General features: G+C 36.4%; 1 protein-coding gene across 8 annotated transcripts; it reads left to right on the top strand.

Moving 5' to 3' along the window:
* The first annotated feature begins 29,989 nt into the window (after positions 1-29,989).
* On the top strand, positions 29,990-67,461 carry LOC141554155 (uncharacterized). 8 transcript variants are annotated; one of them, XM_074285755.1, is made up of 6 exons: positions 29,990-30,106; positions 34,944-35,250; positions 36,379-36,464; positions 43,351-43,477; positions 43,957-44,055; positions 56,349-67,461. In XM_074285755.1, exons 2-6 carry the CDS (start codon positions 35,217-35,219, stop codon positions 58,913-58,915), a joined length of 2,913 nt encoding a protein of 970 aa, XP_074141856.1. In that variant the 5' UTR covers positions 29,990-30,106; positions 34,944-35,216; the 3' UTR covers positions 58,916-67,461. The 8 variants fall into 8 exon arrangements, with proteins under 8 accessions (XP_074141856.1, XP_074141854.1, XP_074141860.1 ...); XM_074285753.1 differs by having other exon boundaries at positions 30,012-30,121; positions 34,947-35,250; XM_074285759.1 differs by having other exon boundaries at positions 30,016-30,106; positions 34,947-35,250.
* Positions 67,462-72,089: the final 4,628 nt, after the last annotated feature.

Genomic DNA, 72,089 nt, shown 5'->3' with positions numbered 1-72,089 from the left:
TTAAAATTCATGATTCATGCTGGACAGAAACCTTATGAATGCAACATGTATTTAATTGTCTTTAGTAATAAACACTACTTAGACCAACATAAAAAAATTATCCATACTAGCAGTATACATTATAAATGTAATCATTGTGGGAAAGCTTCCTGCCATAAATCATATTTTATTAAACAAAAGACATTCTACAGCAAGATCATTTGGATGTAATGAATGAAGGAAAAATTTCAGAAGTGAATATTACCTAATTCAACATAAAAAAGTTTATATTGGAGTCAAACCTTTCAATGTAATGAATGTAGGAAGGCATTCAGCAGTAAGAGCTATTTAATTCAACATAAAAAAAAACCTGATACTGGAGGGAAATCCTTCAAATATAATAATTGTGGGAAAGGCTTTATGAGTAATAGCCACATAATTCAGCATCAAAAAATCTCTGCTAAAGGAAAACCCCATAAATGTAATGAATGTGGGAAAACTTTCAACAATAAACAATACCTACAAAACGGATCCATGTATGCAAAAATGCCCTTTTTGCAGTGGCAAGAAACTGGAAACTGAGTGGATGCCTATCAATTGGAGAATGGCTGAATAAGTTATGGTATATGAATGTTGTGGAATATTATTGTTCTATAAGAAATGATCAACAGGATGATTTCAGAAAGGCCTGGAGAGACTTCCAGGAACTGATGTTGAATGAAATGAAGGGAACCAGAAGATCATTATATATGCCAATAAGATCATACGATGATCAATTCTGATAGATGTGACTCTTTCCAACAATGAAATGATTGAGGTCAGTTCCAATGATCTTGTGATAAAGAGAGCCATCTATACGCAGAAGACTGTGGGAACTGAGTATGGATCACACCATAGCATTTTCACTCTTTTTGTTATTCTTTGCTTGCATTTTGTTTTCTTTCTCATTTTTTCCTTTTTGATTGGATTTTTCTTGTGCAGAAAGATAATTATGTAAATATGTATATTGGATTTAACATATAAAAAATAAAGGATACCTAAGCAAACATCAAAAGATTCATACTGGAGTCTTTGGGAAGTCCTTCAGCATCAATAGCTATCTAATTCAACATAAAAAAAAATTCATACTGGAGTGAAACTCTTCCAATGTAATCAATGTGGGAAAGGCTTTATAAGTAATAGCTATCTAATTCAGCATCAGATAATCCATACCCATGCGAAACTTTATAAATGTAATAAATGCAGGAAAACTTTCATTAGTAATATACTGCTATTATAACACAAAAGAACCCATACTGGAGAGAAACCTCATTGATGTAATGAATGTGGAAAAACCTTCAAGCAAATGGCACATTTTGAAACACATAAAAAGATTCATACAGGTAAGAAGCCTTATGAATGTAATGAATATAGAAAAGCCTTCATCAGTAATCAACACCTAAAACAACATCAGAGTTCATAAGGGAGGGAAGCCCCATGAATGTAATGGCTGTGAAGAAACCTTTCATAGTAATAGCTACTTAATTCTGCATCCAAGAATTCATCCTACAGGAAAGCCCTATAAATGTAACAAATGTGGCAAAGTATTCACCAATAATTATGATAACAACCTAATTTAGGATCAGAAATCATCAGGATCAGGATCCATCCTAGAGAAAACTGTAAATGTAATGAATATGGAAAAGCTTCCAGTTATAATAGCTACTTTACTGTCCATGGAAGAATTCATAGTGGCGAGAAACTCTATAAATATAAGGAATGTGGTAGAGTCTTCAGGTAAAGTTCATCACTTGTGCAATCTCAGAAAATTCATATTGGAGAGAAACCTTATGATTGCAATGAATGCGGGAAAGCTTTCAATAAAAGTTTATCCCTTATACAATATCAGATAAAATTCATACTAGAAAGATATCCTACAAATGTAATGAGTGTAATCAGCATTTAGCAATAACAAATATTTATTGAGAAATCAAAGAATTCATACTGGAAAGAAACTATAAATGTGACAAATGTGGGAAAGTCTTTGGAAATAATCAAAGGCTCACAGGTCATGAACAAATCCATACTGGGAAAAAACTATAATTATAACCAAGATGGGAAAGCTTTCTGCACCAGTTCTAGATTTGAATCACATAAGGCAATTCATTCTAGAGAAAGACTTATTTAAATTTAATGAATAGAGGAGAGGTTATTGGTTTGAGCTCCAATATAATATGGAGCTCATATAATATGAATGTGAAGCTATATTGGGAAGAAATCTCAAGAAATAAAATGAGTGTGTGAAAGCCTTCTACAGAATGTTTATATACATAAGGAAACTCAAGTCCCATGAGAAACCATTTAAGTGTAATGAGTACAGAAAAGTTGATAGAAATCTTAAAGTACTTGACTCAATTTGTCCAAGTATGCAATGAATTTGTGAAATATTATAAAGATTTCATATAGTCAACCATTGGTATATAACAGAGTTTTCATACTGAAAATACATTTTTGGGTAATGAAGGGGTAAACTTCCAAATGAAAGGGCCCTAAGTCACTTCCTATAAAGAGAGAAACCTGTTAAATATAATGAATGTTAGAAACTATTCAACCTGTATCAGACTGGTGTCCATAAGAAAATTATCTTAGAGAATTTAAAAGGATTCTTTATGAATAAAATTCACAGTTCCTGAAAGAATTCATTGTGAATATTAACTATGCATTTAGTATATTGGAGTAATGTTTTGAAAAGGTTACACAAGAGGAAGTCAGAGAACATCTAAATTTTTTTTTTTCTGAAAAAGATTGTCCTATACATCATACAAATAAATCACCATTCAACTGTTGTTCTTTATTATGGAAGAACCCAGTGGTTTCTGAGGCTGTCTGCTCCACTTTTAGATAGTATCTATTATTATTAGATAGTATTATAAGTTTTCCTTATATTGAGTCTAAATTTGCAATTTCTATCCCTTTTTCTTCCTTTCAATCTGTGATCCAAGTGAACAAGTTGATTCCTTCTTGCTTGTGAGAAACCATCATATGCTTGAAGTTAGTTATGATAGAAAGCTTGTTTTCAATTCTTCAGATAAAATATCTTTAATTTATCCTCATATAGCATGGACCATACACCATTCAGCATTTAGGTTGGTTTCCTCCAGACTCCTTAAGCTTATCAATGTCTTTGCTAAAATATGGTATGCAAATCTGATGACAAGATTCTAAATCTACTCCAACTGAAGAACACAATTTGCAATATTTTCACTTCTAGTCTTATTCCTCTTCTAACATAGCCTAAGACTGAATTTGCTATTTTGGCTGCCTTTTCACTCTTTTATTCCTTAAGAGTTTATTATGTGCTAAAATTCCATATCTTTTTCTTATATATTTCTAGTCATCCCCATACCTTGCACTTGAACAGTTGATATTTTGAACTCAAGTGCAAAATTTTCCATTTTTTGTTTCATCATGTTCAGTGTAGCTCAATGTTGTTGGAAGTCAAGATCTTTTCAAATCCTGGTGTGCTTAAATGCCAACAACACACTTGTATGAGCTGCAAAGTTGATAAACATGGCACATATATCTTTAGCTAAACCATTAATTAATATGATAAGCAGATGAGGGCCAAGCACAGATCCCGGAAACATTGAACCAAACATCTCCTTCCAAGATGACAATAGTAATAATAATAGCAACTAGCATCTGTATAGTGCTATGTTCCAGGAGCTCTGATAAGCACTTTACAAAGAATATCTCATTTGGTCCTTATAATCCCCCTGGGAAGAACATGCTATTACTACCTTCATTTTACAGGTGAGAAAACTGAGGCAAAAGGGTTTAGTGATTTGTCCAATATCACACTCTAAATGTCTAAGGATTTGAATTTTATTCTTGATTTCATGTCCAGTTTTGCTTCTCCTAGGTGCCCTCGACTTATACCCACTGACATAAAGTAAAATAATAAATTTTTTAATTTGGAAGACAAGGTGTCAGATTCTGTCACCATTTCCAGTAGTGTTAGTTACCATGATAGAGCAGAATGACTAGGTTCTCCTTATGTCCATCTTTCTATTTACACTTAGGTCAAAGTATTCTAGGTCCTAGAGGAGATTAAATGAACTATAGATTGTGGCTGCACATAGCTTACAGGATCCAGAAAGGAGACAGGAAACATGACACATGCACAACCCTAGTACAAAATATTACAAGAGACACATGTTGCCTAGGAAGAGAATTCAAGGATGTTATTTCCTGAATTGCAACTTGCTGTGTAAAAGAGAGGGGAATTTGTATTCCATAAAGAATGTAATCCCATAATCAAATCTCCCAGCCAATAAAAGAGATTTCTAGATTTCTCACAGTACTGTGAGAAACCATCATATGCTTGAAGTCAGCTATAATAGAAAGCTTATTTTTAATTCTTCAGACAAAATGTCCTTAATTTATCCTCATATAGCATGGACTAGTATACCCTTCACCATTTAGGTTGCTTTCCTCTAGACTCCTTAAACTTATCAATATCTTTGCTAAAATATGGTATGCGAATCTGATGACAAAATTCTAAATCTAGTGGGTCCATTTAGAGATGTGCAGTGTTATCACCTCTCAAGGTTCAGATTTCTTGAGTTTGAGAGCAGTGGTGTCAAATAGAAATGGGGTCACTCAATAGTAAACAAGGATCTGTGCAAGCTGCAGGTTAACTTAAACCAATGAACATTATGTTCTCTTGTATATTTACTTGTTTTATTAAATATTCCCCAATTACACTCTAATCCTCTTTGGGCCACACTTTGTTGTGATGTGTTTTGACCCTCTGTTCAAAAGAGAAATTTCTTGATGCATCCTACTGTTGACTAAAGGGGAAAAAAAAGTCCTTGGTGGTTCCTGCATAGCATCCTTCCTATTTGGAGAGTAAAGTTGCAGAAGTCAGAAGAGGTGGAGACTATGGTCAAGTAGTTTGTAGCTTTAGGGGGTCGAATTTTGACTTTCATGTTGTAGAATACTTGACCTTCTTATGTTAGCCATGCTTGTCCCAGGAAAGATGACTTGTTGGTCCATTTCTTACCATGCCAGTCCAATAAATAGCTTTTGTTCCTAGACTGACAATTGAAAGGTAAACATACTAGTTGGGGCTTGTGAGCTAAGTTTTAGGAGTTCAAGGTTTCTATAGAGTACCTAGAGCCTGGGGTTACTGACCCTAGGTACAGGTTGGGGTCACCTACAGGTACATTCTCTTCCAGCTCCAAATCTGTGATGCTGTGACAAAGAAAGGAAAGATATACATCTACTGAAGTGATTTATGTTTTATTCTCAACCTGGCCTTATTCTGTCTTTCCTATTGCATTCTATGGCTCATCCATCCTGACCTGGTTATTGTTTGTCACAACTTTCCATCTCCTCTCTTTGTTTTTGTACTGACCACTCCCATATCTGAAACATTCTGTTTTCTGACTTCCTGGCTCATTTTTAAGCTTGGATTCAAATGCCTCTTTCTGAGGAATTCAGCTTCTGGTGCCCTTTCCCCCCAAATTATCTTCAGTCATCTGTCTGTATCTTGTGGACACCTGTACATATGTGTGTATGTGTATATATATATATACATATATGTATATATGTATATATGTGCGTGTATTATAGATTAGTGTCATATATATTTAATTACATATATGTACAATATTATATTATATTATAAATATACACATGTACACAAATATAAATATACACACATGCATGTATTCTTTCTTAAAATGAAAGCTCCTTGAAAGCAATTTTTTTTAAATTTTCTTTGTATCTCTAGGACTCAGTGCAGTGCCTGATACATAGCAAGGACTTAATAAATGCTTGCTGATTCATTCACTGATATGTCCAAATGGAGAAAAATTATTGCTTTTTGGGAAGATTAGGAAAGGAAAAAGAGAAATTTGCATTTGTGCTGTTGTTTTTCTGTCCTTCATTTTCAGAGGACCAATGATATTATAGTTGATGTCTTGACTTGTGCATGAATTGAATTTAAATGAGGTATTCTTGCACAAAGTCGGCAGTCTCATTCTGTTTCAGATTCTTCAGAGTCCACTGGCAAGACAAAAGTCAAGCTGGCTGGCAATAGCTCTGGATGCAGGAGATTATTATCTTGGCAATTTTGAAGTCTGACCAAGCCTCTAAGTGCTCCACCCCCAGCTTCAGACTCTTTTATGGCCATTGGAACAAAATGTTCTCATCCAACCATTCCACGAGGGAGTCTTCACATTCTTGGGGTGAATATTTCCCTAACTCATCAGTATGTTTGAGGCATGTCACCCCCAACCTGGTTTAGCTCACGTGCCAAGTTGGTTTCCTGGGTTTGAAATGGCCAATAGGAAATGGCCACCTTACATGCTACAGCTTCTTGGAGCCATACATAGATGAGTTAGGTAAATCAGGTGGACACTAAAGGGTAGAGGAGCAGCCTCAAAGTAAGTTGGGCAGCCTTCCTCCCAAAAGATGCTGATTCTCCCAAACACCCCATATTCCCTACCATAAACAATAGAGAAAGAGAGAGGTGAATAAACATTAAATACATGCTTTATATATATATTCTCATTTGACCCTAAGAATACACTGGGAGTAAAATATTATTATCTTTATCTTACAGGTGGAGGAAATTGAGGCAGTTATAGATTAAGTGATTTACCTAGGGTCACACAATTAAGGCAGGATTTTAACTCAGACCTTCTCTCTCTTGGATCATCATTTTGTCCATTGTATTACCACTTGCTTTATCCTAAATAGGATATTTGAGGCAAATGGGAGGGCATTACAGATTTATGGAACAATTTGAACAAAGTCACAAGGGCAGGAGAATTTTAGTATTTTATGCCGAGATTATAACCAAATTTGACTAGAATATAGCACATGTGCTGGAAGGCATTATGTACTATTGGTGGACCTATGAATTGGTCCGGCCATTCCAGAAAGATGTTTTGATTTATGCCTAAAAAGTTACTAAAATGTATGTGTTTTTTATTCCAGATATAGCACTACTAGGCCTATATTCCAAAAAGGTCAAAGAGAACAGAAAAGATTCTATATGTATAAAAACATCTTTTCATGGTAGCCAAAAAATGAAGATTAAAGGATATTTTCCTACTGGGAAATGGCTAGACAAACTGGTGTGTGAATAAAATGCAATAATTGTGTCATTAGAAATGAAGAAATGAAAACAAATAAAAACAAAAAAAAAAGAAATAAAGAAATGGACATTTTCAGAAGAATCTGGGAAGACTTCAATGAACTGATACAGAATAAAATAAGCAATTTACACAATAACATTAGAGAGAAAAAATATCTCTGGAATACTTTAGAACTGTGATTGATGCCATGATAACCCAAAAGTCCAAAAGGATATAGATGAAACATGTAATTCACTTCTTTACAGAGAGGTCATGAACTTAAATGGTAGGAAGAGACATATATCTATTTATATTTATATCTATCTATATCTATATCTATATCTATATCTATATCTATATCTATATCTATATATTTCCCCCCCTCAAGGCAATTGGGGTTGTGACTAGCCCAAGGTCACACAGCTAGGAAGTGTTAAGTGTCTGAGATCATATTTGAACTCAGGTCTCCAAAGTTCAGGGCTGGTGCTCTATCCAATGTGCCACCTAGCTGCCCTGAGACATATAATTTTTGACATGGCCTATGTGTGATTTTTTTTTTTTTTTGCTTTTCTATGTGGCTATATATTGAGGCTTTTTAAAGATCTCCCAATTTTCCCAGTTCTTGGTCTCTCCCCTGTATATTTTTTAGAATGAATATATTATTATATATTAACATAATAAGTACTAAATTGAGAGAGGGGAAATGAGAGGAACAATTTATTGATTGCTATGATGCACTACATTTATTTCTTTGGATTGGTATTGCTCTGTATTAAAACTCAGGCAGTGAACATGGCCAAAGAGGAATGGTGAAAATACATTACATTATCGTCCTGCTAAATTTTTTTTTCAATGCAAAACTTTTTTATCTTATTGGGGTAGATTTGTTATTGCTATTATTATTTTGGGGAATGATAGGAAAATTTATCAAAAATAATGTGTTAAGTGGATAGGATTTAAAGTAGATACCACTTGTATTTTTAAACCATTGTATTGCTAAATCATATATGCTATGTAAGAAAATAGAATTTTAGAAAGCTAAAGACTGAACTTCATAATTCTTCTGTTAGTCAGGCTAATCACTTATGCCCAACATTCCTCCCCTCCTCCACCTCATACTCGGTTTCATTCAACTTGGCTATTGGATGCACTGTGACATTTAATTTCCTCTTTTTATGGCTTCATAAAGACTGGGTGCTGTGCTTGGAAGATTTATCTCCTGATTTCTTCCTCTTGGAACCCCTAATATCCTTCAAAATTCAAAGCATGCTCTCTCTTTCAACATAACTTTCAAAATTTTTCCAATTCTTGGTCTCTTCCCTCCTATCATTGTAAATTTTGGGTATATATGTATTATTTATCTGTTATAAGATTATAGAAACTGCTTAATAAAAGTTTGTTGAATAACAAATTAATAGAATTTAAGTTGGTTTAAAACAGGGAGTATAACTTACTTTGTATTTGTATCCCAAGCACCTAATGCGGTGTCTATGATATATTAGGTGCGTAACAAATGAACATAACAATTTAGCCATGTTGGATCTTATATTTACATTTTGTGTCTCTTCTTTTCAATAAGCATTTTATCAAATTATTTAGGCAGAAGAGTCTGCCAAAGAGCTACCTCAACAAAGACTCGTGACTGGAATTTTCTTTAAGGAAATAGTTAGATTAAAGAGACTTTTTCTTTAATTTGTATAATTATTGCTAAGTTTTTGTCATTGTTATTTTTCTTTTACTATCATTTAACACCAAGATATCTACAGAATGAAAGCTGATCTACATCTTAGCAGAGAAAGTGAAAGGTCTTTCAGGTTATCAGATTAGATAAAATGTTCCTTCAAAAAATAGGAGGTATAGTCAAGGAAGAAACAAAAGACAAAAAGGAGTATAATACAATCAAGCAGAATTCTTAGTTTGGAAGGTAGAAGAATATGACATAGAGTAGAAACATGACAGTGGGAAAGAAAATTACATAATTAGAACAATATAATACAAGGTATAAGGCTTTTCCTGAAGGGGTCCAGTCTTCTTTGGAATAAGTAGTGTCATATGCTTCATGGACTGACAAGATAGATGCCATTATATTGAAGACCATCTAATAATAGCTAGAAAAAGTAGTTTTGTTTCATGTCTCACTGTTGTAAAGCACAGGAAGGCTATCTGTGGACCTGATGATTCATCACTAGCATTTATTATTCACCTGCTATGTGTCAGGCACTGTGCTACATTTGGGAGACATAAATACCAATGTAAAAACAATCTATTTTCCTAACACATGTTTCCATGACATGGCACAGAGGCTTTTGAGAATTGTCAATTTTGAGAATTGCCAAACTATCTATCTATCTGTGGTGAATTATGTGGGGACAAATTAATCCTAGGGAACCTCGAAAAAATTGATCAGGAATATGAAGCGTTGGGGCTAAAAAGCAAAGAAGCTACACACCTCAGATCCTGGAGAGTGTAAGTGGTGATTTCAGTTCATTGCTGATTAAAAGCAAGGAATTTATTAATTAAATGAGAAGCATCATAGGAAAGTAATATCTGGCTAAGAAGATGGTATCTAAGAATGTGATTTAGATTTCTGTCTCTAGATAAATATATTATTGGTTACTTCTTGGCTCTTAGCAAGAGATGGAATGTGCATAATAATAATCTTTTTATAAAAATAGACTTGCAAGAGACCTTAAAATAGAAAAGATCAAGGAAAACAATTTTGTCCACAGAGATCTGAAAAGTTTGGTATTATGAGGAACTGGAATATAGGAATGAATGTGGAGGAAGAATAATAATGATTATAATAATATCTGTCACTTACATTGTGCTTTAATATTTACAAAGTATATATATATACATACATATGCATATATTATATATATATAATCTTCTGGAATAGAGGATGAATAATTCATAGAGGATCTTGTCCAAGCCAAGAGGAGAGTTATAAATAAGATTTCAGGTTTCATTAAAACAAAGACAAAGAATGAGTTATATGAGAGATTTGCAATAGTAGGAACTTTCAACATGTCTGTTCCCTTTACTTCTTCCTACTATAAAAATAAAATTAGGATCTCTAACATTATATGATAAATCTGACTGCACAGATATCATTGAGACTTGATAGGATAGGTTTTGTGGCTAGGATCTAGCTCTGAAAGGGCATTCCTTATTCAAATAGAATACTATATAAAAAATAGAGCACTACTGTTCATTGAAAACATGTTGTTTTGTAATGAAATCCAGATGTCTGAGGGGAGGAAAAAGGAGAAATTAGTGAAACTGAAATGACAAGACTCAAATATCTCTGATAAGGGTCTGATATTCAAGATATATAAAAAACTAACACATATATAAAACACCAAAAGTCATTTTGATATCTTTCAGTCTTTTACCCCACTTTCATTGTTGGGGCATTATATAAAATTTCTCCTGGTTTTGTTTTTCCTTTTAGTTCATGTAAGTCTTTTTAAGTTTTTCTGAATTCCTCATATTTATTATTTTTTGTGGTGGAAGAATTTTCCTTTGCTTTTATGTAGCACATTTTAGTTAGACATTCTCAAATTGATTTCCTTCCAGTTGTTTACTATTTAAAACATACTGCAATGAATATTTTATTGGATATATTAAACCTTTTCCTCTCTCTTTGACCTTGGGAGTCAGTGTTTTATAGTGATATCAATTGTGTCAAAGAGTTTATATGGTTATTCAATTTAAAAATTATTTTGCAGAAAAACTTATTAAATTAATTCATAGACCCTCCAACATCTCTTTTTTAAGATGAATAGAATGATGATAACAGGAAGATCCTTTTCTAAGAAGTTTTTGAGAAAGTCTTCCTCTAGAAGGCTGGTACCTTACTTTCAAATTCAGGAATTCTTGATATCTTGGAACTCTAAAACTGATAATTATGATGTAATCCTCAAAGATCATTAGTGTCTTAATTGTATTTAGATAAGAAAAAGGCCAAAATGTAGTAGCTATAACAGGAATTCCACGTTGTCTTCTCAGGCTTTTTTGGACAATCATGAACCCGTCTAAGATACCATTTTCTGCTTCTGAGGCAGTTGGAAGAGAGAAATGTTCCTCATGCCTGTCCTTACTGTACTCTGGTTTGGAAATTATGAGGAGAGAAAAATTTTTTTTAAAAAGAGAAAGGAGGAAGCTCTCTCTCTCTTTCTCTTTGTCTTTCTGTCTCTGCCTTTCTCTGTGTTTCTGTTTCTCTGTCTCTGTCTTTCTCTCTGTCTCTCTGTTTCTCTCTTTTTCTCTATTTCTCTTTTTTCCTCCCCACCCCCAACTTTCCTCCTACCTCTCTGCCCATTCCTTTTCATTCTCCTTCTCTTCCAGATCATTCCCTCTAAGCATAGTGTCCTTTAGGGTCCTGTCCAGGCCCTCATCTCTTCTCCCTCTCTACTACTTCACTTGGGGATCTCATCAGCTCCCTTATATTTAATCATTTCCTTACCCAATTTCTCTGATTTCCAATCTCATAGCTCCAATTGCTTTTCAGACATCTTGAATGGGATGTCCAGTAGACATCATAAACTCTATGTGTTCATAACAGAACTCCCGGTTTCCCCATGAGTCCCTCCTTTGCTCCCCTGTCCCCCACTACCCTCCTCCCAGGCTCACAACCTATGTCATCCCAGACTCCTCACTCTCTCATTCCCCCCTCCCCAAGCTGTTGTCGAGGTTTGTCAGTTTCACCTTTGTCACATCTCTTGTTGATTTCATTCACCTCTTCAGCATCCCTGCTCTGACTCAGCTTCCCCCTTGTGGGTCATCATCAGCTCATAACCGAGCTACTGCAAGAGTACCAGGGGGCAGGGTATCTCTCTGTCCAATCTGCACTGTTACCACAGTGATTTCCCTAAAGCGCAGCTCTGCCCATGTCACCCTCCCCCCACTTAATAAATTCTGGAGGCTCCTGATCACCTCCAGGATCAAATACAAAATCCCCTGATATCCAAAGTCCTTCCTGATCTAACCTTGTCCAACTTTCCAAGTTTTCTTACACTTTCCTCCCCCCCACAAATTCCTGGCTATTCCTTAAACATGATACTTTATCTCTTGGCTCTCAGCATTCTCCCTGGCTGTGTCCCCAGTGGACACTGGAACACTCTCCCTTCTCTGCTCTGACTACTGACCCTCTGACTTCTGTTAAGGACCAATTAAAATCCATCTGTTTTCAGCAATGTTGTCAGATACCTTCAATGAGGGTGAACATGGTTTCTGCAAACTACTGCACTGATAATAGTAAACTATTTAACTTGAAAAGGCGGTAAGTCAAGACTAAAGTAGAAGGCATGTTAGTGTATGATTTTTTGTTCACAGATGATTATATATGCTCAGTGAAGCCTCTGAAGATGAGATATAACAAAGTATGGATTGAGTCTCTGCTGCTGGTGCTAATTTTGGCCTACTAATTAATACCAAGAAAATACAAGTACTCCATCAGCTACCCCATACACAGCCATACACAGAACCATCAATTACAGCAAATGGAGAAGTTTTGAAAACTGTGGGTAAGTTCACTTACCTTGGCAGTATATTTTATAGGTATGTCTACTTTGATAATGAGATTGGCACTTGCATTGCCAGAGCTAGCTCAGTGTTTGGGAGATTTTGAAGGAAAGTATGGGAGATAAGACTGACTACCTACATATGGCCTACAGAGCCATTATGCTGACTTCATTGTTGTATACCTGTGAAACCTAGATGTGAAATCTAGTATATCAGGACTGTGAAATCTAGTATACCAGGGCCATGCCAGGAAACTGAATCAGTCCATGTGAATTGTCTTAGGAATATTTTGAAGATCACCTGGTAGGATAAGGACACTGAGGTCCTTTCAAAAACTAAATTACCAAGCATTCCAACTCTCCTACAGAGAGCACAACTCCAATGGGCTGGCCATGTTGTTCAAATGTCAAACATATTCTCCATTTTATGAAGAACTCACACAAGGCTAATGCTCACATGGTGGTAAGAAGTACAAGGTCTCTCTGAAGAACTTTGGGATTGATTGCTTATCATGGGAGACACGGACACAAGACTGCCCAGCCTGGCAGGCTCTCATCAGGGAAGGTGCTATGCTCTGTGAGCAAAGCACAATTGAATTAACTTAGAAAAAAATTCAACACGTGCAGATTTAGAGAATTTCCTTTAAATGCTCATATTTGTTTTTGTTTTGCTGAGGCAATTGGAGTTAAGTGACTTGCCCAGGGTCACACAGCTAGGAAGTGTTAAATGTCTGAGGTTACATTTGAACTCATGTCCTCCTGACTTCAGGGTGGGTTGCTTTATCTACTGTGCTACCTAGCTGCCCCTCATATGGATTATTTGTGCTTGATTTGTGGTAGAGCATTCTGAGCTTGTATTGGTTTGCTCAGTCACAGTTAGACAAGCTGTAACTTTAACATAGTGAAACCATTTTGTTCTTCTTGGAGAACAAAGGACAACAATCATAATTCCACCTTGTACAGGAAGCCTTTCCCAACCCTTCTTCCTTCTAGTGCCTTCCTTTTGTTAATTTATCCTACAGAGAGCTTGTTTGTACCTATTTATTTGCATGTCTTCTCTTGTTTTTATTGAAGGTAGTAAAGATCATGTCAATTTTCTTTGAAACTTATCCAGGTTTTCATAGAAATACTGTCTCTTCACCTTATAAAACAAATATTGGTCACAGAGTTGGAAGGCAACCAGTGGTGCAGTGGTAGGCCTAGAATCAGTTAGTCCTGAATTTAAACCTGACTTCAAACACTTACCTGATGCATAAAATAAAGTGTGTAAAATTATAAAGGAAACTGATCATAATGAAATCATCATCAAAGCATTTAAGAAAGACACAAAACAAAAATGAGTTCACAGACCCCAGGGTCAGATCCTCTGGTCCTGATGATCCCTTCAGGGTCCTCCTCTCCCTAAATGAAAATGATTCTATTATACCAGTCCTGAGTTTTAGGCGGAACTCGGGGGCTAATTATCTCTGTCCTTGGGTAAGTCAGTATATAAACACTTTTAGAAGATGATAATAAATAGTATTTGTATAGTGTTTTAAGTTTCACAAAAAACTTTGCATCTCACTTAAATCTCATAGAAACACTATGAAGTGGGTACTATTAGTATTATCATTTTTTAGATTAGGAAACTGAAACTGATAAGGTTATCCAATTTGCCATGCACCAGATAATTAGTGTGTGAGACAGATTCACACTCAGATCCTCCTTATTCCAAGTCCAGCACTCTATCCATTGGGCCACCTTTATCTCATCTTCATCTTTGATCTTTTGTGTTTTTTTTTTCCTACTGTCTACACACAAGCCTAGGTTACTTCCATTCTTAAAAAGAAAAAGTCCTAAAGGGATCTCATCTTTCATCTAATTATTCTACTTTCTTCCCCCTTTTAGTTAAATTTGAAATCTAAACTGCTTTTGCTCTGGCTTTTCAATTGTCTGTAATCTGGCTTTCAACCTCACCATTCAACTGAAATTGTTCTCCTCAAAGTTGTCAGAAATCTCTTATTTGCCAAATTTAAGGACTTTTTTCCCCCAGTTCTCATCTTTTTGGAGCTCTAGATCATTTGACACTGATTTCCTTCTGGAAACATTATTTTCTCTCAGTTTTCAGGACACAAATCTTCTCCCTGGATTTGACTTTTCTGTATGATCAATTACTTGTTCTCTGTCTCTTCTACTGGAACTTCATTCACATCATACTAGCTTATTATGGGTACACTTCAAGCCATTCTCTAGGCATTCTGATTGTTTTTGTCAGTGGTTCCAAACATGTTGAGGTTGGGAGAAAGGACAAAAAAGTTTTGTTTAGAATTGGAGGTGATTCATGCCTATCAGATTGTCAAAGTTGACAAAAAAGAAAGATGACAAATGTTGAATGGAGTGGGGTAAAACTGGTTTGGTAGTAGCAGAGCTATGAACTGCTTCAGATATTCTGAAAACAATTTAGAACTATACCCAAGAAATTACTAAACTATCCTTTGATCCAGTGATTTAGGGAGTGAAAAGACATAGATTAAGAAGTAAAATACTTCTATATTGAGGTTTTTTTTTTTTTTAAAGAAAACAAAAACAAACTGGCTGTATCAGATATGGTAAACATTAAACAAGATCATAAAGGCTGAAACTAAATTTTTTTTTGGGGGGTGAAGCATTTGGGGTTAAGTGACTTGCCTAGGGTCACACAGCTAATAAGTATTAAGTGTCTGAGGGAAGATTTGAACTCAGGTTTTCCTGATTTCAGGACTGGTGCTGTATCCATTGTGCCATTTAGCTGCCTCCCTAATTACATTTTAACAGACAGAAAAGGCTTATTATGATGTGGGAATTATCACTCAGTCAGAACATTGACTCATCAGAAGATCAAATTTAATATAAATAAGAAACAATATTAATGAGAAAAAGATGGGACACACAATTAGAAAAACTTAAGCCTAAATTAAACAAGCTATTAAAAATAGAAAACAGTAAGTGATCAATAGAAATTACATTGAAAACTCTATATATTAGTATCATCTAGAATGTTTAACTAACTTCATTACTTAGTATAGTTTAATTGGTACAAAGAGACCAAAAAAAAGAATTGATAACACATCAATGAGCAAACATTTGACTTACTTGCCAAAGAGCAGGAGATGGTTGCCAAAGGAAACATTAGATTGGATTACAAGATCAATTGTAAAATCTTATAAAGAAGTATGATAGACAAATGTTGAGTAGTACAATCTCCTAAAGCAGGGAGAAGTAATGGAGGGCAAGATCGAACTAAAAAAAGTTTGGCCAGATATACAACCAAAGTCATCCCAAGGACAATGAAAGTCAAAAGTAGACCACAAATTAAAAAAAATTGGAAGACTTGCAAAAATTATAATAAGGTGTCTTATCCTTATAAGAATAGTGGAATCATTACACTTTTTACTATTATAGTCTCTGAAGTGCTCTTAGAAGAAGGAGAAATGGGACTAATGGTTGTGTAACAAAGATGAGAAAAGTAGCTAGATTGGATTGAGTGCTAGATCAGTGCCAGAGGAGATACAATTTTGTATCCATTGAAGGACATATTTATAATGTCTCTGAAGAGGAGATGATAACAAAAACATGTTTAAAAAACCAGATTTTATTGGTTACAAAGTTGCAAAAAGGTGACCAAATAAAGATGACCTATTCTCACATCTATACAATTTTTTGGGGGGTGATGGAAATTGGGGGGTTAAGTGACTTGCCCAGGGTTATATAACTAGGAAGTATTAAGGTTGAATTGGAACTCAGGAGCTCCTGACTCCAAGGCTGGTGCTCTATCCACTGTGCCAGCTAGCTGTCCCTATATAATCTTTATGAGAATTATCTATATGCGATTTTTAGGGTACTTGTGAAATTATCATTGATGAACAAGCAAGTTTTCACAAGCAGTATTCAACTGTGGACCACATCTTTGCCATTTCATGATTGTCTGAAATACACAGAGAATGTAAAATCTCATTATGCTTACTTTTTGTTGATTACAAAAAAAAGAATTCAATTGTAGAACAGAAAGCTGCCTAAAATTTTTTTTTTTACAAAATATTTCCCATATATAACTGTAATTCAAGAAGAGGTAATAGAAATGTCTGTTCAATGACTCTATAATAATAAACATTAAATAAGATATAAAACAGGGAGATCCATACATGTCTAAGTATCTGCCATGGTGGTGGAAGAGTTCCAGTGCAGAGTTGAGATTGAGGATTCCTTGTGCTAGCCGAGGTCTTCCAGAAATTTCTGTGTACAGATGACATTGAATTGTTGATTGTGTAAAGCCCTAGGACACTGTAGTGCCTTCTTAAAATGGGCTGTGATAGATTTTAGCCTATCCACTCAGAAAGACCAAAAAGTTGTGCAAGACCAGTTGCCCAGATTTTTGCATGCATTCAAATGGACATTCTCTAGGACTTGTCAAATAGTATAAAATATCTAGAACAGAGAATACAGATGGATCTATGCTTATAGTTAAAAAGGAGTACATTGATTTCAAGAAACTGCAATGAATTTTTACTGCTGTCTAGCTATTTTTATCATCTCACAGCAAAGAAAAGTCCATCTTTTCAATACAAAGATGGCAACATGATATGGAACACTACTGCCTCCGAAGAATGAAGATACATATCACACAGAGGGGAACAAAGGCTTCATGGTGAACATGAGCAAGCTACAACATGTAATCAATGAGGAATTCACTGGAAGGATAGGAACAAAGGATATAATTGTATAGTAGAAAAACAAGATGGATTGTTCACAGGATAACAGAGAGGGAAGAAAAGTGGTCATCCAGAGTGTTCCGCTGATATTCCGGCAATGTCAAGTAACAATCAGGAAGTGCTTCAGCATATTAGTGGATTTTCTGTGAACAACTTTGTACAGGACATGAAGGAGAGCAGCCAAATTATGAATGGATCATAATTTGTATCACTAGATCCAAGCAATGAGATCACAAATCCAGCTGATTATGCAAAATGGATTAAAACAGATACTAAATAATTTGGAAGATAAGGCACTAATAGCTGGGAGGATTCTAAGAGGCAAAGTTGAGGAAGAAGTATATTCCAGGCACATCACAGGTAGCCAATGAAAAAGTGTGGAGTGGCTTGGAGAGGAAATTGTGTTCTGTTTGTTATACACACACACACACACACACACACACACACACACACACACATATATGTAGTCTTATTTGAAGCCTAACTTATGAATAGTTATATATATGTGTATGTGTATATATAATATTCTTATTTGTAGCCTGCCTTATGAATAGTTCTGCCCAAATATCACAACTTGTATTGATATGATGCATGAAGTAGAAAGCATTTTTATTTTGCTTAGGGTTCAGTGTAGGAAGTTATGTATAAGGTTGAATTTAACAAATCAATTACTTATATAGTTTTCTAGGAAGTAAGTAACACAGCAAGGATATTTTCAAGAAATACTTGACATGGAGTACTTCAAATCCTTGATGCTGTTGGAACTACTCACTTTAGGCTTTAGTAATTTTGTACCTATCTTATCCTCCATGGGAGGGATAGTCTTCTAGATGAGCAAGTGTGGGTTGTTGTTGTTGTTGTAATACATGTTTCAGAAGAGCCTATCAATCTAACATGTGGAATGGAAAGATAAGATGAAGAATTTACAGGGATGTATGAATACTTTTTCTTTATTTTCATTATTTCTGTATCTCCTTATGACCTATGTGTAATCCTCTATTTACTTAAATTTGGGGCCAGTTGCAGATACATTTACTTAACCTAAACTGGTGGCATTCATCAATGTCTGACATTGTTTAACCTTATTAGTTTAAACACTGTCTGCTCACTTATCTGCTGATTTAAGATTTCCTACAAGGCAGGTAATTTTAGGGAAACTGAAACATTCCATTCCAATTTTTTTTTTTTGGATAGCGATATTCTATTAGGAGACCACACTTTTCTTAATGCTTTCTAATTTATGGTGCAATGTCTGGTAATAAAACCTATAAAATGATATATGTCTGTGCTAATTCTATAGCTCTCCTGTTGTGAGAATTTTCTCTGGGCAGGACACACTTATAAGTGCTATAATAAACCTTTGTTTTCTGCTTTTTACTTTGAGTGATTTCTGAGTAGTCATTTTTGAGTCTTTTGCGTCTTTCACACCAAGATGTGACAATGAACTTCACTCAGCTTGGATGGGGCTATTGGAACCTGCTTGGAAGGATCCATTAAGGGATGTAATACTGAAAAATGAGAATGTCCTCTTGCTATTTGATAAGGAAAGTTTTTCATCTTATGAATGGTCTGGCCATTGTGGTGTCTTTACATACTCATTTCCTAAAGATTTTGCAATGTTTTGAGTTGTTGAATTCTGACTTGTAAGGACAGTCTCATGAATGTAAGTAATGTGGAAAGGCTCCTATGCCCTTTGTGCAGTTTGCATTTGTGCTATCAAAGAATAAGGGAAGGGGGAAGGGAATAAATACTAAGCAACTAAGCATCTACTATGGTGTGTGTGTGTGTGTGTGTGTGTGTGTGTGTGTGTGTGTGTGTGTGTGTGTGTGTGTAATTTATCCTCACACCAATACTGGGAGTTAAGTGATAATATCCTTGTTTTACAGGTGAGGAAACTGAGGCAGGCAGCAGTTAAGTGACCTAGGATCACATAGCTAATAAGGGTTTAAAACAGGAGTTTAATTCAGATCTTTCTTACTTCAAGACCAGTATTTTACTCACATCATCTACTTGCTTCTAACAAGATAAGTAGAATATTTAGGTAGAGAAAAGGAAGAGCATTGCAGATTTATGGAGCAATTTCAACAAAAGTCACAGAGGCAGGGTAATATGAGGATTTTTTTTAGCAGGGATTATAATCAAATTTGGCTGGAGCAGAATACATGTGTAATGTAGCATATATGTGGGGAATGTACTGTGTAATATTAGTGGAGCTATGAATTGGCCTAGCTATTCTGGAAAGTTATTTTGATTTATGCCTAAAATGTTACTAAAATGTGCGGGCCTTTTAATCCTGGTTGTATCATTCTTAGGCTTATATCCCAAAAAGATCAAGAGAAAAGATAAATGTTTTGCATGTATAAAAATATTTCTAGCATCTCTTTTCGGGGTAGCCAAAAAGTGGAGACTAAAGGAATGTTCTCTTACTGGGGAATGGCTAAATAAATTAGTGTGTAAATGGGATGGAATAAATGCATTATAAGAAATGAGAAAATGGACAGTTTTAGAAGAATCTGGGAAGACCTTTATGAACTGATATAGAATAAAATGAGCAGAATCAGATAAGTTTACACAATAACATTACCAAAAAAAATTTCTGAAAGATATTAGAACTCCAATCAATGTAGTGAAAACCAAGAGTCCAAAGAAATTGAGATGAAATTTTGTAGAGTGGTATGAACTTTTTTTTAAAATGTATTTTTAATATACATTGCTTTCTGAATCTTGTTGGGAGAGAAAAATCAGAACAAAAGGGAAAAACCTTGGGGAGAAAAAAATAAGTGAACATAGCATGTATTTATTTACATTCACTCTCCTTAGGTGTTTTTTTTTGTTTTTTTTTTTTTTACTTTACTGGATGCAGACGAAATTTTCTATCCGAAGTCTATTGGGATTGCTTTGAATATCATCGAACCATGTCTTTCACTGTTGTTCATAGCACTTTTCATGCTCTTAATGTGTATAATGTATTCTGATTTTGCTTATTTCGCTCAGCATTAGTTCATGTAAATCTTTCCAGGGTTTTCTAAAATCGGCTTGCTCATCATATTTATAGAACAATACTATAACCTTACAATCATGTACCACAAACTTGTTCAGCCATCCCCCAATTGATGGGCATCTACTCATTTTCCAATTCTTTGCTACCACAAAAAGAGTTCTTACAAACATTTTTGCACATGTGGATTTTTTTCCCTCCTTTATAATTCTTTGGGATACAGAGCCAGTAATTGCACTGCTGGGTCAAGGATATATACAGTTTTATAGCCCTTTGAGCATAATTCCAAATTGCTCTCCAGAATGGTTGGATCATTTCACAACTCCACCAACAATGCATTAATATCCTAGTTTTCTCACATTCCCTCCAATATTTATCATTATCTTTTTCTGTGATCTTAGCCAATCTGAGAGATGTGAGGTGGTACCTCTGAGTTGTTTTAATTTGTATTTCTCTAATCAATAGTGATTTAGAGCATTTTTTCACATGACTATAGATGGCTTTCATTTTATCATCTGAAAATTTGTTCAGATCCTTTGACCACTGAGGTGATGAACTCAGAAGGTTGAAAGAGACATACGCTTTTTGACATGGTCAATGTGAGGATTTATTTTTCTGGACTATGTAGCTATGTATTGAGAGCTTTTAAAAATTATTATTTGCTTACTAGAAAAGGGAATTGAGAGGGACAATTCAATTTAAAAAGAAAAACAAAGGATATTTATGCTATCATACACATTTCATTTTTTAAAAAAGATAATTTTATCAATGAACAGATGAGCTGTTTCTTTTTCTCTCACCTCCCTTATTCCACTGGACAAAACAAATTCTGCTCCAAATTCAAAGTCAAGGAACAAAAATCCTTACATTGACCAAATCCAAAAATTTGTGTCTCCTGCTGCATATCTAGCCCATTACTTCTCTTTGAGGAGATAGGAACATTCTAAATCATCAAGCCTCTGAAATCACAGCTTAATCATTTCACTGTTTTTAAGTTTTTTAAAAATCCCTTTTTTATAATGTTGTTGAGTATAAATTGTTCTACTAATTCTGCTCATACCACATTTATCCCAGTATAATTTATTGGTCGGCAGTAGTATTGCTTTGAATTAAAACTCAGACAGTGAAACACAGCCAAAGAGGAACAGAGAAAATTCATTGCCTTCTCTTTCTACTGAATTTCTTCTTGAAAAGAAAAGCTTTATTGATGTAGGATTGCTATTCATCTTATTGTTGTGGTGAATGAATAGGAAATATTGATTGAAAACGACATTTTAAGCACACAGCATTTTTATTTTTAAACCATTGTATTGCTAAATCACACATGCTATGTAATTTTAGGAAATTAGAGGACTCCATTTGATAATTCTCAGTTAGCCAGACTGATTATCTATGATCAACACTCTTCTGCTTCCCTCATTCTCAGACACTTGTCTGTTGGCTGCTCAATTTATGGCTTCACATAGACTGGGTGCCATGCTTAGAATTCTTGCCTCCTGATTTTTTTCTCTTCGAGCTTCTAACTTCTCTCAAAATTCATTATATGTTACCTTCTTCAACAAACCTTTAACAATTTTCCCCATTCTTGGTCTTCCCACCTCTCTTCTCAATACCTGGGTGATGGTATTTGATGTCTCACTTTTGAGGGGCACAGAGAAGCTAACTGTGGACCTGATAATTCATCACTAGCATTTATTATTTACCTCCTATGTGTGAAGCACTGTGCTATATTTGGGAGGACATGAATAAAAATGTAAAACAGTCAAGTATCTTCTTAAAGGATATTTCCATGGCTTGGCAGAGAGGCTTTGGAGAACTGTCAAACTTGACCACTACTTACTTTTGAATTACACGGGGACAAATTCATGCTAGGGAATCTGGAAGGATTAGGAATATGAAGTCTTGAGCTGAAAAGCAAAGAAGTTACAATCTTTAAATCCTAGAAAGTATAAGTGGTAATTTCAGTTTATTGCTGAATAAAGGCAGGGAATTAATAAATAGTAAGCATTATGGGAAATGAACATTTGGCTAAGAACATGCCCTCTAAGAATATGATTTAGATCTCTCCTTCTCCGGATAATTATATGACTGATTAGCTTTTAGTTAATCTCTTAGCAAGAGATGGAAAGTGCCCAACTAAGATCTATAAAAATAAACTCACTTTGAGTTTTTTTCCAGATCTAATCAAGAGACTGCATCAAGAAAGCTTGAGGAAAACAATTGTCCACGTAAATCTAAAAAGTTTGGAATTATGATGAAGAACAGAAACAACATAAGAATAAATATGGAAGCAGGATAATGATTACAATAATAGCTATCACATTCATTGTGCTGTAAGGTTTAGAGAGCTCACATATTATCTTATAGAAGAGAGAAATCTATAAAATGAGGAGGTAGTTTTCTGGGAAAAAGAATACAATAAGGCAAATAAACCATTAGTTACTTAATTAAAAAAAAGAAAGAAGAAAGCCAAATTACCAGTATCAAAAATGAAAAGGGTAAATTTACCTTCAGTGAAGAAGAAATTAAAACAATTATTAAGAGCTATTTTGCCCAATTATATTCCAAAAAATTGGACAATCTAATGAAATTGATATTTTAAAAAACGTAAATTGCCCAGATTAACAAAAGAGGACATAATTCTTAAATAATCCCAAGTAAGAAAACAGAAATTGAACAAACCATCAGTGAACTCCCTGGAAAAAAATCACTGGGGCCAGAAAGTTTAACAAGTGAATTCCACCAAACATTTAAACAACAATTAATTCCAATAGTATATAAACAATTTGGAAAACTAGGAGAAGAAGCAGTCCTTTCAGATTTCTTTTATGACAGAAATCTGGTGCTTATACCTTAACCAGGAAGAGCTAAAACAGATAAAGAAAACTATAGATTAATTTCCCTTTTGAATATTAATGCGAAATTTTAAAATAAAATACTAAAAAGAAAATTACACCAACGTATCAAAAAGTTTATACACTATGACCAGATGTAATTTATACCAGGAATGCAGGACTGGTTCAGTATTAAGAAAACTCTCAACATTATTGATCACATCAATAATAAAACCTGACAGAAATCATGTGACTATCTCAATAGATATATATAAAGCTTTTGACAAAATGCAATATCAATTCTTATTTAAAACACTAGAAAGCATAGGAATAAATACAGCTTTCTTTAAAATAATAAATAGTCTCTATCTAAAACCATAATTATCTAAAAGTATCTTTCTAGTAAAAATTTCTAGTAAAAATTATCTTTCTAGTAAGATCAGGAGTGAAGCAAGGATGTCCATTATTGCGCTTATTGCTCAATCTTTTTCCAGAAATTCCAGCTATAACAATAAAAGAAGAAGAAATTGAAGGAATTAAAATAGACAGTGAGGGAACAAAACCATCACTCTTTGCACTTGATATGGTATTCTTAGAGAATCTGAAACAACCAACTAAAAAACTATTTGAAATAATTAACAACTTTAACAAAGTTACAGGATATAAAATAAACTCACATAAAATAGCATTTCTTTATTTAACTAACAAAGGCCAGCATCAAGAGACAAAAAGAGAAATTCCATTTAAAATAACTAGATAATATAAAATTCTCAGGAATCTACCTGCCAAGACAAACCCAGAAATTCCATGAACACACATATAAAACACTTTTCACAAAAATAAAGACATCTAAACAAATGGAAAAATTATCAGTTGCTCATGGGTAGGCTGAGTTAAGATAATAAAAAGACAACTTTGCCTAAATTTACTTATCAATTTACATACTAATCAAACTGCCAAGAAATTATCTTATACAGATGGAAAAAATAACAACAAAATTTATCCGGAAGAACAAAATGTCAAGTGTATCAAAGGAATTAATAAACAACAACAGAAGGTAGCTTAGCAAATGCCAGATCTCACACTATATTATAAAGCAATAATAATCAAAACTGTCTCATATTGGCTAAAAAATAAAGTGATGAATCAGTGGAATATATTAGGTACACAAAACAAAAATAAATTATTTTAGTAATCTAATATTTGATAAATCCAAAAACCTCAGCTTTTGGGAAAAGAGCTCAATATTTGACAAAAATTGCTGGGAAAACTGAAAAACATTATGACAGAAATTATATATATATATATATATATATGTATATATATATACATATATATATATATATATTAAACTTACACTATATATCAAGATAAGGCCAAAATGGGTAAATGTTTTTTGTTTATTTATTTTTAATATACATTGCTTTATAAATCATGTTGGGAGAGAAAAATCAGAACAAAAGGGAAAAAACAATGGAGAGGGGAAAAAAACCCAGAAAAATGTATTGATTTACTTTCAATCTCCAGTTCTTTTTCTGGATGCAGATGGCATTTTCTATCCAAAGTCTATTAGGATTGACTTGGATAAGTAAATGATTTAGACATAAATGGTAATACCATAAGTAAATTGGGAGATAAAGGAATAATTTACCTTTCACATGTATAAAGAAAGGAAGAATTTAGGACCAAACAAGAGATAGAGAGAATTATGAAATTATGAAAAATAGATAATTTTGATTATAGGAAGTTTAAAAGGTTTAAAACCTCTGCATCCAAGATTAGAAGGAAAGCAGAAAGTTGGAGAACAATTTCCATAGCCAACTTCTCTGATAAAGGCCTCATTTCTCACATATGTAGACCACTGAGTCAAATTTATAACAATACATGTCAATACCCAATTGAGAAATGCTAGAAAATGTTAGAGAAAAGTTATGAAATTTTCAGAAAAAAAAATCAAAGCTATCTATATCCATGTGAAAAAATGCCTTAAATTACTACGAATTGGAGAAATACAAATTAAAATAACTTTGAGGTACCAGCTCACTCATACCTATGAGGCTGGGACAGGATAAAAATTGGAGGGAATGTGGGAAAACTGGGACACTAATACAATGTTGGTTAAATTGTGAACTGAACTAACCAGTCTGGAAAGCAATTTAGAATAAATTTAGAATTTGATCTAGCAATATCACTAGTAACTCTGTGTTCCAAAGAGATTTTCTTTTAAAAGGGAAAATATTTATAGCAGTTCTTTTTGTGGTAGCAAATAATTGAAAACTGAGAGATGTCCGCCATTGGGGAATGGTTGAACAAGTTGTGGGTAAGTAAATGTAATGAAATACTGTTGTGTTATAAGAAATGATGAGCAGGAAGATTTCAGAAAAATCTTGAAAGACTTAGCGTGAACTGATATATAGTGAAGTGAGCAGAATCAGGAGAGCATCTTGCACAGTAAAACAACATTTAAAATGATCAATTGCAAATGACTTAGCTATTCTCAACAATGCAATGATCCAAGACAGTTCTAAAAGATTCATGAGGAAAAATGCTATTCACATCTAGAGAAAGAATTAATGGAGTCTGAATATAGATAAAAGCATACTATTTTCATTTTTTGTATTTTTTAAAATTTATAACATAACTAACATGAAAATGTATTTTATATTATTGCATATATATATATGCATATATATATATATATGTAATCTATATCAAATTGCTTACTATCTTTGGGAAAAAGGAAAGGTGGAAAGGAATGAAAGGAGGGAAAATTTGGAATTAAATTTTTTTTTTACTATTCAGAAATTCTTTATTGATTTACTTTAATATTTTTCCTTTTTTGTAAATAATTTTATTTTTTACAATTACATGTAAAGATAGTTTTCAACATCCATTTTTCATAAGATTTTTGAATTCCAAATTAATTACTTTTGAATGTTAATAGACTTCAATTTTAAAACTCTGGTAAATATTTTTCTTTTGAGAATTCATTTATGTTTTTAAATTCCTTACTTTTTTTTTACCTATATTATATTGCATGCTATCTTGGAAAGGGGAGAGAGAGGGAAGGAGGAAAGGAGAAAATTAAGAATAGAAATAATAAATTTCATATAGATTCTTAAAAGTTTTGACAATTTCCATCACTTTTTCCATTAAAAACTCTAGAAATTATAGGAATAAATGTATATTTATATTGTAAGTAATATCTGTAGAAATTCAAGAGCAAACATTATACATAATGGAGAAGAAGTAGAGTTCTTTTTAATAAGTTCACATTCAAAACATGGATGCTCATGATCCCCTACTACTTAACATAAGGTGAAATGTGTTGCTTATAGCAATAAAAGAAAAAAAAAAGACAAAGGAATAAGCACAGGCAAAAAACAAATAAAGATATCACTTTGTATGGATTTTATTTTAGTTAGAACACCCTAGAGACTACCAAAAATTAATTGAAAAAATAAATTCAGAAGTTGTGAAGAGATATAAAATAAACCCACATGAATCATTAGCATTTCAAACCTAGCAGAGAGCGCCATCATAAAAAAATATCAGTTTTATTGCTGGAGGCAATTCCTCTATCCTCACTCCCTATGCCTACCACCAACACACATTTGTTTTAGCCATGGTGACTTTGGAGTGAGGATGCCAATATATTGCAGCAGCCAGTCATCCTCCCAGAGAAGCCCAGAAAATCAAGACTGTCTCCATGTTAGTTGATCTGGGAAAGCCAATTGTGCCCTGTCAAAGTGGCTCCCACCATCTGCCACCTTCACTCCTACCCAAGTGCTTTAGAGTGAAAGTGGAGAAAATCACTCATTCATTCTGACTGGGTCCACTACAAATGCATTACCCAGTTTCACCTGGGCCCTCCCCACTGTTGGGCAATCCTACTACACTTTCCTTGTCAGCTCCCTGTCTTTCACTCCAGAGGGGCTCTTCCAAACCTCCCACGACTCCTCCTCCCCCTTACTCTTTCAGATGAGAACTCTGCTTCATATTTTACATTCAAAATTGAGGGGTCAACTCCTTCTCTTCCCTTCTACCTCACATTATGTCACTCTAGAGTCTTCTGTCCCCCTTTTCTCTTTCACTTCTGTCTCATATGATGAGGTAACCTTCCTTCTTATCAAGAGCAACCCTCTAAATGCACAAATAATCGCATTCCATTTCATATCTTCCAACAGGGATTGCCCCTTCTGTCATTCCCAGTCTCATTTATTTTCAGTCTCTCCTTCTCTACAGCCCACAAATATACTCCTGAGGATGAAAAAATAACTCATTTGATCCTTATCTCTCCAATAACTTTCATCTTTTCTCTCTTCTTTCTTTTGTGGCTAAACTCCTTGAACAGGCTTTTCTCTCTCAACCTGTTAAAATCCAGCCTCTAATCTCCTTTCCACTAAAACGGCTCTCTAAAAATTATTAATGACCTATTAACTTGCAAATCCAAATGGCTTTTTATCAGCCTTCATTCTCACCTCTCTTTGACACAATTATCACTCTCTCCTCTTTAATACTCTTTTTTCCAGGTTTTCACCTCATCTCTCTCTTTCTGGCTCTCTCCTGGGTTTCCTCCTACTTCTCTGCCCACTCCTTCTGAGCCTCCTTCTCCAGATCATTCCCTCTAAACACAGGTGTCCCTCAGGGTTCTGTTTGGGGTCTACTTTTCCTCTCTCTATATACTACTTCACCTGGGGAATTCATTAATTCACATGGATTGAATACTATCTCTATGCTGATCATTTTCATATCTGCCTTTCCTTCCCCAATCTCTCTGTTGATCTCCAAATCTCAAACTTTCAATTGTCTCATAGACATCAATGTCCAGTAGATTTCTTAAAATCTATATTCAATGGGGAAGCTAGATGATGTAGTGGATAGAGTACCAGCCCTGAAGTCAAGAGGGTCTGAGTTCAAATCCAGCCTCAGAAACTTAAATTCCTACCTGTGTGATCCTGGATAAGTCATTTAACCCCAGTTGCCTCAGGGGGGAAAACACACTAAAAAAAACTATATCTATATTCAAAATAGAATTTATTATCTTTTTCCCAATCTCCTTCTTCCTTTCTTTTGTCCCATTACTGTAGTGAATAAGAGCATGCTCCCAGGCTCATGACCTATATCATTCTGTTCTCCTTAGAGAGTCTCTCACTGTCCCCCCACTCTTAGCTGTTGCTTGTTGATTTCACCTTAGGAACATCTCTGCAGCATCCCTGCTCTGACCCAACTACTCCCCTTTTGCAGGTCACTTTATATCTGGATTGTTGCAAAAGCTCTCTCTGCCTCAAGTCTTTCTCCACACCAATCTACTTTTTCACCACAGTGCTTTTCCTAAAAATCTCTAACTAAGTCACCCCGACAATAAATTCCAGAAACTCCCTATCACCTCCAGGATCAAATACAAAATCCACTTATATTCAGAGCTCTCCCTGACCCAGCCTCCTCTTACCTTTCCAATCCTGTTCCCCCCCCCTCCCTAACACGTTATGTTCAAAGCCAAAAATCACATCGGGAGGGATGTGTGTGTGTGTGTGTGTGTGTGTGTGTGTGTGTGTGTAATGATACATATGGATCCCTTCTCTCTTCCAATCAGTATTAATCAATTTGATATTTTATACTTAGATAAGATCTTATAGCAGGTCTCAAATTTTGATGTAAATATTAATTTACAAGTAAATGTTAATTCACTATTTTTTTAACAAGTTATGAAGATATTGTGGACAATCACAAAAATGCTGACAGTTATCTCTGTCCCTTTTCCCTTAAATTGCATGTCCAAACAAACCCTGCAAGGTGTGATGCCTTGATTCTTTGGAAAGTCCCCCAAACTCTTTTGGTATTTCCAGACCACTTTCTCTTATCCAACAAGAGCAGATATATGACCCCTGAGTAGAGATGCCTCATGCTTCATCCAAACTGCGATGACAATCCCTCCCCCATTATTGCAGGATGGCCCTCAAGAGAAGGAGATTCTATATTTTACATTTTTTTTTTTTTTTCATAGCTGGATGTCTACTCCATAAGGTCCTGGGGAGCAAGGACGTCTCAGATCATGCAGAAGATCTGGGCCCGCTTTATTAGAAGGGACTATGGACCTTTAATAAAGTGCCATTGGGTTTTTTATTGCAGGATGGACGATTTTGAACCCCCCAGGCCATTTTATCCCTCTCAGCTCTGGGCATTTTTTCCGGCTGTCCCCCGTACCTGGAACATCCTCCCTTCTCTGTCATTGTACTGACCTCCACGGTTTTTTCAAACTAAGAATCTCTTCTATAGAAGTTTTCCCCTAGCTTCCTCTGGCTGTTAATCAATCATTTCTATCCTGGATAGAGCCATTCTATCACCCTCCTCCTCCTCCTTTTTTTCTGCTTGCCTCCCCTTTAGGCTGTAAGCTCCTGGGGGCAGGGACTTGTGCTTTGTCTTTGTATTCCCAAGGCTTAGAGCGGTGCTTGGAAAACTAAGCCCTTAATAAATGCTTATTGAGTGACAGCTATTTAAATGTGCACAAATTGTCTTCTCCTATAGGATGTAAGCTCTTTGAGGACAGAAACTGTTTCCTTTACCTTACATGTGCAGCACTTCGCAGGATACATGAGTAGACTCTCATTAAAACGCACGTAAACTTAACCGAGAGGTTAAATGACTAGCACAGAAGTAGTTCAGGACTCCATTTCCCAGAATCCTTCAGGCCGCAATCTTCCCCTTAAGACGAGCCTCCATTTCCCTGAAGCCACTTGGAGGGCCACGTGACGTGCGCACGAGCTTCACGCCCGTTGTTTGTGCTTGCTTGCCCCGCCCTCCTCCCGAAGCATTCTGGGAGTCGTAGTTTCGGCCTGCTCGCGGGCAGGCGCCGATTCAGCTGCGTGAACATTTTCGGCTCGTCTTTTATTTATTTTTTTGCGCCGCTCCTGGGCCGGTAGGTGGTGAGTGGGTGAGTGTGCGCTCGCGCGTGGGGGCGTAAGCGTTTCTCGGTGTGCGTATGTTTGTGTTCTTGCGCCCCTTCCCCTCCTGTCGCTGCCGCCGCCGCCCTCGGCCCCCGCAGCTGCAGGCCCCGCGAGGCCTCGAACCCCGCACTGGCCGCGCCGCAATTAGCCGCCTCTCTAGGGTGGGCTGCAGGGCTGGCCTCGGGTCCGAGCCCTCGGCGGACTGTGGCGCGCGGTGTGGCCGGCCCAGCAGGCCCGTAGGTACTAGGGAGTCATAGCAGAGTCTGGAGGAGGGGAGTGACCCGCGCCGGCGGGAGGGGGGGCCCACGACCTAGGTCCCCCCACTTCTCCGCTTCTTTCTTCAGGCGCCTGCAGAGAGCCTGGCTTCAGATCCTATTTCCCGCCTCCAGGTGACCTTTGGCGAGCACTCAGCCTTCCCGAGCCTCAGTTTCCTCTTCTGCAAAGTGGGAACAATAGCGGCGTCGCCCCCCGGGTCGTTCGGGGACTCCCCGGGGGCCCAACCTGGTCCCTTGTCATTTGCTAGTCGCCTCCCTGACGGTCTCCCGGCCCCTTCTCGGGCCCGGGGCTCGCGGGGGCGGCTGGTTGAACGCGCCCTCCCCCTCCCCTCGGCAGTCCCCCGGGGCCGCCCTAGGGGCGGGATGGCTGGGGGTGGTTGCCCTGGAGGGGGTGGGTGCGAGGCCGAGTCCACTTGGGAGCGCGTCCAGCGGCTTTTTGTTGTTTGTTTGCAGCGCGAGCTGGGCTGCGTCCTGCCGGGGCTCTGGTTGCGGTTTACTAATCGTCTCTTTGTATTTGACCATGAACTTAACAAACGTCACCAAACCGCAGCTACACACAAAGTAGACAAAGAACGGATCGCGTCTGAAGCGCTCGGTGCTTACTGCGAGGTACTCGGCTTGTCCCGACTCCGAGCTGGTGGGAACAATGTTGCCCGGCTCGGAGGGGCCCTTCCCGTCCTTCCTGCTCCTCTCCTTGCAGAGCGGGGGGAGGGGGGAGCTTCGTGCCCGGGGCAGGCGGCCCGGCCTTGAACCTGAGGCTGCCCCGGCTGGGGCCCGGGCTTCTTTTCTCTCACCAGCATCAGCTGTAGATGTGTGCATTTAACCCAGCCTGAGGCTGCAGCCTCCCTCCCCTGCCAGGGCCGGCCTTACAAAGAGAAGGGAAGGCAAGGGAGCTCTCTGAGGAGAACTGCATGCAAAGGACTCTGGGCTCGCAAGCTGTAGACAGAAGGAAGTGGGGATGATCAGCGCCCGCATTAAGTGGGCTCTGCAAAGCTTCTTGTGAAGGATGGGATTTAGCCAGGATCTGATGGAAGAAGCCAGGGAAGCCTGGAGGTGCAGAGGAGGTGAGACTGGGATTTGGCTAGTTTGGAGTCTGGAGATGGAGTCGGCTTCCTCAAGGAATAGCAGGCAGGCCCCGTCCTAGATCTCAGAGGGATGGATGGGAGTAACAAGACTTGGAAAGGAGGGAGCAGCTGGGATTTAAAGGGCTTTGAAGACCAACAGCATTTCGTATTTGTTTCTGGAGGTGATAGTCACTGGAGTTTATTGAACCAGGGAGTAGCATAATGGCCCTGAGCTTCAGGAAAATCTCTTTGGTGGCTGAGTGGAGGATGGATTGGAGAGGGAAGGGATTTAAATCAGGGAGGATTCCCTCTTCTCCCCCAGGTGTGAGGTCATGAGAGCCTGCACTAGGGTGGAGACCAGGAGGCTGATGAAGCTCTTGAAGTTTAAAAAAATAAACAAAACAAAACCAAAAAACCCCAAACCAGAGATTATCCAGGTTCTTGTTCTCCTTGCATCCATCCCCACATGCATCACCAGCTTCTGTTCTAATCCTGGACTAAAGGGAGGAATTCACTGGCATTTCTCTTGGGTTTTATTTAAATTTGTCTTTGATCTGCTGCCCTTTTTCATCTTTGCTGGGCTATTGCATGAGGGAGCTGCTCCAGCCAGAATATGCACATATGTCCACATGCTTATATTTAGAAACTTTCTGTATGCACACACACACACACATCTCTCTCAAGACATATCTTGAGAATATCTATTTATAAATATATATTACATATAAAAATAATATATATGAAAATAATATAACACACACATATATAAATAACTATATAGCATTACATGGGTGTGTGTGTGCAGTATGCATGTATACATCCATATGTGCACATAAAACTACATCTAGCCTCTCATATATGTAAATTTACATTATAGTGAGTATTCAGAATCTAATGTCTTTAATGCTTCATAATGATATAGATGCAGCTTTGGCTCTGCCTGCATTTTTGGGAGCTGCCTCCCCAGCAGGAGAGGATTTTTGCAGTGGATTGGGTGACAGATTGTAATCAAGTGTTCAAAGACCTGTCTGGCTGATTTGGGGGATGGCCACAGAGGCTTGGCAGTTCTATTTTCCCTGGGTCTAGGCTTGAGCCCAGTTGTTTTAATCTTCTGGCCTGTATTCTTTTTCCCATATTAGGCCAAGTAGAATGTTAGTTCCCTGAGAGCAGCTGCAGGCTCATTTTGGCTCTCCCCAGCCACAAAACAGGGAACTAATAACAGGAGGAACTGAATTAAATCAAAGTGCAAAGCTCCATGCAAATATAATTCATTGACATTTATGTTTTTCATCATAGAATATTTTTCAGGTGACTGTTATATTTCTCTCTTGTCCATTGATTTTCCCATACTGTCCCATGAGTATGGAGAGCATACATTTTATTTTCTGGGCATTCGGTGCTTCAGGAGGAGGGGACATTTGTATTTATGGGCTGACATAAATAAATATAAATGCATGTGTGCATACATGCCAGTCACTATAAATACATATATGTACGTGTGTTTGTGTACATATCTATATATGCCTTTGTAATGTTTACATGTTTATATGTGTATATATCTAAATATAGATGTCTATTTGTCTTCTTATTTACTTATCTGTTTTTCTGTCTTCCTATCTACTCATCTCTCTCCTCTCTCTCTCTCTCTTTTTATATATCTATATCTATATCTATATCTATATCTATATATATATATATATATACATAAAACTGTCTGTTAGTCTGTTTCATGCTGGAATTTCAGATCTGGAAGAGATCCATTCAGATATAGGCAGAGTATGCATTTATTATTGGGTACTTGGTACTCTTTTCTTTGTTTTTTTTCCCCCCACTTTAAATCAAAACTTTATTTTTTATTATTTTAAAAAAAAATAATAGCTTTTTATTTTTATATATGCAAAGATAGTTTTCAGCATTCACCCTTGCAAAACCTTTTGTTCCAAATTTTCCTCCCTCCCTTCTCCCCCTGGACTATAAGTAAGCCTATATAGGTTAAACATATGCAATTCTTCTATACATATTAATACATTTATCATGCTGCACAAGAAAAATCAGCTCAAAAAGGAAAAACAAATGAGAAAGGAAAAAAAGGCAAGCAAAACCAAAAAAAGGTGAAAATATTATATTGTGATCCACATTTAGTTCTCACAGTTCTCTCTCTGGGTACAGATGGCTTCCCTCTATCACAAGACCATTGGAACTGGCCTGAATCACCTCATTGTTGAAAAGAGCCATGTTCATCAGAACTGATCATTGTATAATCTTCTTGTGGCTGTGTACAATGTTCTCTTAGTTCTACTCATTTCATGTAGCATCAATTCATGTCAGTCTCTCCAGGCCTTTCTGAAATTATCCTGATGAATGTTTCTTACAGAACAATAATATTCCATAACATTCATATACCATAACTTATTCAGGCATTCCCCAACTGATGGGTATCCACTCAATTTCTTGTTCCTTGCCACTACAAAAAAAGGGCTGCCACAACATTTTTTTGCTCACAAAGGTCCTTTTCCCTTTTCATGGTCTTTTTGGGATACAGGCCCAGTAGAAACACTGGTAGATCAGAAGGTATAACAGTGCTCTTTTTTTCTAACCCAACTGGGATGTTAAGATTCATGTTTCTAAGTGCCTGAAGTCACCCAGGAACAACTGGATATTGTAGATGTAAGTCTTGCTTTGAAATGCCTGTTAGCTTTAATGGCCTTTAGGCTTTTTTCCATGACTGAAGTCTTGTGCCCTTTTCAATGACAATGACTTGTCTGCTGAATTCTTAGAAGTTTGTGATCTGAAGGCCTGTGGGATATAGTACCCACCACCCCAAAAGTCACAGCTTCCTAAAGAATCAGAGCAAGGGGGTATTTAGAATCCCCTGTAGACACCTTTTCCCCCTTAAGGCAATTGGGATTAAGTGACTTGCCCAGGGTCACACAACTAGGAAGTGTTAAGAGTCTAAGATCAGATTTGAACTCAGGTCCTCTGAATTCAGGGCTAATGCTCTATCCAGTGCACCAAATAGCTGCTCCCAGACAGTCATATCTTATCTGTGCAAAGATGATGGTCCTTGTGATAGAGCCACTGGGCCCAAAGCTAAGAAGACCCAGTTTGCAATCCTGCTTTGGATACTCTGGCTGGTGCCTCTGAGACTGTACGATGTAGATCAAACTCTGATGCTCCTTAGAAGAGGAAGTCCCCACCCAGAATTCTCTACTCCAGTGAAATCACAGAGCCACTGCTGGCCTCTTTATGAAACATCCATCTGGATAAGCCTTTACTCTGTGGGTCTGGTTCTGGACCAGGGACTGCTGCAGCACCTGCTGCCCCAGGTGGTTCTAGTGCAGATTTATCACTTGGGTGAATGGTGGATCAGTGAAACTTGTTGTGTCCCTGTTTGTAGGCCTGGGGATTAGACCCCCCAGCTTGGGTGGGCAACTGAAGGTGCTGACTTCTTCTTCTTTCTTCTGTCCCAGCAGTCTTCTGTCGAGCCTACAAGGCCCCATTGTGGGGCCCCGGAGCCCCAGCCCTGTCGGATGGTGACAACGTAGGGGGAGTTCCGTGCAGGGCTGGAATCCATCCAGGTTGGAACATCCTTGTCCTGAGAGCCTTCTCTTCAGAACTTCAGCACAGACCCTGATGAGAAGGAGCTAGTGGCTGGCATATATAGAAATCTGCTGTTTCTTTGTGGAGAGCGCAATCTTAGAGGAAGGTCATCACAGTCAGGAAAGATCAAGAAGGGAGTGACCATGAAGGGAGTGGACCCGACACCAGAGGAGAGAGGTGAGGGGCTGGCCAGTGTGGGAAGAGCTGAGCAGGAAGAGGCCCCCTGAGCTAGGAATCTGGCTCTGAGCATCCTGGGTGGGATGCTTGTCTCTGAACCACTTCAGCTAGAGCTTACCATTCCATTATGTTTTGTTTGTAGTCCACTAAGACCATGAAATCTTTTCTTCATGAACTGTTTTTTCCCCTCAATTTGTGCCATTTTTTTTTTTACCCCAAACATGGCACTTCCCATTTGTCTTTAATTCTGTCCACTTAGCTTTGTCTTCATGGTCTGTGTTATTAGTGTTTTTGGATGTTGAATCTCTGATCCAGAGTATTAAAAATAATTTATCTCTTTGCAACTTCCTGCCATGGCTCCTGCTTTAAAGAAACCCAGCAACACTTGAAAATGGCTCGTTCCTTTTTCCAGACTAAGTATACATAGTCCCTGGAACTTTTCCCCTTCTGATTTGACTCTTCTCTGTGAAAATGAAAGGATCTCGGAAGCTATGTGGTCCAGGCTGTGCCTGAGCCAGTCACCTGGCTCTTTCTTCTGGACATTTTCTGTCTGCTCAGCATTTTCTCCAAACATTGATGTCAAGAATTGGACTCTAATTGCAGATATATTTTGATGAGAGCACAGTGCTGGAGAACTGTCCCCTGAAAGTGGTTGGTCTGTTCTTTTCCTCCAGCAGCCTAAGGTTGAATGAGCTTTTTGCTGCTATAGCCCTTGTCTATGTTGGACAAACTTGTGGTCCATGAAAATAAGCAGACCTTTGGCACTGGACCAAGAATGAAATTCTCCATTTATCCCCATTCATTTTCATCCTCAACATTGTGTCCCTGTTTGTCCTCCTAATTCTTTGGGCACTGGGTTGATGTGGTAGGATAGCGATGTCCTATGCCGTCTGCCTCTGATGCCCCGTGCCCTCCTTGGCCCCTGGACTGGGAGCGAAGGGAGAAGGTCAGGGTCTTGGGCACTATTGCCTGGGGCTATGCTTTTGGGATGTTGGGTTAGTGTGTGTTGGGCTGGAGAGCCTTGACTTCTGGACTCATCCCCAGAATCTGGGCAAGAAATCATCTGGTGAGTGAAGCAGGTGCAAGATGGCATTGATTGGCATTCTGCCTCATTCTTTTCTCCTCTAGTTCTGGCTTCTCAGGACTCTGGCCTTGAAGCAGGAATCGATGGGGAAGAGACGATGGCTTCGGAGTTCCTAAAAGCCAAGTCCCAGGTGAGTTGGGTTTTTTCCTCTGTTGAAATCCTGTCTCACTCCTGCAATAAACATAGTGCTTTCCCGGCCCCTTCTTTTCTTCACCAGGTCCCCTCTGTGGGGCTGGTCCCCTTATCACCACCAGCACTCCTTTTACTCTTTGCACTCAGATAGAGCTGTGCAATTGGCAAAGTGCTGCTTTGTACAGGTTATGTATCTCCTCTGACCCTCACAACAATCCTAGGAGGTAGGTGCTATTATTACCCCATTTTACAGAGGTGAAGTGACCCACCAAACAGCTTGGGCGTACAACTAGCGGGGTGTCTCAGAAGGATTTGAACCTGACTCCAAGTCTGGCACTCCATGCGCTGTACAACTCACCACCTTTGGCCTTCCTTATGTCTGAGCCCCTTTGTTCTGCCCTTCTGAAGACGAGGGTCTGTTAGGAACCAGACGGCCCGGCCCTGCGTAGGATATCTGAGAAACCGAAGAGCAGAAATGTGTAGTCGGTTCATTTGATCCTGATTGCTCTTTCCATCATACATACAGTGGCCCGGCTCAGAAATAAATATCCCCCGTTCATCTCATGAATCACCCCTCTCTTTCTCCTTCTTTTCAAATATCTATTTGTTTTGTCATTTTATTGTAATATGAAATACTGGAATGGGGGGTTGAGAAATGTCTGGTCAGGTCAGGCTTTGATTTAAGCACTAACAGACCAAGCCTGCCCTCAAGGAGCTCACATCCAATGGTGTTATGGGATTGGTAGTTCAGAGGGACAAATATTCTTCCCCCACCCCCGGCCCTGAGAGAGAAAAAGTCTGTGATTTTGGGGTTGTGAAGAGGAGATCCTGAAAAAGTGGTCCAAAGGTCTGTGGGGGAGTGGAGTGAGAATCCGGGGCTGAGCCTGCTTAGGAGGAATGCCATCCTCAGCATCCTTGGCCCTGCTGGTTGGTCTCATGCTCCTTAGCCCCATTGGAAACCAGCCTAGTGAGTGTACCCCAGGAGGGGCAGCGAGGGAGGTGATGAGTGGATAAGGACAGAAGCTTCAGACTGAGGAAAAGCTCCAAAAGGGTCTCTGTTTCCCCAACATGTCCTGATAACAGCTGTTATATTCCCTGCTACAATTTCTTCTCTCTTTCAAAACAAAACAAAACAAAAAAATCTAAACTGTTTCCTTTGTTTGACTTTGTTTCATTGCAAATTCAGGTTGATTCCCAAAGGTTGATCACTCCACCTCTTATGCTTAGTGCTTGTGGAACAGAAGGGTGTGGAGTAAGCCTGAGACCAACAGGAAATACATAGAATTTAAATAGGCTGTGTCCCAAACCTCTGCTCAGTGTTTGGATTTCTCCTAACTGGGGCTGTGAGCTACTAAGATTTTATTAATGCCTTTATCCAATCTAAATTATTTAAGCTATCAGAGAAGGGAGGCTCTATTGACCCAAGTCATTAGATTGTTTCTGGGCTATGATCGGGCTAATTGGCTGATTCAATCTAGCTTCCCAGGAGATGGGAGAAGCAGGGAGAGGACAATGACCAGTAGAAGGTCAGGCCCTCAGCTGGAGGTGATAGTTATGACTTGGGAGAAATCCTCTCCAGCTATTTCCAGAAGGGAGGAAGGAGCAGAAGAGGGACCAGTCCGCTCTTTGTCCTTTACAGCTGTACCTGAAAGGTACAGGCCTGATCATAAGCTTGGGCTCTCACCAAGCTTTCATTTTTCCTTTGCTTTCCTTCTCCTTATTTTACGAAATTTGCTGCTTGCCATCTTCTGTAGGGCTTTTTACAAGAAGCAAATTCCAAGCTGCTGTTGCCCTTGTCTGCCTTTAGCAAAGAGATTGGGTGCTTTTTTTAGGTTCTTTTGATTTCCTGGTAGAGGTACAGAATTTATGTTGGTTATTTTCTTTAGGATGTGGGGACTGTATGTTGGTGCCTGTTCTTTGATCAGTTTTTTTGGTGTAAATAATTTCTTACATGAGTTTCAAGTTGTTTTAAGGCTCTATATTTCCTATATTTAGTCTCTTAATTACATACTGATTTCATTTTGCTCTAAAGTTGCTAATCTCACTGTAAACAGATGGCTGATTCTAAATGAGTCCAAAATCGATAGTCATTTTCTGCCTATAAATAATGAGCTTTGTTTTTCATGATTTGTGATATTCCAGAACTTAGTGTAATATACTTGGCACGTAATAGACACTTAATAGATGCTTATTGTTGATTTTTCTTGCCCTCACCCTCCCAAGGCAATTGGGGTTAAGTGACTTGCCTAGGATCACACAGTTAGTAAGTGTTAAGTATCTGAGATTTGAACTCAGGTCCTCCTGACTCCAGGACCAGTGCTCTATCCACTTCACCATCAGGTGCCTTTTAATAAATGCTTATTGACCAATTGGTAATTAGTGGGCACTATACATAGTATACATAGGCTCCTTGAAAAAAAGTATTCTCAGTATATTTTAGATCAGGGCTTCTTAAAGTTTTTTCCCTTGTTTCCCCTTTTTGTCTGAAACATTTTCAGCAATCCTGGGTATATAGGTATGTAAAATTGATACACAAATCAAACATTTATTGATAATAAATTATATTCATGACCTCCATATTCAGTTATGTGATCCTCTATGTTTGGCTCACAGTTTAAGAAGCTTTGGTTTAGATGAATATATATATAATATATATGTGTGTGTGTGTGTGTGTGTGTGTGTGTGTATATATATATATATATGTATATTTAACATATACATATATATATATATATTTTAAAGCATTTATTAGGTTCATGCTATGTGAACACTGGCACTATGCTAAGGACTTGGGTCAGAAATATAAAGGGAGATAGTCTGTTCCCTCAAGAAGCTTACTTTTTGTTGAAAAAAACAAAACAAAACATCATATTCTGTATTGTAGATACAACCTTACAGAAACAACTTTTTATTGCTGTTAGGTTGATCTAAATCTAAATGTTGTTCGGCTTAGGAGTTTTGTCCAAACTGATTGAGTCTCTTCCTACACTTAGACATCTCTCCAGCACAAGTCATTTTGGAATCATATTCAAAGCATTTCTTAACCATGAGTGAAAATTCTATGTAAGATAAAAAAGACATCATCATGGGACTCAGTCCAACTGTCATTTAACATGTTTCTTCAATAAATAGAATCACTTAACATTTGTCACTTTCTTAGAGAATCTTAAAACCAACTAACCCTTTTTTCATTCCTTTCCTCTATATTTTTCACCATCCTTTCCATGTTCACTTTTGTATTGAGATGAGTGGATATTACAGTGTATGCTAATTTAATTAGGAGATTGTTTTATTATTCATAGTCTTTCTCTGCCTTCTAATTCTCCAACAATCTGGTTGGACACAGATATAGACTGTCCCATTCATATTCTCTCTCTCTCACACACAATCTCTCTCTCTCTCTCTCTCTCTCTCTCTCTCACACTCTCTCTCAGTCTTGTTTCCTCACATCAACAAGCACAAACATTTCAATATACAAATAACAAAAAAGATTTTATTTGAGAAGATTAACTAATGGTAGGAAGTATATTTCCAAGTTTAATTTTCTCTATTGTTATCTATGTTTCTCAACAATAGTAAGCAATGATTCCGTCCCTTTTTAGTCACTTTGATGAATTTTACAATATGGTAATATTTTATTTTTATGTAATTGATTATATACAAAACCCCAAATGTTTACAAAACTATATAAATAATTTGTGTAATTGTAATTGAACTATGTGAGTTTCACTATTTAAAATGTCGATGATAACTTATTGTCATTGCTGTATATTTATGCTTATTCTTTGGCTTTTATGTGATGGTAATCAGTGTTTGCTTTCTTCATTCTTCATTCCTATATAGTATCTTTCCAAATTCCATGTTATTCTTTATCATTTTAATTTATACTCTACAACAGTGTTATAAAAAACATCACAACATTACAAATTATTCAGCTATTCCTCAATTATTGGATGGTCCTGCTAATACTGTTTCTTTTTTTTTTTCTCTATTAACAAATGCTTGAATGCAAAACTTCTTCATTCCCCAACCCCATAATATTCTCTGTATTGAAAAAAATTGCATAGTGCTCCTTAAAGAAATAACAAATTAAATAATTAGGAGAGTCATTGCTCAGGACTGGGCTTTAGTTATGATAAATATGACATTTGTATAACAATGTGATAAAATTTTATTGACAGTTCTCTCTAAAGCTCCTCAGAGAGCCAGGGCTAGACCTAGTCACGCCAGATTCATTTGGAGGAGTGAAAATTTTACAACTTTGAGGGAAATCATAAAAGATATAGGAATATAGGTTTTAGCATGTCCGTTGCTTAAATTATACCTTAAAGCAATAGCTATATGTATTTAGTTCAATTCTGAGTTCCCTCTTCAAAACTGTTGTTCTATATAAGCAAGTAATTTTGATAACTTTAAAAATTTTAAGTGTACCTTAGTTATTCTTTAATAGAAATTTCACTTAAAATCACTTAAATTTTTTAAAAACAGATTTTTTTCTCAATCTTTGTTTTCCATGTATACAACTACAAATCATTTTTGTGCTGATAGCTAATATTTTGCTATGCCAATCTTAATTTTTTATTGAGAAAATTGAATTTTTCCAGGTTAATTTTCATGCTGTGAATCCATTGCCACCATATTTTCGTGTTAAAATGGAAGCTAGTATAGAATTGGAATAATTACAGTATCTCCACTTCAGAAAAGATTTAGGTATTAAAAATGAGAAATGAGTAAAAAAAACTAATAAAAATAATATATAATATAAAAAATAATAAAATAAAAGGGTTGTCCCCTTTTCCACAGAAGGATTGCAGACTTATTCCCCCAGAGAAGAGGGGAAAGGGCTCAGAAACTACTTGAGCCATTACAAACTAATTTTAATTTCCTTGCTATGCAGAGAAACAGGGCTATCTTCAGATAAAAATAGGATGAGCCAGTCATGAGCAAGAGATGACTGTTGTATAGACTGAATGTGTAATTAGTACACATGAATAATGAAGACCTGAAGAATTATGGAGAACTGTAAGCAGGGATCACAGATGAATCATTCAAGAATTAGTTAGTAATTAGTGTAGGTACTTAATAAATGTTTGTTTATTGATGAGAAGAAGTGGGTTTCTGAATTGCACTGTTGGAGGAAGTATCCAAGGATACTATTGTGCCATCTGACTATGATATTTTGACCTCTTCATTTCCTGTATTAATCCTCTTCTATTTTGATTAGTAATGTTTCCAATACTGCATTACAAGTCCAATAACTACAGGGGAGTAATAAGACTGATAAGGGATTTATGCTTAAAAATTTGGGCCACCAAGTTTGAGATGCCCATTTCAGTCCATCCCTTATTTATTGCTATGTATCTCACAAAGTAGAACACTGGGATGACTCATCTTTCTGACTTTAAATCTGGCCTCAGACACTGTTTACTTGTGTGAACTTGGATAAGTCATTTAGTTGTTTGCCTCAGTTTCCTCATCCAGAAAATAAGCTGTCAAATCACCACAGTGTCTCTGCCAAGAAAACCCCAAAAAGGATCACGAAGAGTCAGACACAACTGAAAAATGATTGAGCAAACATTATGGACAAGGCAGTGTACTTCAAAGAGAGGCAGCAAGATATCAATTTATGCAAAAGGATAGTTGAGGTATACTATAAAAAAGCTCAGCAGGCACTTACAGTTAGGCGAGACATAGGAGTGAACCCCTCCTTGGCTAACCACTAGCTTTGTGAGCCCTAGCAAACAGTGATCTGAAAGTATTGGTCGAAATATGGCTCTGTCAAAGGAACATTTTATTCAGATATATAGGGAAGGATGGGGCAGGTAGTAGCTATCTCTACATATAGAGAAGAACTCCATGGGGACAGGGTGACACAGAAATTGATCTCAGTGGAGACATAAACAAGTAAATTATGATAGACTGCCTGATCAGAAAGGAGCAAGGGAAGGATCACTAGCTTGAATTGGAGGTGTGATAGGAGGGTGGCTGCTTCCTCTGACTCTTCTGCTAGAGCTCTCTCTGCCAGAAACAGCACACAAGAATTTAATGATTTACTTCAGTTAACATTTCATTCTTTTAAATCAGAGGAATCAACATAAGGAAATCCTGTTCTCAGTCTCCCCAATAAAGAAGAGCTTGTGGTGTTGGAAATGATAGAATCACTTCATCCTTTCCCCATTATTCCAGTCAATAATGCAAAATTCCTATCAAAAACATCAATGAGTGTTGCTAGATATTGCTCTCTGCATGCCTGAAAACAAAAGAAGAGACTTAATTAGGAGGGTGCTAATATATATGTATATATTAGTGAATGGAGGGAGAAGGAAAGAAAAAGGGAGGGAAGGAGGAAGACAGAGACAGAGAAGGGAAAGGAAAGAGAGGAGGAAGAGAGAAACAGAGGGAGAAGGGAAAGAGAGAGAGAGAGAGAGAGAGAGAGAGAGAGAGAGAGAGAGAGAGAGAGAGAGAGAGAAAGGGAAGAAGGAAGAAAGAAAAAAGAAAAAGAGAAGGGGAAGAGGGGGAAAACAGAAGGGAGGAGAGAGCCTGTTCAGATGTTGCAGCTGGCAATGGAGAGTGATTGATGGCATATGCCTAATTAGAAAGTATTGGTTTTGAAGGGCAGTAAGCTTGCTTCCCTTGGGGCTCAGTATGGAAAACAATTTTATGTGTCTGACCTTGAGAAATAAAATTAATTATTTACAATATACAAAATCCAGTATGAAGTGTGAACCCTGTAAAAGGATTGTCCAGCAGTTTTGATGTGGAGTACTCCACCCCCGTAGAGTGCTTTGAGAACCACTCCCTCCTTGCTTGCCAGCCCCATGCCTCCCCCGGCTCCTTGGGAGGGAGAGTCTCCGGCTGAGTTTGCATGGTTTTGGATGTTTCAGAAATTACTGACATTCCAAGATGTGGCCGTGGACTTCACCCGGGAGGAATGGGGGCTGCTGGAGCCGGCGCAGAAGGACCTGTTCCGGGACGTGATGCTGGAGAGCTATGAGAACTTTGTGTCCCTGGGTAAGGACAGCCATTGTCACCGTTCCTGGGGGTGTCAAGGGCTGTGCTCCTGTGGGGTGTGCACATTCTCGGGGAGAATTCCCGAGCCCTCTGATAAGAGGTAGTCCTTGTACTGCCTCATCACCTATGGGAACTCTGCCTCATCTTGGAAACCAAGAGCCTGGCAGTGCTGCTGCCAGCGACCATAGCTTCTCCACGGTCTGTGTGTCCAGGTTAGAGACTCTGTAGTCAATCTCAGGCTACTTGAAGACAGGAAGCCCATCTGTCCTCTTAGCAGAGAGTGTATTAAAGAGAATGTGTTTTCTTTGAACCTAAATCGAACCCTTTCCCCACTCAGTAGGATCCGAAGCAGAGCAAGTAGTCTTGTGAGGTCCTTCCTCTTACTCCATCTATTTAGTCCTTAAAATGAAAGAGGCCAAAGTTGGCTCTTGAGATGGTTTTTCCTCCTCAGCACTTTTCAATCATTTCCCCGTGAGCAGGGCTGCCAGATTCCAAAGAAGATGTGATCTCCCAGTTGGAGAAGACAGAAGAACCGGAGACTCCTGAAGGAGAGGTCGTCCCAGGAAACACTTACACAGGTGAGTGGGTGATGGTTGGCCAGGCAAACAGGCGCGCACACCATGGCCCAGCTACTCAGCCCTCTGCCTCCGACCCCTAGAGAATGGTGCCCATTGCTCCCATTTCCTATGGTGCCCTCTTTAGCTTGAAGAGTTCCTGGTCCCTGCCCTCGTTCTCTCCAATCTAAGAAAAGGAGGTGGTCTTCCTTTTGTTGCAGGGATCCTTCCCTTCTCTCTGTCTTGGACCCTGTCCTTTCTTGAACTTTCTTAGGATGATTTTTCTCTTTTCTTGTAGTCTACTTTTTACATAGACATACATTTGTTCAAAAAACAAGCCTTGATTGTCCTCTATGCTTATTTTGTCTGCCTTGAAGTTCATCTCCATCCTCGTCAAAACGTACGAATACAGATGGTTCTCACTTCATCAGTTTAGGAAATTCTGTTCCAATCTCAGTTTCAGCAGTTGTGGAGGTTGGAAATTATAAAATTGGTCTGGTCTCCATTCTCTCAGTCAGAAATGCACATTTTTTAACCAGAAATTAATGAGTGTTGGTGAATTTTGCTATGTATCTCTGCAGGAAAGCAAAGGGAGAAGAGAGGTCTTGACTTGAGGATTTATTGTAATAAGTTGCTGGTAAATGACAGGATTTGACCTTGAACTCTCTCAGAGGCCAGTACCTTGTGTCTGTATGGTGCTAGTGCTGTTGTTCCTTCTACCTAGCTTTGAGGGTTTGTTCCTGAATCTTAATCATCTTTCCCTATTTGTAGCATCTCATAGTTCTTAGTAACTAGTGCTGATAAGTTTTTGGAACATTGAAGAGAGTTTTCCTTTGGGTACTGATCTCACTTGATATCTTTTGTTGTCCCTTCCAGTGCTGAGGTTTGGGGATGACAGAGACAGGCTTATTTAACCTGCATCAAAGAGGAGTTTATAGATGGCTGTCTCCAGGGAGGTCTGTTGTATGGGAGCAGGGCTTGGTCTCTTAAGGAAGCTCTGGGAAGACTCATCTGTCTGCAGGTAGAAAGGTGAAGCTACCTTTGAGAAATGGTCCTTCTTCCTCAATGGAGGCCTTGGAAGGGAAGCAGGATGGGCGCTTGTCGGCAGTGTCTTGGAGCACCTGGAGTGCCATGGAGTCTTGGTAATGACCAAGGTGTATCCTGACAGCTGGCTCTGTGAAAGTAAACGAGGCTAACCCTCATGGGTCCTTGTCAGGTCTCTCTTAGCGGGTGTTCTTACTCAGCCTGGGGGTTTGGCAAGAAGATCCTCAGACTGTCTCTGACTCAGACTTGGTGACAGTCTCATTTCCCTCCTTGGCACTCTCCTATAATAATTCTGCCTCCTCGTGAAACTTTGACCTTTGTGTTTTTTATTTGTCCTCCAAACCATTTCCCACCAAGTGTGAGTCTCTCTTCAAAGCTCTGTCTTCATTCTTTCTCTAATCTCTCTTCCGGAAGAAAACCCAGGATTAAGACTTCAGTTGTCCCTTCTTTTTTCACTCTACTTTCTTTTCCTTGGTGACTTCATTCCTTCTTGATGTTGATCAATGTCTATGCAGATAACTGCCAAATCCACAGATCCTTTCTTAAAATCCTTCTTTAACTTTGGTCTCTCCCCCCACCCCCTCCTTTCCCCTCTGTCTACCTGTTTTTCTCTTCAGGTAGCACCTATTTGAAACTTGAGTAGAAATCCTTCCAAATAGCAAAACTCTTAGGGGCTTCTTTCTTGTTTCAAACTCTTTATCTGTATTCATGTTGTCTCTTCAGGTAGAATGAAAAGTCTATGAACTTAGAAATTATTTCCTTTCTTCTTATTGTCTCCTGAGTGCCTTGAGAAAGCTGGACACTTAATATGTGTTCATTACATAAAATCAAGAGATAAAGAAGTCATTTATCCTGATGCAGGTACCTTGAGGCCCCTTTTGGGTTTGAATAGGTAAACTGTGGGGGAAGAGAGAAGAGTTGTCTCACTGGAATGAGAAGTGGGTTAGAGAGGCCTTTCGGTGCCTTCTTGAGTAGGAGTGAGGGAGATGTTAGGTTTTCAGTAGAGAAATGTGATGATGAAATCAATATTTTAGAAAGATTAATCAGTTTTGTAGCAGGTTAATTGGAAAGAGAAATAACAGGCCTTATTTGTTCATTGTGAAAACCTGGTTTGGGGACAATTCCAGCTTTCCTCAGATCCTTTTTTATTTTGTGATATTTCCCCATTTCTCATCTTACATCTACACTATAGGGATCTTATCTGTCTACCAGGCACACTCAGGGAGTTGTGCTCATGCTCAGTTCTTTCTGTCATAGCCTGAGATTTTAATTACATTTTTGATGATTTTCACAGTTACCCCAACTTTGCTCCTCAATTAGAAAAATGGCACCCTTCCCTCCCACTGGCAGCAAGAGAGCTTATTCTCTTCCCGGCCTATAAAGATAGAGTATACTGGAACGTTCTTGAAGAAATGCAGTAGCTAGTTGGTGGTCCTTCATCTGCAGTATTTCCCTTCAGGTATTTAAGTACAGTTGCTATGTTTTGTAGTTTCTTCGTCTTGTTATCTATAATTATCCCCAGCTCCTTTAGCCGATCCTTAAATAGCAGGATCTTGAGCTGCTTCAGCACCCTGGCCCCTTGCTTTCTTGTCAGTGTTCTCCACCTTCCTTGGTTTTCTTTCTAGAATGTCTCCAGCATTAAACGTAGCATCCTAGTCCCTTCTGGTATAGGGGATATCCTCACAAAGCCCTGATCTTCCTTGTGTTGCAAGCCACATCTCCACCCACAGCGTGAAATTTGGATTGCTGTTGGGTGCTTTTGCAGTGTGCTGAACCTCCCGTCTCTTTTTCCAGTGAGCTCCTTTTTGCACTTGAAAATTTATCTTTTAAGATTATACATTCTAGCAAGAATTCTTCTTTTGATCCTATCATGTAATATGTTGAGTCTCTCTTAGCTTTGTGTCACCTGAAGCTATGCTAGGTATCTGTCTCTTCATGTAAGCCATTATTAAATAGAACAGAGCTTCTGATCTATCCTGAGGGCACTCCATACGAGCAGTACTCTCTATACTTTTAAAATTGTATACTAACTACTCTGTTAGGTAAACAAAAAATTCTTGAACATGTTCCCTCAAATATAAGTATGGTTACTTACATGTAAGTTATGTGCATGTACTACTAAACTAGTATGTCCTGTGCATCCTAAAGCATACATGAAGAAAAATATATAAAGGAATAAAAATAAAAAAATATCATTTTAAGGCAATTTTATTAATAATGTTTTTAGGAATACGAGCATTGTGATTGAATATGACTCATTTGTTTTGAAAATCTTATTTTTAAGCACTTTGTGATAAAGCTATTTGATTTGGTTCTAAGTTCAGCAGTCATAGCAGAAAAAGATGCTTCATCAGTGATAGAAAAGGAATTCTATTTCAAGTAATTATAAAATGTATAGAATATTTGGAAATCACAGATGTGTAGAATATCTGGAAGTTAACAAACACTCCTTAAAGGAATAAAGGACAACTTAAGTGGCCAGAATAGTCCAGTGGTAATGACTGGGTTGTGCCAAAATAATAAAAATTAAAATATTACCAAAACTAATTTGTAGACTTAGGGCTATACCAATTAGACTATCATAAAATAATGCTTTACATAACAAATTTTATTTAGAGGAAAAATTCTAGAATTTTAAGGGAAATAATGAAAGAAGGTAAGAATAAAGAGAGAGTAGAACCTTTTGGACTTCATTTTATAAAATAGATAATTTAGTACTGGTTAAAAAAAATTGGGGGAGGGGGAAGTCAATGGAAAAGATCAGTTAAGGAAGAATCAGAAATAATGGAACTAAATCCAGTGTTCAAGAGACTCTCCTAAAGTAAATTACCTGGTAATAAACTGTAGTTGATGAGAGCTGCTGGGAAGACTGGAAAGCAGTCTGGTAGAAATTAGATCGAGAGGAATAACTTATACACTATTCCAAAATCAATTCAAAATGTATCTATGACCTGAATATTAAAGATCATAACAAAAATAAATGTAGAAGAAAAGATACATTTCTTCCCATGGGGGGTGGGGGGATAAATTCTTAATCAAACAAAGGTATATCATATAAAGGAATACTCTAATTTTTGAGTATATATTTTTGATACTACAACTTTGCTAAATGTATTGTTTCAATCAACTTTAAAAATTAATATTCTAGGGCTTTTAAAGTAAGTTACATTGTCTTTGAAAAGTGATCATTTTGTTTCCTGAGGCAGCCAGATGTGCTCAGTGAATAGAGTGATGGACCTGGATTCAGAGAGATCTGAGTTTATGGTTGACTTCAGACTTTTATTAACTTTGTGACTCTGGGCAAGTCACTTAACTGCTGCCTGATTGTTTCCTCAACTGTAAAATTGGAGTAATAATCGCATCTTCCTCTCAGGGTTGTTGTGAAGATCAAATAAGATAAATATTCAAAAAGTACTTAGCACAGTCCTTGGCATGTAGTAGGTGCTTAATAAATCCTTTCCCCTCCTTCTTTTATTCCTTCCCTTTCTTTTCTGTCTCTCTTCTTTCCCTCCTTCCTTCTTTCTCTCTCTGTTCCCTTTGTTTCTCTTTTCTAGGCAAGGACTATGTTCAATAGTAATGGTGATAATGGATGTCTTTGCTTAGCAAAACAAGGGATAGAGATAATTACAGAAGATAAAATAGATAATTTTAATTATTTGAAAATAAAATCTATTGAAGGAACAAGATAATGCAATAAAGATTTTTCCCAGTCAAGTGGTTGATTAGGAAAAATTTTGAATCACGTATCTTTGATAAAGAGCTGATATTCAAGATAATGTACACTACTAATATAAAAAAGAGTTATTTCCCAGTGGATAAGTGGTCAAAGGATATAGACAAATATTTCTCAAAACAATTGCAGAATATTGATAGCTATATGAAAGAATACTCTAAATCATTAATAATTTGAGAAATGCAAATAATAGAACTTAGATTCCATCCCTTACTCAGGAAGTTGACCAAGATAGTCAATGTTTGAAAAGTTGTGGAAAGTCAGGCACAGAGATGCATTGTTGATAGAGCTGTGAAACTTCCTTCCTTTAGGAAAGCAATTTAGAATTTTGCAGAAAAGGTGACAGATTTCACTTTAGACCCAGAGATTCCACTGCTAAGTATTTACTCTAAAATTTCATCAACCAAAAGAAAGGGTCCCTTTCCACCAAAATATTTATGGTAGCAGAGGACTGGTAGCTGCCTATTGATTGGGGAATGAATAAACAAATGATGGTGCATGAATATGATTTTGTGCTTTCTGATAAGCATAATGAATATAGAGAAACATGGGAATTGCTAACATAAACTGATGCAAAAATGAAGTCAGCAGAGCCAGAAAAATGAGATACAATAACCATAACAGTATATATGGAGAGAGCAAGCGCCTATTGCCTATTGAAATAGAACGTTGCAAGAATCATAAAGACCAGTCTTGACCCTCAAAGAAGATAAATGAGAAGACACTTCCATAGCTGTGGATCACCACACATAAAATAAAATTATTTCAATTTATTGATTTGTTTTGCTGAATTTTTTCTGAATTTCCTTTTTTAAATAAAGATCTTTATTATGACCTTCTGGAAGGGTGGAAGGAGGATAATACAGAAATAAGTGTAGGAAATATAAAGCAGAAAGATACATAGGTACAAATATAAAAGTGCTTCATTGATTGTACTTCATCATGATGCTTACATTGATTGTACTTCATCATGATGCTTACTTTTTTAGTCCTATTCACCAATTATTCAAAGTTTTTTTAAACTTAATTTATTGGTCAAATATGGCTTATACATTTTTATCTTTTGAGAATTATTCAAAGTCACACATCATTTTTTTAAACATTGGATTTAGAAGTTCCTAATTGAAACAACATTTTTACATATATAGATACAAAATTTTCATCAGCCTTATAAGTATGAAAAAAGTAAGAAAGAAAAAGTCCTCCTACATTAAGACATCAGAAAACTTTAATATTGTATACAATATCCCACACTCACAGTCCCCCATTTTTGCAAAAGAGCTGGGGAAGTGTCTTCTTGAATCCCTAATTTGGGCCATACTTGGTCATTATAATTTCATGCCATTGAATTATGCTTATTTGGTTGTTATTCTTTCCATTTGCATTGTTATAATTATGAATATTGTTTTTATAGTTCTGCTTACTTCAATTTGTATCAGTTCATGAGTCTCCCGATGCTTCCTTCTAGTCTTTATTTTTTTATAGCACAGTAGTACTCTATTATATTCATCAGTCAGTAAGCATTTGTTACATGCTGACTGTGCTACAGATGCTGGGCTAAGCTGGAAGGATTAAAAGAAGAGGCAGGAATGGTCCCTTTCCTAGAGAGACTTAACGATGGAGACAACATGTAATTAGTGTGCAAAATTTTATACAGAGTGGTTATAAGGTAAACTCAGGGAAAGAGCTTCTACAGGATTTTGTACTGGAGCTGAGTTATGAAGGAAACCAGGGAAATTAAGGTGGAGATAAAGGGGGGAGAGCTGCCAGTAGGTCAATGTGACTGGTTTGTAAAGTGGGTGGAGGAGTATCAAGTATTAGATCAGGAAGAGGGGGAAAGACCAGGTCAACAAAAGCTGTAAGTGTACAATATGTGGTTTTTACTTTGTTTCTGGTGATAATATGAACCCATCGAAGCTCATGGGGCAGGAGAGTGATGTGATAAGACTTATATTTTATAATTAGCAACTTCATAGATGAGTAGAAGATGTGTTGCGGTAAGAAGGGACCTGAGGGAGGTAGAGCAGTTGGAAAACTACTGAAACAATCCAGGTGAGAGGGGATGAGAATAGTATGTGAGTGGACAGATGTGGCTCTGTCTGAGAGAAATAATGAGATTGGCCATGGATTGATCATGTGGATCAGTGAGAGGAAATTGAGGAAGATAGTGGTATCCTTAATAGGGAAGTTAAGAAGAAAAAAGGTGTTTGGTGTATATGTGTAATTTTTTGGAAGAGAGAGGAGAGTTTAGTTTCCAAAGTGTTGAAGTTGAGATTTCTACAGAAGTGATATCAAACACAGAGAAATGGGATCACTAATCCTTGTGCATAGATCCTTGTGGACTGTGTATTGACTTAGTTTTAAGATAGAATGTTAGCTTTATTTTATTTGGTTGTTATTTTATAAAGTATTTTTCACTTATATTTTAATTTAGTTCAGGCTTGAGTCCTTTGTCCTTTATGTATCCACTTTGAATTGCCTGAGTGACAGATGGTGATGTTTACTGCTCAATAGAGAAATTAAGGCTGGATTTATAAGTTTGGGTGCACAGAGATAGTCCCCTGTTAGCTGATGAGATTTCCAAGTGAGATAATCTAGAGGGGGAAAAATTGCCCCTTGACATGTATGAGTGATACATGTAATCAATAATATATCTTCCTTGAAAAACTAGCATAATATAATTATAATAATGGTACTTTAATATACATACAATTATAATAGTACAGTCAGTACAATATAATTATAATATGACATAATGTAATGTAATAATACAGAGATGAGAGTACAATCAGTTCTCTTAAAGGTTGACATAAGTGTTCCCCAAAAGTACTACATTGTGTAATATCATGCAATGAAAACCACAGGACTTAAGGAGGGTTAGAGATACAACATTCAAAAATGTCATCAATAATACATAAAAAAAGAGGAACTTAATAAAAAATGGTAGCCAAGTTTTATACATGTTAAATGATTAAGAAATACATAAATAATACAATAAATAGTGGTTGTCCTCAGCCTGATGCTATGTGAGCTGAAGGGCAGAATCTTCATGGGCTTAGGATTTTGGCTGTAGTGGAAGCCGTACAGAGGAGAAGCTGATCCCAGCTCTTGTTGCATTAGAAGATCTGATAAATCTTGCACTTTGAAAAAGACCTGACATTTGCTTGTGAAAGTAGGTTGGAGTTACTGAGAAGTGGTGCGGTTTTCTTTGGATGGGGCAGTTTCAAGTGAAATGAGGAGGTGGATAGCCAGATTGCAAAGGGTTTGGAAAGGAAGTGGAGGCAAATTAGATAACTTTTCTAAAGGAGGTTAGTCAAAGGGAAGGATAAGTAGAGGACTCTGATTAGTGGGAATGGTAGGATTAAATGAGGGATTTATAAGGATGGAGAAGATGTGAGTGAATTTGTTAGAATTAGGGAGAGAATTGATATATAGCTCAGCATTGAAAGTAAGAGAACAGCTAGGATAGGGTATGTAACACCTCATCATTTGACAAAAGTGAGTCAGTACAGTAATGTCAATAAGTATATTAAAATCATGGAATAGAATTTGGGAGGGATTGGAAGAAGCATTTGTGGGCAAAAGAGCATCATCGCCTACCTCTTCATACATGCCCAGAATAAAAATTGTTAATCCACCACAATGTGTTTATCTATTCCCAAATTGATTTACACCTATTCTGTTTTCTTTTTTTTTTTTTCTCCTACCACAAAAAGTAGTATAAAAGTGCTGCTGTAAATATTCTGGTATGTATAGGGCCTGAATTTTGTCACTAATTTCTTGGAGGAAATACTTAGGAGAGGAATATCTGGGTCAGAATGTATGGACATTCTAATCATTTCTTTTGCATAATACACAGATTCATCAAACATTCCATTAGTGTGCCAGTTTTTCCATAATTCTTTGCATATTGACTTTTAATCTTTTGTCATCTTTATCAGTTTTCTGAGTGAAAACTTAGGAGTAAAAACATTTTTTCCCTTTATCTTATTAATGATTTGGAGTATTTCTTCATATGATTGTTTACAATATACACTTATTTTTAAGAAAAGCTTGTTCATGTATTTAAATAATTTATCCACTGGGGCTTGGCTTTTGGTCTTATGTATTTCTTTTAGTTATCTATATGTCTTGGAAATCAGTCCCTTGTTGGACATATTTGACACAATAGATGATTTCTCTTTTTATCCTCATTGTGTTAATTTTATTCCTTTCATAGCTTATTGATTTCATATAGTCAGAATAATCTATTTCATCTTTTGTAATTGTCTATATTTAAGACAATTACAAATTAAGAATTCTCCTTTATCATTAATTGTGAAAGTTTTGTGATATGCTTATCTTAAATTTTTTTTTTTATGCGATGATCTTTAATCAGATCATGTATTTATTTTGAATTGATTATGGAATGTTATGTCAGCTGTTGTTCTACACTTGATTTCTGCCAAACTACTTTCTAGTTTTCAAAGTGAGTTACAATTGTTAGGTAATTTGTGTTTTTAGATTTACTGAACACTTAGTTATTTGTGTGTCATCCTTATGTAGTCTTTAACATTGATATTCTTTTCTATTTTTTAACCAGTATCAGTGGCTTTTTTTATTGCTTCTTTATAAATCAGGCTTAGGTCAAGAAGTGCCGTTTCTTCTTCATTTCCACTTTCCTTATTTTTCTTAAAATTCTAGTTCTTTTATTCCTACAAATGAATTTTGTAATTTTGTTTAGATTTGTAAAGTATACCATTGACATTTTGGGATAACACTGAATTTGTAAATATGATAGTATTTTCAAATTTGTTATTAATGTTGACTTTCTCCTTTTCAGAGATATATTCAATTCATTAATCTTCCTTGTTATTCCATATTTTACACAATCTTGATAGTTTATAAGTTTTTGGAGTGACTGTCAGATTTAATTTTTAACATTTGCTTCATAATGTGACTCGAAGAGCTTATTCAAGGAATATAGATGTCACATTATTAATTTTCTTATTGGTCACTTATCTTCACATTATTAATATTATCTTTTAGTAATAATATCTTTGCAGGAATATTTTGAAGATATTTGTTTTGTGAGTTTAGTAAAAACCTTAATCATTTAATCTGTAAATTAATTTCAACTGAGCATACATAGACTGCAGTACACTGAATTATATTGATCTCAAACAAATGAATGAAAGTATTCTTCCCAAGATGTCCTGTATGTAACATATACCATTTGAAGTTGATGCTGTGTGAGGACACTACTATCAGTGTGCATATTGAATATTTGTAAAGCTTAGTATAAAGAGAAATTTTAATATTTCCCTTCCCAGAGGTGGGATGGTGATAAAAGATAAAAGAACTTGCTGCTGACCCAAGAAAGTGTGAGTTCAAATTATGCTTCTGACACATTAGCTCTGGAATGCTAATTAAGTTACTTAACCTCCCAGGAGCCTTGGAAGCTTTCTGATACTAGAAGTTACAGAGAAAGGCTTGTGTATTGATTGACAAATTTGTATAGGTGTGGGAGTTGAGAGAGTAATACCAGTGAAATCACGATTCAGCTCCATACTCAGTAGATTGTCACGAACAGCATTTGGGGTGAGGACACCTGATTTTGGACATCATTGCACTAGATAATTGTTTCTTAAACTGGCAGGAAGATCAGTAGGTTTTAGTCATTCAGTGACTTCTATATCTACCTACCATGGTCTTGTCCATCTTGGCCATAGAGATAACATGAATGATTTCTTCTGATACTTTGGAAAAAAGTCCAGGCAAGTCATCAGTAGTGTTTACCTTAACTCTTTTTATTTTGGTCCAAACATAATTTCATACATGTAAATTGCTTCCCAGAAGGAAAATTATATGTTCTAACAGTTACCAATCTGTACTGCTAGAACATATAATTTTAGAAAGTTATTTAGGGCACTGAAGTTAAATGCCATTCTGATTTTGAGGCATCTGTTCTATCTACTATGACTCTCATTGGTCTAATACAGTTAGGAAAGAAATTAAGTTAATATTCTAGGATGTTTTTTTTTATTAAAGCTTTTTATTTTCAAAGCATATGCATGAATAATTTTCATCACTCTCCCTCGCAAAGCCTTGTGTTCCAGATTTTTTCCCTCCATTCCCCCCCACCCCTTCCCCTAGATGGCAAGTAATCCAATATGTGTTAAAACATGTGCAATACTTATGCATATATTTCCACAAATATGTTGCACAAGAAAAATCTGATCAAAAAGGGAAAAAATGATATGTAAATGCTTCTTTACTCTAAGTATCCCTTGCTTCAAGTAGAACACAGGTGGTCACGCCCCCTCCCTCCCCTTGACTTCTCAGGAAGGGTGAGATGCCCCAAGGGGAGATTGGGAACCAAACCAGAGATATTGTCAGCAGATTCCCTCTGGTCTTAAGTCCTTATACTTTACTCAGTTCCCCCACTATCTGTGGCTCTCTATAAAAATGCAAGCCAACAACAATAAAAAGAGTGAAAATACTAGGTTGTAATCTATACTCAGTTCCCACAATCCTCTCTCTGGTTGCAGATATTCCAGAATTTTTTCTTGATTAGTCCATGCTGACTTTTTCCTTTTCCAGATTTTCAGTAACTCTGCCTTTAATCCAATACCTTAAAATTTCAGCAGGAATTGAAGGAAAGTTTGTTGGTTTATAATTTATAACACCATTATTCCATTTTTTTGAGAAAGATTTATCTTTAACCTGAAAAATCAAGTTAATGTTTATGCAGCAGGTCCTTTTGTTTCTCTTGCTTATAACTAATTCTGAATATATATACACATACACATATCTGAGACCAAGATTTCTATTGTCAGCTTTACAGTTCATCAAATCCATGATCAGGATCTAGTCATTACAGTACTTGAATCTATTCCAGAAGTAGAAGGACAGTTCTATTTCTACCTTCATAACCAGATTTTCTTTTCCAAAATCTATTTTTTCTTTTACTTTCCTGCCTTTTTTTTTTTTTTAATAGTAAGATGAATAAAAACACTACTTTTATTCCTAGAGACTTCAGTTTTGCTCGGGACTTCATAATTCCTTGTGATACTATGTAGGAAATCCCATTAATCTCTTCATGAGTCAACAGAATTAGGTAGTAATCATCAAGTTTTGTAAGTGTGTCACTTTTCAGATTCATTGCCTGGAAGTCAAGAGATATCACTATATTTAATATTACTGATAAATAGCTAACTTTATACCATGAAAAGGAAGTCTGTAACTAATATCTCAGGTCTTTTCTTCCTTGGACCCTTAGTGGGTGGTCTCACCCATTAATCTGTATCATGGTAATTTGGGATACAAGGAACTGTGCCAGCATCATAGGTCATGATTCTCATTATTTTGAAAGAGACATATCTTGCTTGTTTCTCACCATCAAGGGTCTTTCTTCCCTTTCTTGTGTTCTCAGTCTTCTACATTCTAACAAGGATACTGCTGAGTTTTTCCAGCATTCTTTTCTTTATTTTCACCTTGAAGCCTTTCCATTTTGCTTTCATCATAGAGCATTGAATATTGACCCCCTTTTTTCCCCCAGATTTTCTTCATGAATATAATGTATTTGGAAGACTTCATACTGAAGAGAAACCACTTGAATTTAATGAATGTGGGAAAGCCTTCAACAGTAAAAATGATCTAGATCAAGATCAAAAAATACATACTGGAGGTACACCTTGTGGCTGTAATGACTGTGGGAAAGTCTTCGGTCAGAATCAACACCTAAAAATACATACAATATTTCTTACTGCCAAGAATCCATTTGAATATAATGAATATGGGGAAGCTTTCCTAGCTGAACATCAAAGAATTCACACTGAAGATAAACCATATAAATGTAATTTATGTGTCAAAGTTTTCAGCAGTAAATACTTCTTAGGGCAACATGAGAAAAATCATACTGGAGATGTACTCTATAGATGTAATGAATTTGGAAAAAGCTTTAGAAAGAAAGGAAGCCTATATGAACAGAAGAGAGCTCACTATGGTGAGAGACCTTACTTAATTAATAAATATGGGAGAGCCTTCACACAGCAGGGAAGCCTAAAAATCCATGAGGTAGTTCATAATGGAAAAAAGTCCTTTGAGTGTAATGAATGTGGTAAAGGCTTCAAGCACCGATCAGTTCTTTTAAGACATCAGACAAGTCATACTGGAGAAAAACCTTATATATGTAATGAATGTGGAAAAGCCTTCAGCCAAAAGGGAAACCTTAAAATGCATAAGATAATTCATTCCAGAAATAAGCCTTTTGAATGTATGGAATGTGGAAAAGGTTTCCGGAATAGCTTTTCCCTTTTACAACATGAGAGAGTTCATACAGGAGAGAAACCCTTTGACTGTAATGAATGTGGGAAAGCTTTTAGTCAAAAGGCAAACCTTAATTCACATAAGAGGATTCATACTGGAGAAAAGCCCTATGTATGCAATGAGTGTGGGAAAGCATTTAGCCAAAAGGCCAGCCTTAATTCACATAAGAGAATTCATACTGGAGTGAAACCATATTCATGTAGTGAATGTGGAAAGACCTTTAGTCAAAAGGGAAATCTTAAAATGCATATGGTAACTCATACTCAGAAGAAGCCCTTTGAATGTATTGAATGTGGAAACAGCTTCAGAAATACTTTTCACCTTTTACAACATGAGAGAATTCATATTGGACAGAAACCCTTTGAATGCAATGAATGTGGGAAAGGCTTCAGACATATTTCAGTGCTTTTGAGGCATTATAGAAGTCACACTGGAGAGAAACCTTACGAGTGCAATGAATGTGGAAAAGCCTTCAGCCAAAAGGGAAATCTTAAAATGCATAAGATAATTCACACTAGAAAGAAGCCCTTTGAGTGTATGGAATGTGGGAAAGGCTTCAGGAATAGCTTTTCCCTTTCACAACATGAGAGAATTCATACTGGAGAAAAACCTTATGTGTGTAATGAATGTGGAAAGGCCTTCAGCCAAAAAACAAACCTTAATTCACATAAAAGGATTCATACAGGAGAAAAAGCATATTCGTGTGATGAATGTGGGAAAGCTTTTGGAAATAGCTTTTATCTTTTACAACATGAGAGAATTCATACTGGAGAGAAACCCTTTGAATGTATTGAATGTGGGAAAGGTTTCAGGTACATCTCAATCCTTTTGCGACATCAGAGAACTCATACTGGAGAGAAACCTTATGAATGTAATGAATGTGGGAAAGCTTTCAGCCAAAAGGGAAACCTTAAAATGCATAAGATAATTCATTCTAAAAAGAAGCCCTTTGAATGTACAGAATGTGGGAAAGGCTTCAGGAATAGCTTTTCTCTCTTACAGCATGAGAGAATCCATACTGGAGAGAAACCCTATGAATGTAACGAATGTGGAAAAACCTTCAGACAAAAGACAAACCTTAATTCACATAAAAGAATTCATACTGGAGAGAAACCCTATGTATGTAATGAATGTGGGAAAGCATTCAGCCAAAAGGCCAGCCTTAATTCACATAAAAGAATTCATACTGGAGTGAAACCATATTCATGTAATGAATGTGGAAAGGCTTTCAGCCAAAAGGCAAGCCTTAATTCACATAAGAGAATGCATGCTGGAGTAAAACCATATTCATGTAGTGTTTGTGGCAAAGGCTTCAGTAATAACTTTTACCTTTTACAACATGAGAGAATTCATAGTGGAGAGAAACCCTTTGAATGTAATGTATGTGGGAAAGGCTTCAGACACATCTCGGTCCTTTTGAGACATCAGAGAAGCCATACTGGAGAGAAGCCCTATGAATGTAATGAGTGTGGGAAAGCCTTCAGCCAAAAGGGAAATCTTAAAATGCATAAGATAATTCATTCTAGAAAGAAGCCCTTTGAATGTATGGAATGTGGGAAAGGCTTCAGGAATAGCTTTTCTCTTTTACAACATGAGAGAATTCATACCGGAGAAAAACCATTTGAATGTAATGAATGTGGGAAAGCTTTCAGCCAAAAGACAAACCTTAATTCACATAAGAGAGTTCATACTGGAGAAAAACCCTATAAATGTATCCATTGTGGGAAAGCCTTCAGCCAAAAGGGAAGCCTTAATAAGCATCACAAAACTTGTAGGGGAGAGAAACACTTTGAATAAATTGAAGGGGCACTAGCCTATAGTCAGAGCTTAAACAATTATAATTCAATACTTACAGACCCTTAAAATATAGTGAATTTGAGAAAACCTCACATAGTTCATTGGAAGCATGGGATTCATAATGGGCATAAACCCTATGATTCAAATGAATGGGAAAACCTTCAGCCGGAAGGGAAAGTAATATACATATTTGAGAAATCTTTTTCATGTAATGAGTGGGATTTTAAAAAAAAAGTTATATAAACTTTAAGAAACATGAGACTTAAAGCTGGACAAAACATGAATGTACAGAATATGAAAAAGGTTTCATGAGGAAAAAAAACATTGTACATCAGAAAATTTATACTGAAGGCAAGGACATAGTGTAATGAATATGAGTAAACTTTTAAAAAGTAGAAAGTGAGGATCACAAGAGACTTCATACTGGAGAGAGAAATCCTTTGGATGTAATGAAAGCCTTCAGGCCAAGTCAGACCTTTTTTTATACATCATAACATCATTATGGTGGGTAATTTAAAAAAATTGGGAAAGCCTTCGTCTAGCGGAAATAACTCACAGAGCATAAGCTAATTCATACTGGTGAGGATCTCCATAAATGTAATGAATAGATCATGCCTCATCCCAGATGCCATGCTGGAATTTAACTGCGCAAATATATGATGGAGGGGAAAAACTTTGGAAAATGCTAGTCACAGAATCTCAAAGTTGGAAAGCATTTTTAGAAGCCATCAAGTTCAGCCTTCAAACAAAATTGCCCCTACAACATTTCAGATTACCATTTGGAATTTCTTTTAAGATTTTAAAAGAAGGAGAACTTGCTGCCTCCCAAGGAAATTGACTCCATTTTTTGGATAGGGCTAATTATTAATAAATTTATACTCTTTTGACACATTTTTTAAAAAGCAACTTTTCCCTATTCCTCCTAGTTTCACCTGCAGCTGAAAAAACAAGCTTAATTTCCACAGATGGTATGAAAGATATTTGAAGATAGTTATGTCATTCATCTATCACCACCACCCCTGAAGTTTTTTCTTCAGGTGAAACATCTTTAGTTCTTTCCTCTTATTCTTATGAGTTGGTCTTGAAATAAAGGCCCTTCACCTTCCTGGTTGCTCATTACAGCATATTCCCTCAGATAATACTAAGATGTTCCCAGAATGAAGAAATGGCAAACATACTAAGTGCTGGAAATACAAATGTGAAAATGAGACAGCCCCTGCCTTTAAGGAGCTTACATTCTAATTGGTTAAAATCACGCAGCATAGAGGAATGTTTTCCCAGGAAAATTGAGAAATCACAAGAAGGGTGAATGGAGCCATAGAGAAATTGACATGGTTTTTGGTAGTAGCAGTAACAGTATTAATTTAATTTTCAACATGGTTCCTGAGCTGGAAAAACAGGCAGTGAGGAATATGGGGACAAGGGTATGCATATGGTGGCAGTGAGGATGGCATACTAACTATTGTGGAATATGAAATGTGACTAAGGCAGCTAAATATAGAGGGCTGTGTGATGCTCTGTGAGTCAGAGCAGCTTATTTCTCAGGGTGAATAATCCAGAGATGAAAGATATATTTAAGATAAGATAATTAGATTAGGAATTATTAGTTTTTTTGGTTATACAAACCCCATTGGCAGTCTGGTGAAACCTGTGAACCTCTTCTCAAAATAATGTTTTTAAAATGTGGAAGATAAAATACTTAGGATTATGAAGAAAATTTATCTCATTGAAGTAGAATTATCAAAATATTTTTTCCATCCATGTTCCCAGCCCTCCTGAAGCCTATTTGTGGTCCCTCACTTAAGAATCCCTGCTCTAGATTTGGTCTGGACAGTGTTAACAGTATGGCAGTATCTCCTTCATTTTGATGATTATACTTCTCTTCACATAGCCTAAGACTGAATTAGCATTTTTGGGCTATTCTTTCATGATACTTGACTCTTTGTAAGTCTATATTCCACACAGATCTTTACATATGTTTCAAATTAACTGCACTCTAGCTGTACTGTTTCTCCTTTGTACTCAGGTGTAAGATTTTATTTACATGTTACTATAAAATGTCATCTTAATTTGAACTAATATTCTAACACATTAAGTTTTTGTTTTTGTTGTTTTTGGAATCTTGATCATTTGGTTCAAAGTATCATTGATCTTTTTGGGTTTTTGTTATGGTTTCTAATAGTTTTGTCTTCTAAACCATTAACAAAACTCATGTAGCCCAGGGGTCATCACAGATCCCTGTACTACTTTATTGAACATGATGTCTCAAATTGACTGGAAAAAGTTGTCATTAAATGAAATTATAATTTATTCAGTTCTGAAGAGGTCATGTGAGATTTTGCTCCCAGCTACAGTAATATCTGTTTCTTTCAGAGAGAAATTTCCTGTTATAGTACAATGTAACCCACATATGTGACAGAGGTTCTGTACTTAACTGCTCACACATGTAAGCCAGTGGTTTTTTGGTACTCTTATGTCCTTGTCTTTTAATTAGAGATCATCCAGATAAATAAGCACTTCCTATTAGTTCACAATAACAGTTATTTTTTTGCATGAGCTGCTGAAAAGTAGCTGGGTGTTTTGGACAACCTTTTTTTGTTGTTGTTGTTGTGCCTTATTTTGATTGCTGTGACCCACCTCACAGTTTTGAGGCATTATTGATGGATAAAAATTTACTTTTATCAGTGAGGCTGATAAATGGATTATGTCAGCATCATTATTTTTGTTATGGTTATTATTGTTAGTCTCATTTATTTTCTTATTATCACTTAATTACATTGCAAAGTGCAACCCCTGTTTTGGGAGACTTTTCCTGAATAGAAGAATTTTTTGTTTTAGATAAGATTTATTTTAATGATTTTTTTTTTTACTTACATGTTAAGAATTCATCTTTTTCATTTTGAAAGATTTAAGAACTCTGATAAATGACGTAAACAATCACATCTCCAGAGGACTGATAAGGGAGTATGCTGTCCATCTTCTGAAAGGAGTGATTGATATAAGGTGCATACAAGTGGATATGTTTTTGGATATGGCAAATGGTAGATTTATTTTACTTGACAATGCTCATTTGTTACAAAGATTATGTTTTTTTTTTGGTATTGGGGGAGAAGGGATCTTGCTAAGAAAAGAAAAAAAGAGACTCATTGCAGTATTTTTTTTTAATTCTCAGAAGAGAAAGGCTATTCAGAAGAAAATAGACAAGCAGAGTAGCTCTGAAAGTAAAATGTTGAATTTATTGTATACTTTTTTTAGAAAAGCAAACTGTATAATAGACATTCATATTTTCACATATCTAATTTTTCTTTTCTACTTTGCTAATGAAATATTCTATTTCTTTTTGGTATCCATTAACTTTAGAATAATTTTTTTTTTAAGAATGTAAGCTACTTGAGGGCCAGCATATTTTATTTTAATTGTATCCCTAGTCCTCTACAGAGCAAGTGCTTATTAAACTACTGTTGTTTATAAGGTACTAGTTTTCTTTGAAACATAGTCATTTGCAGTTTCATAGAGTTGCATGGTAAAAGTTCGGTAGGTATTTTCCTCTTGTAAAACTTCTGTAAAAGACTTTGTGCTTATGCTTCTAAGAATAGTGTTGTCAAGGTCATTCTTGGGCTTATTCGAATTCAAAATGAGGAGTTTGCCCATCCTGAGGTAATTGCCATCTTCCAGTGTCACCTACTATATGCTCTCTTTAATTATGAATATCAGCACATCAGAGGTGTCCCTTCCTGTGAGTGCCTCCATTTGAGTTCACTGGAGGTCTTTAATATGTACTAAAGACAAGTTGCTTCAGAAACAACTTGAGTTGAGAAAAGAATGTTCTTCAACTCAAACATATGAATCCTGGCCAGTTCATCTTAAATGATTAAGACAGCCAAAGAGCAGCAGAAGTTACTGGTACAAAATGATGTTTTGCAATCTCCCAGCCGAATGCAAATACTGGTGTTTGTATCAGCGTGAAAAAGGCTGGTCGAGGAATACAACTATGAACAGTTACTATCTTCTCCATTGAAGTCTACCTTTTGTCATGGAAGTCTTGAATGAGACGTGGTAGGGAGAATCCCAGATGTAATTATTTTGACTGGAAATCCTTTTCTTATTCTCCTGAATTTTGTTAATGTACAGAAAAGCTGACAGTTTTTGTGATTTTTAAGTCCTGCCTTTTGACTGAAGTTATTGTTTCAATTTTATGTTGAATTTTTAATCTTTAAATAATGTCATCTACAAATAATTATATTTTGTTTCTTCTCTATATGTAATTTTCCTGATTTCTTTTTCTTGTCTTTTTGTTATAGCTAGCATTTCTGGAACTATAGAATTGTTGTTAACAATTTTTGCTTCTGATTAATCATAAAATCCCCTGGTGTTTCTCTGTTACAGATGATGTTAGTTCTAAGTTTTATACTCAAAAAGAAAAGATCCACTTATTGTTAGGGTTTTTCAGTGTTCTAATGAGACAGTGTTGTATTTTAATCAAAATCTTTTTCTGTATTAATATAATCTTGCTTTTTTTGGTTATTAATGGCAAATGCAGTGACTAATCATGACTTCAGAAGATAGATGATGAAAGCTGTGTTAGGAGGCTGCTCGAAGCTGTCCTCAACATAGGGAATAACAGAGTAGCATAAATGACTGAACTCCCTGAAGGAATGACTTATAGAAGAGATTTATTTGATAAGGATACAGTTGCCAAGCACAGGTCAAAGATGTATTCTAATCTGATTTTGGTGAGTTCTGGTCTCTTGCTCAACTCCTTTCCCCCTTTTTTTCTTCATGGAAATGAGCTATTGTTCAAGTACCCAAAGGGCCACCACTGTCACAAGTACAATGCCTTCTGTTACACTTGAAACCTTTCTGGTTTTGCTTCCTTTGTGGCAGAGAACTGTCCAGAAGTCTTCCTTCCCTTGTAACTTGAATTTTGAGCTGTATCCCTGCCTAGTGGTTTGCCCTATTGGTATTCCATGTGTGCCCCAAGGCCTCGGCCAGCCCATGGGAACTATTGCCTAGCACTCGCCCATGCTGCTCTTTTGCCTCATCACCCACCAGAAAGCTGCTGGATTAGAAATGTGGTGGAATGAGACATTTTCAGACATGGCCAATGAGTTGGTTTGTTGTGTTTCGCTATGCTTGTTACCTAGAAAGGGTGCTTGGGATGCCTTGGATAGTGACACAGATACAAAATTAAAATGAAAGAAAACAATAGCAATGAAACATTTAAAAATACAAGAATGGAGCCAGGTTCAGACCTGGTTAAATTCAATATACTTTTTTTCTAAACAAACACAACTTCAAATACAATCCTTTTTTCATTTTTGCATATTAAATATTTGTTTTACACACACACACACACACACACACACACACACTACATAGCAATTGCGTTTGGAAATGTTTTATTTTCCTTTTTTGGTAAATTCTTTTCCCTTCCTGTTCCCTGCTCCCAACCCATCTCCATCTCTCTTGAAAAGAAAAACAAAAACCTTTTGTAACATGTACATAGTTAAGCAAGCTCCCTCTTTGGCCATTTCTAAAAATATATATATCTGATTCTGTAACTTGAATCCATTATTTGTTTAATTGAGGTGGGTATGATGCTTTGTCATTGTTCCTCTGGAATTGTGGTTTGTCATTGCATTGATAAGTCTTTCAGAATTGTCTTTATAATGTTGTGGTTGTATAAATTGTTCTCCTGGTTCAGTTTACTCTTACCAATTTGTATTTCCCTGATTTCTCTGAAACCATCCCTTGAATCATTTCTTTACAGTGCAATAATCCATTACATTCATATATTGTAATTCACCTTCTTCTTCAGTTGATGAGCATGCCTTTAATTTCCAATTCTTTGCCACTACTACAAAAAGAGCTAGTATAAGTATTTTTGTACATATGGGACTTTTTTCTCTTTCTTTTATCTCTTTAGGGTATTGGCTTAATAGTGGTAGGAATGAATCAAAGGGCATGCACAATTAAAAAAAAAAAAAGATTTTTGTTTTTAGTTTTTTCTCAGTGGAGTGGGGGAACTAAGGGTAGGGCTGTTCCCCACTGCCATGAAAAAGGGGTCATTGAAACATGTTTAAAATGTATAGAAGGAAACAGGAGGAAAGCCAGAAGAATCACAAGCAGAACAACTCTGAAAGTAACATATGCTGAATTTATTATATAATTAAAATGAAAAGAAAGCTGTGTATAGTAAAAGTTTAGTTTTATGTATAACCCTTTCTGTTTTATGTTTACTGAAGTGCTGATTTTAATTGATTTAGTTTATTAAGTGCAGAATAAAACTAAATGCAGGAAAAATTATATGCAGAATTTAATAACTTCTTGGGAATAGTTCCAACTTGTTTTTTATGGCTGGGCAAATTTAAACCTCCACTAACAAAGAATTAACATTACCGTTTTCCTGTAGTTACTCCAATAACTGTCTTTTTTGGGGGTGTCATCTTTGCCAGTCTGATGGATATAAGATATAACCAGAGTTGTTTTAAATTGTATTTCTCTATTAATAATTTGAAGCATATTTTTAATATGGCAAGTTAAATTTCTTTCTTTGAAAACTGCCTGTTCATATTCTTTAACCATTCATCTATTGGGAAGTGACTCTTGTTCTTATTAAATTTGAAGCAGTTCCTTATACATCTTGAATATGTGATTTTTATTAGTGAAATTTCAAATATTTTCCCCATTGCTTTCCTTATAGTTTTAATCACCTTAGTTTCATTTATGTAAAAACTATTTTTTTAAGCATCAGAACTATCCATTTAATCTTATATTATTCTTTCCATTGCTTATATAGTCATGAATTCTTCCCTTACCCAAAGCTCTAAAGAATATTTTCTTCATTCATCCTCTAATTTGTTTATGATGGGACTTTTTATATCTAAACTCTATATGTCCATTTAGAGCTTAAAGATATTGATCTAGCCTATTTTTTACAAGATTGCTTTCTCAGTAGTTGTTATCAGTGAGCCTTTCCTCTTGGAGTTGGGGTCTTTAGGTTTATCAAACATTGTATTTGTTTTTGTATATTATGTACTAAATCTTCCATTCATTGACTTTTTTTTTAATCAAGTTGAGAATTTGAAGGAGTAAACATAGAAAAAGAAAAAACAGTGACCATCTTTTAGAGATGATGTGGTTATCTAGAGAACTCAAAAGAATCAGCAAAAAATGAGTGGAAAAATTAATAGCCTAAATGAGGTTTCAGGATTTGAATCACAGAAATCATCAGCATTTCTGTATATTGCTGACAAAGTCCATCAGGCCTGGATAAAGAAATTCTATTCAAAATAACAAGGGTGTATAAGATTTTTGGAAGTTCCTGTGCTGAGACACATGAGGATAACAGGAATGCAACTACAAAACATTTGACAAAACTAGACAGACATAATTGGAGAAATGTTAATTCCTCATGGGTAGGGTGTGCCAATAGTAAAGACAATACTGCCTAAATGACTGCTTATTCAGTGCCACACCAGCTAAACTACCAGAAGAGTCAAAGCTAGAAAAAAAAAGATGCAATTCAACTGGAAGAACAAAAGGTCAAGATTGAAGAGAAATGATGGGAGGGAAAATGGAAAGGAAGCAGTCTTGTAGTATTAGATTTCAAACTATTATACCAAAAAGCAGTAATCATGAGATTTACTTGGCACAGATCTAAAAGTTCTAAAAGAATGTTCTGGAGGCTTTTAAAAGTCAACATGACCAAGAATAAATTCCCTTTTTTTGTCTTCCAAACTTTCCTGTATCTGTCTAGGGCTAGTCTACTGGATTCATAACTATGGCATTAGCCATGGCTCCTTGCTCTCCCTTAGACCACATGTGCATTTTTCAGCCTTTATAAGCATTTCACTCACATCCAACCTTTTCTCTATTCACTCAACTTCTACCTTAAATTATTGCCTAGATTATTACAACAACCTAATTGATATCCCTTCCTCAGATTATTCTCCACTGTGGTCCATTTGCACATTGGGATGAAAAAATGATTTTCCTTAAGAATAGATCTGATCCTATGGCTCTAGTGACTTCTTATTTTTTCTAGGATCAAATATATTCTTCTGTTTGTTTAGCTTTTAAGACCCCATACTCGTCTGCTTCCCTACCAATCTTTCGGCCTTCTTGGTGTTATTTTCCCTCGCGCTTTGTAGTTCAGCTGGTGGGCCACAGCTTCTCCCACAGGACGTCCCATCTCATCTCCCCAGCTTTGGCTCTGGTTGGCCCACACGCCTGGAATGCATTCCCCCCCTTCTCTCTCCTACATAGAGTCATCTTCCTTTAAGACGCCACCGAAACAGCATCTTCTGCATGAAGCCTTTCCTGCTCCCTAACTGCTAGAACCCTCCCTCCTTCACTACCTTATATTTAACTATTCTGTATATATTTGTATTTATTCAGTTTTTATTTATATTGTATACATTTATATATGTACTTGTCTCCACCATTAACATGTAAGCTCCTAGTGAGTAGGGATTGTTTCTTTGTATTTGTATACTCAGTGCCTAGCACACAGTAGATGTTTAATAAATACTTGTAGATTGAAATGTGTTTGTGTTTTTATGTATGAGTCTTAAGTTCATGATTAAAAAATTAATTTAAAAAATTTAAGAGAAACTTTAAAGGCCTAGAGAAACTGGCCCTTTATCTTGAAAGAATCCTGTGAAAAAACCATATATAGTGTGTTTTGTAATCCTTGCACCTATTTTTCTTCCAAGATATAATCAGCCATAATTCAAAGCTTTCAACAAAACCCCACTGGAATACAGATGGATTAAATATAGGTTTTGTTTCTCCTTTAGAGAGCATTTACTACTAATGGAAATGGGCAGGTACTGCTAATGTCAATACCTATCATACTCTTGGACTTTGATCATGGAACCTAGGGCACAGATGATTCTACAGATTTCTTGGGGGCATGCAGTTAAATTGATAGAATTTTATTGGACAGATAAAAGTACTCATTTGATTATCTTTGGTAGTGTGCAATTATTACTACAAATATTTGTTTAACAGATGGATCTGGGAATTGTTCTAAGTCTAATAATTTAGATGCATTTTTGCCTTAAGAAAAAGTTTCATTATCTCCTATTCAAATTAAACAAATTAGCACTTGTTATGTTAGGTATTGTAAATACAAAGTTTACACACACACACAGTTCCTGTGTTCAATGAATTTCCAATTTTCCTGGACAATGGTGTCAAATAGAAATTAATCCCTGTAACTCAATTACAAAACCATAGATTATCATTATCTTGTGTTGTAGGACTAGCTAGAGAGAAACATGGTTTGGAGAAATATATGCATATACATGAAATATTTATGTTTATGTTTGAAAATCATTCACAGAGGTAATTTAACCCATGGAAGTTGATGGTATCATGATATAGAAATATCAAAGATTTATTGATAGGTATACTGCCAATCATATATCAATATGCACAGATGTTTTAATAGCTGGTTTATTATATTTTTGGAGTTTAAGCTTATACCTAAAAATTACCATTAAATCCTAGTTTTCATAACACTTATGCATATTCATCATATCTAGATTCATCAGAAAAAAGGAAAAAAAACCAAAGGTACACGTGAACTTTATAGCGACCAAGGGAAAGATTAACATTTCAAAGATAAACTTGTAAAAGTTATTGAAGGTATGGGGAAGAAGGTTTGCATGTTGAAGAAGCAAGAGGGGTAAGATATGTCAAGTTGTAAATTGATTAACAAACACTAAAAAGAGTTAATCTGGAATTTAACTAGCCTAGTAGCACTTATAAAACTGAATTTGAAATTCTTTTACCCCTGACCATTTTATCACCTGGATTAAGTTACTGGAGGTTTTAGGTAAATTCTACACTATAAAGAAAGTCTCAGCTGATCATTTGATTTTCAAGTAAAATAGCCACCCTGAAGTCAATACAAAGGAAATTAAAAATTCTTATCACAATCTCCAAGTAAGACAGTCAGTAGAGGGAAGAGGTCCCAGGACAACTCTTTGAGGGATATGCACAAGTCACTGGGATCTGAAGGAAGATTTTGATAGAACCATCAGACAGGAGGAGAACCTGGAGAAAGCCATGTCTCAAAAACATAGAAAAATATTCAGAAAGAGAGGCTCCCTGAAAGTATCAAAGAGTGCATGGAAGTTAGGAAGCATACCTGAGAAAATACTATTACATTTGGCAATTAAGAAAATACTGATAGCTTTGTAGAGAATGGTTTTAGGAAGCCTCATTACAGAGGGTTTAGAAGAAAGAGAAAATGGAGGGTCTGTAAAGCATCATTTAAAGAAGTTTGGTCACAAAAGAGATACAGAATAGAGGACTAGATAGGACAATAACTAGTAGGGACTATAGGATCAAGTCAAGGATGGGGAAAACATGAGCATATTTGTGAGCATCAGAGAAAACCAATGAATAGAGAAAGATTGGAGATTTTTTTCCCCTCAGCATTTTATTTTCCCAAAAATATGTAGAAATAATTTTCAACATTCTTTTCTGTAAGATTTTTTTTCTCCCTTTCTCCTCTAATACTCTCTTCCTTAAGACAGCAAGCAATTTGATATAGATTAAACATGTATGATCCTTCTGAACATATTTTCATATTTTTCATGTTATGCAAGAAAAATGAGATCAAAAAGGGGTAAAAAAGAAAAAAAGAGAAAAAAAAGCAAGTAAAAAAAAAAAAAAGTAAAATAAGCTTCGATCCACATTCTTCTTTCTCTGGATGTGGATGGCATTTTCCAATTCTATTGGAATTGTCCTGGATCACCACATTGCTGAAAAGAACCAAGTCCATCACAATTGATCCCCACATAATTTTGCTGTTCTGTGTACAGAGATGGAGAATTAACGAAAACATGGATGGTTAAGAGGACAGTCTGCTCCAGAAAATGATAGAATGGGATTCACAAAGAGAGCTTTGTCTTGATAAGAAGGACCACCTTTTCATGTTAGGGTTGAAGGAGAAGATGCTGGGGGGAGACAAGGACTGAATCTTGTAATTCCCTGCTTGTGGGTGAATCATGGGCCCCTAGGTGGGTCAATGAATAGAATACTGGGCCTGGAGTGAGGAAGACATCTCACTGAGTTCAAATCCAGCCTCAGACACATAACTGTGACTTTGGATGGGTCATTCAACCCTATTTTTGTTAGTTTCTCTTCTGTAAAATGAGTTGAATAAGGAAATGGTGAATTATTCTAGTATCTTTGCAAAGAAGGCCTCAAATCAAGAAGAGTCAGACATGACAGAACAATAAAATGGGTAAATCACTTTTTTTTCCTCCTTTCTGGAACTAAATTATTGAATGGGAAGGTGCCCAAAAGGGAGGAGAGGAGGAAGAAAATAGAGGGAATATTTGATGTATCCAGCTGAATCTAAGAGCTAATAGCTTCTGTATTCTCTCAGGAAAAATAGCCTAGAGGAGAAATGGGTGAAGAGGAAAAGGGGAGAAATTGAAAAAGGGAGAAAGAAAGAAATCTTGTTTCAATGGTGAGGAGTATTATTAGTGAATACTCCTATGGAATGAATGCTCCTGGTGTGGTGACTGATTACAAAAATGGAAGAGCTTGGATCTTGGGGGAGACTACAGGGCAAATGGGAAATGACCGAGATGATAGAAAAGATTAATAATAATTTGTCATGATGATGGAGTAGAAGAAATACTCCAACTGAATTCTCTCAACAATTCTCTCAAATCAACTTCAACACATCAAATAGAATTATAGAGTGGAAAAGCCAACAAAAGTTTGAAGTGAGACATTTTTCCATTCCAAGACAATTTAGGAGGTCAGAAGGAGAATTCTATGGCGCTGGGATGAAAGTTTGGCAAAGAATAGGGGGGAAAAGGGAGTAATATAGCTGTGGGCCTTGGGGGCTGTAATGGCAACAGCATTAGTGCTTTGGGGAGTCCTCATGACCCAGAAACAATAAAGGGATTGAATAACTGGTCAGAAAGAGATTACAGGGCACCTCTATACCAGCACTGGATGTAAAACGGCACTGTTTGGCAGCTCTATTGCCCTTATTCAGTTCCATTTTCAGTTCTAGTGCAGAGAAGAATCCTTTTCTTTGCAAGGGAGCCAGGACTTTGGTTCTGGGCAGAGAGAGGGCTAGCACTTGCAGTTCCCAGGACAACAGTGATCACACCAAAAACTTGAAGACTCCTAGAACTAATTGTGAAAACAACAAAAACCTAAAGCTTAGGATAGGGACTCTCCTTTGTTCCCAATCCTGCCCAGGTTAGCAGAGCCCAACTCTAACATAAAGTTTCAAGTCAACAAGTAGGCTTGAAAAATGAGCAAATAACATCAAAACCTGACTATAAAAATGTACTGTGGTAACAGGGAAGCTCAAGACACAAACGGAAGACAACAATGTGAAAAGATCTAACAAAGAAAAATGTGGATTTGATAGAAGTTCAACAGGAATTCCTAGAAGAGGTATAGAAAGATTAAAAAGAAAAAGGCAGAAAAGTTATTTCAAAAACCAAATAAGAGAGGTAGAGAATAAATTAGGAAAAGAAATGAGTTTTGCCAAAAAAAAAAAAAAAAAAAATGGTGAAAAGAGAAAAAGGCATTAAAATACTGAAGAAAATGACTTCTTAAAAATCAAAATTGGCCAAATTGAAAAAGAGGTTACAAAATCTCAATGAATAAATAATTTCTTAAAAATGAGAATTGGCCATGTGGAAGCTAATAACTCCATGAAGCTTCCAGAAAAAAGTCAACAAGAAACAAAGTCAAAGGAATGAAGAAGAAATAGAAGAATATGAAATATCTTATAGGAAAAGCAAGTAACATGTGAAATAAATCAAGGAGAGATAATTTAAAAATTATTGGATCACCTGAAATCCATGAAAAAAGAACTTAAACAATATATTTTAAGAAATTACAAAGGAAAACAGCCCTGATATTATAGAATCAGAAGGTAAGTCAATTAAAATGTGACATAAATATAAAGACAAATTATCTTGTAAAAGATGGAGGATGACTCCTCATTTTTATGTAAATAAATAAAATTTAAAAATAAGTAAAAGGGTCAGAGAAAGATGTTTTATTTATTAAATATTGAAAAAGGATGAGTACAAAGAAATGGTTTCAAGGATACAAAAATGAAATTATGTACTGTGATGAGATTTTGGAGCCATGGATAATTATGGTCTTTCAGCTCATA

This window comes from Sminthopsis crassicaudata, chromosome 2 (genome assembly GCF_048593235.1).
Source record: "Sminthopsis crassicaudata isolate SCR6 chromosome 2, ASM4859323v1, whole genome shotgun sequence".
NCBI lineage: Eukaryota > Metazoa > Chordata > Mammalia > Dasyuromorphia > Dasyuridae > Sminthopsis > Sminthopsis crassicaudata.
The sequence above is the reverse complement of the archived record's forward strand: the minus strand, read 5'-3'. Positions and strand labels throughout refer to the sequence as shown.

Bases quoted from the DNA above. Each gene is read 5' to 3' on its own strand.
- LOC141554155 (XM_074285755.1), top strand. From the start codon at position 35,217: ATGAAGGGAGTGGACCCGACACCAGAGGAGAGAG. The intron at 35,251-36,378 runs GTGAGGGGCTGG...TTTCTCCTCTAG, and splicing joins CCCGACACCAGAGGAGAGAG to TTCTGGCTTCTCAGGACTCT. The intron at 43,478-43,956 runs GTAAGGACAGCC...CCCCGTGAGCAG, and splicing joins TGAGAACTTTGTGTCCCTGG to GGCTGCCAGATTCCAAAGAA.